Raw genomic sequence first — 70,038 nt, forward strand, 5'->3', positions numbered from 1 at the left:
ACTATGTATTTTTGCAGCCATTCGTGGACATTTTTGAATAAGTCCTACAAATAAGCATTGATATTAAATGCTCCAGGCCATTTTAGTATTGCGCACATCAATGTTCCATCTAAGCTGCGCCCCCCGGGTCTGCTGTGCAGAAGGAATATCAGCCCACACAGAGAAGCAGGAGATATGACTTTACTTTCTAGAGTTTTCCACCTTAGTTAATTAACACTATCAATGTTTCCTTTTACTGTGGGAATTGTGATCGAAACAACACAATATTAGCCTCTTTCAATGCAGCATACCAAAACAAAATTACTTACGTAAGACTTAGTATGCAAAACGAACTAGGCAAGAGAACCCTAGAGAGCTGTCATGGCGGACTGAACCCAGCCGTGCAGAATGCCTCAAGATAAAAAGGTAATATTCAATATCTGTAAGTTTGACTAAATAAAAGAGCTGCAAAATCTGGACCCCTACAAATCAGCCAGGCTAGACAATCTGGACCCTTTCTTTCTAAAATTATCTGCCGAAATTGTTGCAACCCCTATTACTAACCTCTCTTTCGTGTCGTCTGAGATTCCCAAAGATTGGAAAGCAGCTGCGGTCATCCCCCTCTTCAAAGGGGGGGACACTCTTGACCCAAACTGCTACAGACCTATTTCTATCCTACCCTGCCTTTCTAAGGTCTTCGAAAGCCAAGTCAACAAACAGATTACCGACCATTTCGAATCCCACCGCACCTTCTCCGCTATGCAATCTGGTTTCAGAGCTGGTCATGGGTGCACCTCAGCCACGCTCTAGGTCCTAAACGATATCTTAACCACCATCGACAAGAAACAATACTGTGCAGCCGTATTCATTGACCTGGCCAAGGCTTTCGACTCTGTCAATCACCACATCCTCATCGGCAGACTCAATAGCCTTGGTTTCTCAAATGATTGCCTCGCCTGGTTCCCCAACTACTTCTCTGATAGAGTTCAGTGTGTCAAATTGGAGGGCCTGTTGTCCGGACCTCTGACAGTCTCTTTGTGGGTGCCACAGTGTTTAATTCTTGGGCCGACTCTCTTCTCTGTATACATCAATGATGTCGCTCTTGCTGCTGGTGAGTCTCTGATCCACCTCTGTGCAGACGAAACCATTCTGTATACTTCTGGCCCTTCTTTGGACACTGTGTTAACAACCCTCCAGACGAGCTTCAATGCCATACAACTCTCCTTCTGTGGCCTCCAACTGCTCTTAAATACAAGTAAAACTAAATGCATGCTCTTCAACCGATCGCTGCCTGCACCTGCCCACACGTCCAGCATCACTACTCTGGACGGTTCTGACTTAGAATATGTGGACAACTACAAATACCTAGGTGTCTGGTTAAACTGTAAACTCTCCTTCCAGACTCACATCAAACATCTCCAATCCAAAGTTAAATCTAGAATTGGCTTCCTATTTCGCAACAAAGCAACCTTCACTCATGCTGCCAAACATACCCTCGTAAAACTGACCATCCTACCGATCCTCGACTTCGGCGATGTCATTTACAAAACAGCCTCCAATACCATACTCAATAAATTGGATGCAGTCTATCACAGTGCCATCCGTTTTGTCACCAAAGCCCCATATACTACCCACCACTGCGATCTGTACGCTCTCGTTGGCTGGCCCTCGCTTCATACTCGTCGCCAAACCCACTGGCTCCAGGTCATTTACAAGACCCTACTAGGTAAAGTCCTCCCTTATCTCAGCTCGCTGGTCACCATAGCAGCACCCACATGTAGCACACGCTCCAGCAGGTATATCTCTCTGGTCACCCCCAAAGTCAATTCGTCCTTCGGCCGCCTCTCCTTCCAGTTCTCTGCTGCCAATGACTGGAACGAACTACAAAAATCTCTGAAACTGGAAACACTTATCTCCCTCACTAGCTTTAAGCACCAGCTGTCAGAGCAGCTCACAGATTACTGCACCTGTACATAACCCATCTATAATTTAGCCCAAACAACTACCCCTTCCCCTATTGTATTTATTTATTTTGCACCTTTGCACCCCATTATTTCTATTTCTACTTTGCACTTTCTTCCACTGCAAATCTACCATTCCAGTGTTTTACTTGCTATATTGTATTTACTTCCCCACCGTGGCCTTTTTTTGCCTTTACCTCCCTTATTTCACCTCATTTGCTCACATTGTATATAGACTTATTTTTCTACTGTATTATTGACTGTATGTTTGTTTTACTCCATGTGTAACTCTGTGTTGTTGTATGTGTCGAACTGCTTTGCTTTATCTTGGCCAGGTCTCAATTGTAAATGAGAACTTGTTCACAACTTGCCTACCTGGTTAAATAAAGGTGAAATAAAAATAAAAATAAATAAAAATATTAGCACTTCACTCCACATACTCGTGGGCAATTACCTTCAATCTGGATAACAACACAAAACAAATGATAAGGCTAGAGAAATTGATCGACCAATATCACCAATACAATCAACACCCAAACATGTCGGAGAGTAAGCATGGAGAACCAATCCCCAAAAGATAACGAGACTCCGACAGACACAGGCGATTTATGCTTTTCACCACCAGGAACGGTAAGTGTAGAAACCGACTTACTAAGGTCGATTAATGATAAACTGGGCATACTTGAACTAGTCAGTAAAGATATAAAGGAGTTGAAGGCGAGCCTCGAGATGAGTGACGAAAAAGCTGTGACAATGGAGAAAGAAACAAAACAAGCTAAAAGGTACAGTCAACACGATTGAAACGGACGTTAAGGGACTTAAACAGGAGAAACAATTCTGAGACAAGCCTTACATGAAATACAGACTTGATCTATGAGAGAAAATCTGGTACTTACTGGTATCAAAGTAAATGAGGGTGAAGATCCCGAAAGTGTGGTGAAAGAATTATTTCTTGAAGCACTACAGATCCCAAGCGGTACTGTTGACAAAATCAAACTCAAAACGTGTACACTGTTTCAGACAGAGAGGACAGCGATATGAGTGCCCAATCGTTGCCAAATGTGCATTCTTTAAAGATAAAATGGTTTAAAGCCTGGGTAAAAGATTCGCTAGCACGAAAATAGGCATGAATGATCAGTTCCCGAAGGAAATTGCAGAACGGTACAAAGTTCTGTACCCACTTTTCAAGGTGAATAGATTAAAAAGGAAACGTGTAGCTCTCGTAGTCTATAAATTGTATATTGATACCCAATTGTTCCGAGACACCAAGAATACCATGGCTATTCTAAATGTAGTTTTCATAGATGGAACATCCAATACTATCCAAGGTAGGGTTTGTAATGAAAAAAGGAAAATAATTTAAAAAAAGTAATTCATTCAAGATAGGGAATGTTGTCAAATAATTAGTGTTGACTTTCCATTTATATCAATCAATCAAATGTATTTACAAAGCCCTTCTTACATCAGCTGATGTCACAAAGTGCTGTACAGAAACCCAGCCTAAAACCCCAAACAGCAATGCAGGTGTAGAAGCACAGTGGCTAGGAAAAACTCCCTAGAAAGGCCAGAACCTAGGAAGAAACCTAGAGAGGAACCAGGCTATGAGGGGTGGCCAGTCCTCTTCTGGCTGTGCCGGGTAGAGATTATAACAGAACATGGCCAAGATGTTCAAATGTTCATAGATGACCAGCAGGGTCAAATAATAATAATCACAGTGGTTGTCGAGGGTGCAACCTCTCAGCACCTCAGGAGTAAATGTCATTTGGCTTTTCATAGCCGATCATTCAGAGTATCTCTACTACTCCTGCTATCTCTAGAGAGTTGAAAACAGCAGGTCTGGGACAGGTAGCAAGTCCGGTGAACAGGTCAGGGTTCCATAGCCACAGGCAGAACAGTTGAAACTGGAGCAGCAGCACGGCCAGGTGGACTGGGGACAGCAAGGAGTCATCAGGCCAGTTAGTCCTGAGGCATGGTCCTAGGGATCAGGTCCTCCGAGAGAAAGAAAGAAAGAAAGAGAGAAAGAAAGAGAGAAAAGAAAAGGAGAGAGAGAATTAGAGAGAGCATACTTAAATTCACACAGGACTCCGGATAAGACAGGAGAAATTCTCCAGATATAACAGACTGACCCTAGCCCCCCGACACATAGACTACTGCAGCATAAATACTGGAGGCTGAGACAGGAGGGGTTATTGAAAGACAGAATAATTATTGAAATAATAGTTCAAATATAAGGAACAGGAACACAAAAGTACTCAAAAGCCTGAAATTATGTAGGAATCAACATGGTACGGATAAAAACACAGAGGACATACTGTAGAAGGCACAGTATGTAGGTATGTGCGGGTGTATTGTGATGGAAGGTGGGGTGTGTGTTTTTGTGTTTGGAAAAGTGTGAAGTTAAGGGAGTGAAAAAGGAAAATGATTGCCAATGCCATGTGTGTCTGCGAGCAGGAGTTGTAACAGAAAGCTTTCAATTTTGTGCAGTTATGGGATATACATTTTAAAATTAATATAGTTTATAAAAATGTATTGTCCTATGATGATGGAATGGTCCCCAACCTTATAACCTAGACACCCACCTGAGCAACCCATACACTGAGGAGAAGCCCTTATCTGTTTTATAGGCCTACTGCATGTAGCCTTTATGCAGCCAAGACAGAAAGATAAATGTGGTCAGAGACCCACTAAAGCAGCACCGCCCCCTCAAGATTCAGAGCCTGCCTGGCAGGGTTGTACCTACAAAGCTAAAGCCTGCGGATGAATGAGCGTAATATACAAGGAATTTCTCAAAGCTGCTAATGAGAACCTTGACGACCTTGTACCTAGCCGGTGGTGTGCCCCCACCCAGGTAGTGGCTGTGCTGGCAATACTAGCTGCAGTAACCCATGGGGAGGGGGTCACACTCAAGACATTCAGAGAGGGGACAAATTATTGTGGCCCTGGTGGCACAAAATAAATCAAAGAACTGACTGCACAGAGATGCTTGGAAAAATGGTCACAACGGGGGACCAGCGTTTGTGTGTTTTTCGGTTGAAGGGGGTGTATCATAGTTCCATTAGCTAGGAGGTAACATTGGTTAATCAAATCACCCCATTCTTGTTAAATGTTGCATGCCTTCTCAAACAACTGCAACTCTATATGCATTCACACATCAAGTCCTTCTTGAGTTGGGCTCGGGGATGGAACAACTGTTGAACATCTGAGTTTGTGAGAGAAGGGTGGGGAGTGTGTGTGTGTGTGTGTGTGTGTGTGTGTGTGTGTGTGTGTGTGTGTGTGTGTATCCCACATCTTTTCTGTAGGGTAATGTTAGGAACAATGTAGGATGTATCACAATAATTGTTTCCTAAAATAATAATTGCTTGCCAAAAATGTAATTTTTGTAATGTCAAACCTGGTTATAGGTAACAATCCTTCGCATGAACTGCCTAGATTATTACGCATATTATTTGTTAATTGTGGAAATGAAGATACAACAGGTTTTGTTATATATATATTTTTTTTTAAACAACTGTATATAATACAATCGAGGTGAGGGTGTTGGAAATTCTTTTGGCGGTTAATCTGCTTCTGTTCTGTGGATACTGTGTGCTCTTTTTGAAGGATGGGTACCAGTCTCTCAGTGGCCCTGGGATCCTGGGGGACGGGGGTGGTCTGCCAGTCACTGGGACGACAACCCAACTTAGGATGGGGGGAGGTTTTAGCGGGTGGAATAGTGGAAAACAATTGGAGGTTTACTTAGTGTAAAAATCATGGTATAGCTACATACCCCTTGAATGAGTAGGTGTGTCCAAACTTGTGACTGGTACTGTAGGTCTGGATTGAAGTCATTGCATGCCTCATCCATGGCCCGAAGGAGGGTGTTACGCTCATGGGGATGGCAATCATACATCTTCCACCTGTATTTGAATCGTGTATTCTATTTTCCAGTATTGTACTTAGGTATTGTAGTGGTCCTGTATGTGGCTCAGTTCATAAGATGCATGGCACTATTTTGTATTTAACCTTTATTTTATCAGGGTGTCATACTGATATCAAGCTCTCTTTTACAGATGAGCCCTGAGTTATTCTGAACAAAAATATAAACGCAACATGCAACAATTTCATATAACAAAAATCTGTCAATTCAAATAAATTCATTAGGTCCTAATCTATGGATTTCACATGACTGGGCAGGCACACCCACTGGGGAGCCAGGCCCAGCCAATCAGAATGAGTTTTCCCCACTAAATGGCTTCATTACAACAGAAATACTGCTTAGCAGCCCCTCCTGCAGGTGAAGAAGCCGGTCCTTGGCTGGCGTAGTTATACGTGGTCTGTGGTTGTGAGGCCGTTTGGACGTACTTACAAATTCTCTAAAATGATGTTTGAGGCAGCTTATGGTAAAGAAGTGAACATTCAATTATCTGGCAACAGCTCTGGTGGACATGTTCATGCTGTTTAATCAGTTTCTTGATATGCCACACCTGTCAGGTGGATGGATTATCTGTGCAAAAACTTTGAGAGAAATATACTTTTTCTATATATGGAACATTTCTGGGATCTTTTATTTCAGCTCATGAAACATGCGACCAACACTTTACATGTTGCGATTATATTTTGCTCAATATACATAAGTTACAGAAAATACAGAAAATATGAATACAAAATGCAAGCAGAAAGAAAAACAGTCATAAAAAACAAACACATTCATCAGTAATAAGGTCCTCAATCAGCTTTCTGAATTGCCCTCGAGGCACCAGAACATCAAATTGAAAGAACATTTTGAGATTGTTTCACAAATAAGGTGCAAGAAAACTAAAAGCTGATTTAACTCAGTAGAGACCAAAGCAATCTCCAGAGTTAGCCATCCCTGAGACCGGGTGTGATAACTCTTATTACTAAAGTGTACTAATGATGTGAGGTACAGTGGCACTTTTTGTAAAAGGGCTTTATAAATGAAGACATAGCAATGTACTGTATCAACCTACATGACTTCAAAGAGGGCCTACTAACTTTCTGGTAGATAATTTAATGATGAGTACTAAAATAGTAGTTCAGATAGAGCCTGGTCAACCATGGGGACCACAGCGTACACAACAGTATCATCGACATACAAGTGCAGGTAAAAAATGTTTACAGGCAAGTCAATATTGTTAATGTAAACAGTAAAAAGTAAAGGATCCAGAATCGACCCCTGCGGGACACCTTTTGTAATATCCAGGAAACCGGATTTAACACAGATCGGCAGATTTATATACGTTCTATCTGTCGTATAATTTTTTAAACCAGTTACATGCAGCCCGGTCTTGGCAAATTGAGGAAAGCCTCTTAATTAGCAGTGAGTGATCAACAGTTTTGAAAGGTCAATGAAGAGGGCAGCACAATGTTGCCGTTTGTCCATACAGTTAACCACATCTATAACTAGGAATGCAGCGGGTATAGTGCTATGACCTGTTCTAAAACCCGACTGATGTACATTTAGAATATATTTCAAAGATAGGAAAGATCTTTTCTGAGAATGAATCAAGGATTCAAATATTTTAGCTAGGCAAGAAAGTGTCGAAGTAGGCCGATAATTATTAAGGTCACAAGGGTCACCACCTTCGTGAAGGGGGAGTACATGGGCCGCCTTCCAAACCTTGGGAATAGTACCAGATATAAATTGTCAGATTAACAATATGGGTTAATGATTCAGCAATCAGTGGGGCAGAGAGCTGCAGCAAAAATGGATCAAGCATATCAGCCCCAGTGGATTTTTTTTAACATCAATCTTAAGCAAAGCATCTAGCACATCACAGATAGTACATTGTTGAAATGAAAACAAAGATTCACTAGAAGTTGATGGGTTAACCGTCGAGTCAGCTAGAGGCTGGCAGAGGGAAGAGCAATCGATTGACTGACCAGGGTCAACTACACCACAGTTTCTCTCAAATAAAAAGCCTTTCAAGATCAAATTATTATTAAATGCATCACAACCCATTCTTCTCAGTTATGATGCCAGAATTAGACAGAACTTGCTTAGGCAGGGAAGAAAAGGAATTTGTACTCGTCAGACCTCCCTCAAGTCGCTGGATGCAGGGGTAGGGGCACGAACTGGGAGAACAGTTTTGGCAGAGCTCAGTCCACCCCGATGAAGTTCCCCGCTAAAGGAGTGGAGATGCTGCAGGGGACCAGAGTGGCTGCCAATGTTCCATTCTGGGTGTGCACAGGAGGTATTGGTTGTGGCTCCTGTTGCAGGGTTGGGCTGGGGGGCAGGAGTGTCCCAAGCTTGACCTGGGGATGGGAGTAGGGAGGGTAACCAAAACTAGCCTTGGCGGGAGGTTGTGGGTGGAATTGAGACGGGTGGTGTGGAGTGCAGCGTGGCTGGCGAAGCACCAAACTCTCAGCATATGTAGGCTGATGATGTGAATGGTGTGGACTGCATCATGTGGTGCACTACCCTTGACAGTGTTTTGCCAGACCCTAGGGTAGGGGTCGGTGCTGTGTAGAGCTGGGCTGAGTTGGGGTGGGCCTGGTTTGGTAGAGCTGTGCTGTGATGGGCTGGGTCTGGTAGAGCTGTACTGAGGTGGCCGGTTCTGGTTGAGTTATGCTGTGATGGGCCAGGTCTGGTAGAGATGTGCTGTGATAGATATGGTCTGATTGAGCTGTGTTGTGATGTGTCAGGTCTGGTTGAGCTGTGCTGAGGCGGGCCTGGACTGGTATCATGGGAGGGAGGTTTTAGGGGGAATTGAAGAGGGTGGTGTGCAGGGCAGGGTGCGGGGCAATGCTCCAAACTCTGCGTGGGGCCTCTTGTAATGCATACGGTTTGGGCATAGCTCAGTGTATCCACATGCAATTCCTGGTAGAGAAGTGGTGGAGGGTGGTGTGGGGGGAAGTGTTTATGGCTGTTCTCCAGTCTCTGTGAAGCGCCACTGGATGCAGGTATATACGAGCGTCTCATTTGTCTCAGGGAGTTGGTGGCTGGTCTGCTGCTACTGTGGGGTGAGGTGAGGTGGAATTGCCACCCAGAGCAACATCCTTTAACGTAATGGCGAAGGTCCAGACTGAGGGTGGGATGGTGTGCCATAGCACACAGTCCCGAGAGAGGATGGCATTTATCCTCTGGATGGTGGCAGGGTGGAAATGTCTTCTCTGGAGCAGGGTAGATATTACAATCTTCGCAAGGGGAAAGATGGTGGAGGCCTGCTCTATCACTCCCCTTAGGGATGTGGCCACCCTCTCCCTTTGGGCAAGCAGATAATTGGTCCATGTGTGAATGATGATGACTGGGGGAGCCAAGCTGGGCCACAGTCAAGAGCTCCATAGCTCTCTCTTGTGGGGCACCATAACTTTGCCACCTTTTTATTTGGGAAAAGTTTATTATCTAATATAAATGTTCCATTGGAGTCCATCATTAATATAATGTCTGGTTTCTCGTCAGGTCTGTGGTGGATGGCAGGAGTGATGGGATTAATTATGGGGTTGTCCTCCTCAACAGTTTCATTGCACACTGCAGCTCCCGGATCTCATTCCTATGCTGACGCTCCAGGCTGATCTCCTCCTCTATAAGATGCTGTGGTACTGCAGGTGCACGTGTGAGAGAGGCATGCTCAGGGCTGTGTCTGCTCAGGCGAGGAACACTGTGGCCTACATACTGGGAGAGGTTAAGTGGACAGTGGAGAGGTTAAGTTCAGCAACAAGAGTTTTTATTTGGTCGAAGTAGTGGACAAATTGATCCAGACTGGCCTCCAAACCTTGAACCATCACATTGCTGATATTATAAATATTAATGTTACATTTGGAGGTGGAATCAATGTACCATTTGCCTTATTGTTTTGTTTTCTGACATTAAGTTGATTGCTGGTCTTGTGGAGAACTGTGTACCAAGCATTAGGATCATCCGTGTAGAACAGAAGGTCTCAATTTCCTCATTCACTTTTAGGATTAAGTCTGTCCTCGGAGTCTCTGCGGATTCTCTTAGCGACTTATTTTTGAATGTCTTTTTTCCCGACTCACATGTAACATTTTCAGGATATGTGACGGCAAGATCTCTGAAACATTGCTTAGAGAATTCATCCATCTTCATCTCCATGGTGACTTCTTTACAAATATATGAAGATACTCTCAATGCACAGAATGTTCTAACCTTTCCAGGTGCTCTTTTGCTTGTTTGTTTCTTCATCTGTATGCTTGTTTTACTATCAAGGCCTGAAATAGCAACACTAGACTTGGGTTTTTATTTTTATTTATTGGGATCCCAATTAGCCGCTGCCAAGGCAGCGGCTACTTTTCCTGGGGTCCAAACAGGAAACAAACAACAAATAAAAATACATATAATATACATAACACTACATAATCTCCTGCCTCACGCAACAGAAAATAGAAGATGACTACATAATACAATACAATGCAAAATAGAATACAAAATATATAAAAATGGCTGTCTCTTCACAGTCCCTGTTGTGACGTAAGGTGTTCATTGATCTTTTTTTCTTTTTATGTGTTTTTATTGCTAGCTTGAGTTACCTGGGGTGGCAGAGAGTTCCATGTAGTCATGGCTCCATTTAATACTGTGCATTCCCTAGCCTCTGTTCTGGACATGGGGACTGTGACAGACCTCTGATTGCATGTCTTGTGTTGTACCGATGAGTGTCCGTACTGTGTGCCAACTGAACAGATAATTCAGTATAAAAGAAATAGAGCTCCCACACTCATTAGGTCCATCACATACCTTTACTTATAAACAAACACTGTTTCGATCCTGCAATGATTTTCATCAGGTCATTTCACAGGAAGTGTACCATACCCATATTAATAGACATAAGACAAGCACCAATTAGGGCAGTCTATACATTCTTAAGTTGAAATGAGCAGCACAAAAACAATTAAATATACAGTATGTGGACTAAACGAGGCGGGCACTCAAGACACGCATATCGGAACATAGAAGTAGCATCAGAAACTAAGACCCCAAAAGTCCACTCTTCATGCCCTTTACGACTGCCAGACACAATGTTTCCTCATTAAAGTACATGGGTATCGAGCATGTCAAAGACCCGAGGCGAGGAGGGGATATTGATAGATCTTTAATCCCAAAGAGAATAATACTGGATATTCCGATTGGAAATTATGTCTCCAAAAGGGACTTAATCAGCCATTTTCTGTGAACGCCATCTGATTCATTCATTTGTTATTATGACTACCACTTTTGGGTTTTGGTGCATATGCTTCATCTACCTCATATGAATTGGTATAAAATCATAATACTGGAGAAGTGTATATATACAGATGAAGTCGGAAGTTTATTTACACCTTAGCCAAATACATTTAAACTCAGTTTTTCACAATTCCTGACATTTAATCCTAGTAAAAATTCCCTGTCTTAGGTCAGTTAGGATCACCACTTTATTTTAAGAATGTGAAATGTCAGAATAATAGTAGAGAGAATGATTTATTTCAGCTTTTATTTCTTTCATCACATTCCCAGTGGGTCAGAAGTTTACATACACTCAATTAGTATTTGTTAGCATTGCCTTTAAATTGTTTAACTTCAGTCAAACATTTCAGGTAGCCTTCCACAAGCTTCCCACAATAAGTTGGGTGAATTATGGCCCATTCCTCCTGACAAAGCAGGTGTAACTGAGTCAGGTTTGTAGGCCTCCTTGCTCGCACACGCTTTTTCAGTTCTGCCCACAAATTTTCTATAGGATTGAGGTCAGGGCTTTGTGATGGCCACTGCAATACCTTGACTTTGTTGTCCTTAAGCCATTTTGCCACAACTTTGGAATTATGCTTGGAGTCATTGTCCATTTGGAAGACCCATTTGTGACCAAGCTTTAACTTCCTGACTGATGTCTTGAGATGTTGCTTCAATATATCCACATCATTTTCCTGCCTCATGAATCGATCTGTTTTGTGAAGTCCACCAGTCCCTCCTGTAGCAAAACATCCCCAGAACATGATGCTGCCATATATGTATATATATACAGTGGGGGGAAAAATTATTTGATCCCCTGCTGATTTTGTACGTTTGCCCACTGTCAAAGAAATGATCAGTCTATAATTTTAATGGTAGGTTTATTTGAACAGTGAGAGACAGAATAACAAAAATACAGAAAAACCCATGTCAAAAATGTTATAAAATGATTTGCATTTTAATGAGGGAAATAAGTATTTGACCCCTCTGCAAAACATGACTTAGTACTTGGTGGCAAAACCCTTGTTGGCAATCACAGAGGTCAGAGGTTTCTTGTAGTTGGCCACCAGGTTTGCACACATCTGAGGAGGGATTTTGTCCCACTCCTCTTTGCAGATCTTCTCCAAGTCATTAAGGTTTCGAGGCTGACGTTTGGCAACTCGACCCCTTCAGCTCCATCCACAGATTTTCTATGGGATTAAGGTCTGGAGACTGGCTAGGCCACTCCAGGACCTTAATGTGCTTCTTCTTGAGCCACTCCTTTGTTGACTTGGCCGTGTGTTTTGGGTCATTGTCATGCTGGAATACCCATCCACGACCCATTTTCAATGCCCTGGCTGAGGGAAGTAGGTTCTCACCCAAGATTTGATGGTACATGGCCCCGTCCATCGTCCCTTTGATGCGTTGAAGTTGTCCTGTCCCCTTAGCAGAAAAACACCCCCAAAGCATAATGTTTCCACCTCCATGTTTGACGGTGGAGATGGTGTTCTTGGGGTCATAGGCAGCATTCCTCCTCCTCCAAACACGGCGAGTTTAGTTGATGTCAAAGAGCTCCATTTTGGTCTCATCTGACCACAACACTTTCAACAGTTGTCCTCTGAGTCATTCAGATGTTCATTGGCAAACTTCAGACGGGCATGTATATGTATTCTTGAGCAGGGGGACCTTGCAGGCGCTGCAGGATTTCAGTCCTACACAGCGTAGTGTGTTGCCAATTGTTTTCTTGGTGACTATGGTCCCAGCTGCATTGAGATCATTGACAAGATCCTCCCGTGTAGTTCTGGGCTGATTCCTCACCGTTCTCAGGATCATTGCAACTCCACGAGGTATGATCTTGCATGGAGCCCCAGGCCGAGGGAGATTGACAGTTCTTTTGTGTTTCTTCCATTTGGGAATAATTGCACCAAATGTTGTCACCTTCTCACCAAGCTGCTTGGCGATGGTCTTGTAGCCCATTCCAGCCTTGTGTAGGTCTAAAATCTTGTCCCTGACATCCTTGGAGAGCTCTTTGGTCTTAGCCATGGTGGAGAGTTCGGAATCTGATTGATTGATTTCTTCTGTGGACAGGTGTCTTGTTTACAGGTAACAAGCTGCGGTTAGGAGCACTCCCTTTAAGAGTGTGCTCCTAATCTCAGCTCGTTACCTGTATAAAAGACACCTGGGAGCCAGAAATCTTTCTGATTGAGAGGGGGTGAAATACTTATTTCCCTCATTAAAATGCAAATCAATTTATAACATTTCTGACATGCGTTCTTCTGGATATTTTTGTTGTTATTCTGTCTCTCACTGTTCAAATAAATCTACCATTAAAATTATAGACTGATCCTTTCTTTGTCAATGGGCAAACGTACAAAATCAGCAGGGGATCAAATACGTTTTTCCCCCACTGTATGTGCTTCACGGTTGGGATGGTGTTCTTCGGCTTACAAGCCTCCCCCTTTTTCCTCCAAATATAACGATGGGCATTATGTCCAAACAGTTCTATTTTTGTTTCATCAGACCAGAGGACATTTCTCCAAAAAGTATGATCTTTGTCCCCATGTGCAGTTGCAAACCGTAGTCTGGCTTTTTTTTAACAGCGGTTTTGGAGCAGTGACGTCTTCCCTGCTTAGCGGCCTTTCAGGTTATGTCGATATTGGACTCATTTTACTGTGGATATAGATACTTTTGTACCTGTTTCCTCCAGCATGTTCACAAGGTCATTTGCTGTTGTTCTGGGATTGATTTGCACTTTTCGCACCAAAGTACGTTCATCTCTAAGAGACAGAATGCGTCTTCTTCCTGAGCGGTATGACGACTGCGTGGTCCCATGCTGTTTATACTTGCGTGCTATTGTTTGTATAGATGAACGTGAACGTTTCTCCCAATGATGAACCAGACTTGTGGAGGTCTACAATGTTTTTTCTGATGTCTTGGCTGATTTCTTTTGATTTTCTCATGATGTCAAGCAAAGAGGCACTGAGTTTGAAGGTAGGTCTTGAAATACATCCACAGGTACACCTCCAATTGACTCAACTGATGTTAATTTGCCTATCAAAAGCTTCTAAAGCCATGACATTTTCTGGAATTTTCCAAGCTGTTTCAAGGCACAGTCAACTTAGTGTATGTAAACTTCTGACCCACTGGACTTGTGATACATGAATTATAAATGAAATAATCTGTCTGTAAACAATTGTAAGAAAGAATACTTGTGTCATGCACAAAGTAGACGTCCTAACCGACTTGCCAAAACTATAGTTTGTTAACAAGAAATTTGTGGCGTGGTTGAAAAACTAGTTTTAATGACTCCAACCTAAGTGTATGAAAACTTCAGACTTCAACTGTATGTATGTATGTATGTATGTATGTATGTATGTATGTATGTATGTATGTATGTATGTATGTATGTATGTATGTATGTATGTATGTATGTATGTATGTATGTATGTATATATCACTCCCTTTGGTTCCTTTCCCAGGCGTCATTGTTTCTGTTCCAGTGTCATGTCTGTGCGTTTCTTTCTTGTTTTGTATTTAGTTGCATTTATTTATTAACAGTAACTTCCTGAACTTGCTTCCCGACTCTCAGTGCACTCATTACAGAAGTTTTTAGTTATTGAGATATTTAACACCAGCCTATTGCTAATTACCCATTCTAAAATTGACTTTTTAAGGGTGTTTATTTTACTGTCGTAGCCGACGTGTATACTGTTGAGTCGTCAGCGCAATAGACACAGGCTTCATTCAAGGTCAGTGGAAGGTCATTAGTAAAAACAGAAAACAATGGCCCAAGCCGGCTGTGGTACACCTTTTTCTTGAATGAGCCATTTGGAAGCATGGAATGATTAAGTGTCCATGATGATACGAGGGCCTGTTTCGGAATTTAGCCAGGACATCGGGGTTAACACCCCTACTCATACGATAAGTGCCATAGGATGTTAAGTGACCACAAACAAGCAGGACACCCGTTTAATACACATCTGAAATTTTAGGTCCATTTTTTGAAACTTAGTTTTTTCTAGACATGGCTATTATATTATGATCACATCTGATGGGTGTGGATACTGCTTTAGATCAGATGTCTGCTGGATTAATAAAGATGTATACACATGGATGATTTAGTTCTTGTTCTGTTTGTAAATGTCCTGGTAGCACAGAAAGAAAAAAAAAATGTATGAAATGTATGCATTCACTACTGTAAGTCGCTCTGGATAAGAGCGTCTGCTAAATGACTAAAATGTAAAATGTAAAATGTTGACTGATAACCGATGCCAGCAATCTGATTCAGGTTACAGCTTGTAGCTTCTACTGGCATTGTCTGTGACATGTCGGTGCTTTCAGTCTGACTTCTCTCATCATTGATTTGATTTACTTATTTACTTATTTCAGGTTTTTCTGTATAATTGTCTTATGTTGTTGGGGCATATTACTGTTTTAATGTTAGGCCTACTAAATCAATACGATCAATACAAAAAATTATGAGTGTACTTTTAACAGAGCTGAGATATACTTCAAAGTGCAAAACGTAGCAATGCAGTTGAAATCATTCATTGACACAGACATGGTGGTGTAGCAGGATGCTCGGGAATTCTGTGACCCAAGAGGTTGTGAGTTCAGATCTCAGGTTAGTACATGTTGAATTATACTTACTGCATAACTTAACACGCACAATGTAATCATGTAGGTTAAAGTGTGTCATTTATGGATGTTGAAAAAGCTGTGTCTTAAAAGCACTGTGTGGGTGTCCCAAACCTTGCCAACAGACAAAGAGCTGTGAGTGGATCAGTGGTTCACCGATCAGAGCCTTGATCAGAGCACAGTAACAAGGGATTTTGTAATCAAACATGTTTCTTTGGGACCGTCAGACGACATCCTAAAAACGTCTTAAGGCACGTCCCTGGATCAAGCCGGGAACTAGACTAAAACTTCTAGAGGACAATGACGGAATGTTCTATGTTTTAAAAGTTCTTTGACACAGTCATTTTCTTGCAATGTCCCATGAAATGTGTCTAGAACATCAATATATTCTGAGAACATGGCAACCATGTTCTGTGTATGTTTGGTGGGACGTTGATGGAATATTCTCCTAACCATCAGAAAACTGGACACATGAATGTTCTTGCAACATCCCATGAAACGTGTCTAGAACATTAATATTGTATGTTATGAGAACATGGTAACCATGTTCTGAGTATGTTCTGTTTGACGTTAAGGGAATGTTCTCCTAACTAACGCAAAAACATGCCAAATAGGTTCTTAGGAGGTTTTTTCCAACATACATAGAATGGAGAACTGGACACTCAAACATCAGGGGAACATTACAAAAACATTTTCTCTCCCTAGAATTGTTAGCTGGGTTAGAAGTGTGTCTATCAGATACCCTTTTCACACCATTTTGCCCACCTGAACCATACCGTTCTGGCACAGAGTTTTTCATTTAACGTCCGGTCACATGTTAGTTGGATAGTCTGGATTTTCTATCAACAACTATCTGTTGATAAGCAACCGCTTGCTAAGGTTACAGTTAGGGTTAGAGCTAGGGTTAGGGTTAGTAGATAGATGGTTTAAATTTGACTGATTAGTCTGTATAGCATCTACCGATGGACTATCCAAATAAAGTGTTACCCATTTTCCTATGAATGTGTAACCAGGCCAGAACAGTAGTGTAAAACTGACATACAGTAGGGGGAAGAATTCCTAGCTGAAAGTGACAGAGGATACAAAGGTTCATCCTCTGAAGGTTAAAGCACCTCAGAGTGTGTGTTTAGAGGACGAATTAACTGAACATTACTATGCAGTAGATGCATTGGATGAATAACAACACTTGGATCTGAAATCTTGGAGGGTCTGCTGCTTCCAAGAGCTGCGTTTGGTTTTGGCACTTTGCCTCTCAGCTGTGTTGTACTTGAGTGCAGCTCTTGTGAGAAACGGGGCACGGGTGTTGGGTAAACAGCTCACACACACACCTTCCTGTTCTCTGATTGGCTCCTTGTGCCGTCTGCTGCTGCTTGCCCTCCTCTCTTTGCCATTGGCAGTCACATCTCTGTCCTCCTTCCCTCTAATAATCTTTCTCTCTCTTCCCCTCACTCGCTCTGTCTCCCTCTCCTTCTCTGCCCAAACCCCACTCTGAAGCGACGCAAGTGAAGAGCTCGCAATCCTCTGACTCATCTACCTCCACAGTCTCACTACTCTTCCTCATTCCCTCTTTTTGTCCTCCATCTTTTTCCCTCCCTCTCACTTGCTCAAGATGGCCTGCCCGTTTTCCACCACTTTTGCTCTCCCCAGTTCTTCATTCCTCCCTTTCTCTAGCCTTTATCCCTTTTCTTTCTCTCTTCCCTCCCCCCTTCTTGATCACTTTCTTTTTTTCTCCTCCCTTCTCTATCCTCACTCTTTTTCTCCCTCCCTCCCTCCCTCCCTCCCTCCCTCCCTCCCTCCCTCCCTCCCTCCCTCCCTCCCTCCCTCCCTCCCTCCCTCCCTCCCTCCCTCCCTCCCTCCCTTTCCTCTGGGCCCTGTGCTGGCCGTCAGTCAGGATGTATAACACAGCAGCTGCAAAAGGCCTCACAAACGCTGGCTGACAAGAAGTGACAGCACTCTATATCGCTCGCTGGCACTGACAGCTGACAGATGGATACCACTCACACTGGATGGGAGGGGGAGAGAGAGAAAAAATGCCCCAGGATGATTCTCTAGCATGACTCTGTTCCCAGTGATGGGGCCAACGTTTGATTGAGTGCGGGGGAGAATAATAAACCCTTCCATTCACTAGAGCCTGTGTAGGTCTCTCTCTCTCTCTCAACCCCCCCCCGCAATGACCCATGTGTTTTAATCGTTAAGTGTAGAACTGTCCTGAGTATTTCAATAAACTTAAACTCATTCTAAATCTAATTATTTCCATAATACTTCTCTCTGTGGTCCTCTTTTCCTTCATCCTATTTCTTCCTCCATTCCAACCATCTCATTCTCATTTCCTTGTCTCTTCTTTTATACCAGTGTTCATCTTAGACGTTCCCATGATGATTCCCTTGATCTCCCTTGACCAGACTTAGAGGTGCAGCATACAAGGTTCACAGGTAAATCCAAAGCTAACACCAACTAGCACTGTTGGCGCCAAGTGGTCGAGTAAGAGACCCCTCCCCATCAACAAGGCTGACACGTCCTGTCTGTCTGTCAGCCGTGACATAGCAACCAGGGGGGAAATGGCCAATAGGGACTGATTTTAAGCATCTATCATCCATTTGCTTATGCTTCTGGGGGGTGGGGGGGAAGTAAACGTTTTTTTCAATCAATAGGCATCCTCACCTTCCTAGAGTCTAGTGAGGAAATAGCCAGGTGGTGACTGTCGAGCACATCCTCAATGACTGCAATGAGATAAAGAGACGAGAGAGGGGTGTATCGTTGAGAGAAAGGAAAGGGACAAATGCTGAAGTGATAAAAGGGAAATTGGAGGAGGAAAGGAGAGAATAGGAGTCCCTAAAGGAACAGGTAAGTGGGTAGAAACTGAAGATGAAAAATTAATACAAATAAAAAAGTATGAAAATGTATGCACTCACTACTGTAAGTCGCTCTGGATAAGACCGTCTGCTAAATGACTCAAATATAAATGGAAAATAGATGAAAGGACACATGAGAAGAGAGAAGTCAGGAGAGGAGGACCCAGACAAATAGGTAAGACAGAAAATAAGGAGTATGGTGCAGGGAAGGAAGGACAGATAAAGGAGTAACGGAGAGAGGGAAAAGGGATAGAGCGGAGGAGAGGACAGAAGAGGTAGAGGAGAGATGAGGATAACAGTGTGGAAGATTGCCAGGGAATTCGCCATGCGGGTCTGGAAGTGTGTTCAGCTGTTCTAGATTTAAACAGAGAGCTCACTACTCAGTCAAGTTGCAAAGAGATGTAGCGGCTCTTTTAGAAAATGTTTGAGAACCTTTTGGAGACTAAAAAGGTCCCCAATTTATCAGTGCATGATCTGTCATGAAATGTCACAATGTTCTTATTCAAAAATGACAAGTATTACCCTTGTATTACCCTTGTCTCCTACTGAATGCCAATATATATCCCATATTTAAAGTGCTGCACTACTTATAACCAACAAACAGAGCAAGCGCTCTAACAAAAGTGTCTCTTCTTCAAAACAACCACATTTTTGTCAAATGTCTCCATCGAACCTGTCAGCGCTCACGTCACTGTCTGTTCATAGATGTCTGTCAGGGGTGGGTGGATGAAGGGGTATCGAAAGAAGCGCACACTTTGTTGCTGAGTGATCAAAGCTGCATGGCAGATATGAACCCTAATACCCAGGCAGAAGTGTCTGATATTTGATAGTGCTCATCATTTCGTTAGCCCGAGGGCTAGAAACCATTTTAGATACTTATCAGTGTGCATCAGGCTCATTTTGTGTTGTGGACTCAGTAATGAGGGATGGCGACCGCATACTTTTATCAGATTGGAGGTTTGGCTTTCTGTGATTGACAGATGGAGATGGATATGACTTATGACCCTCGTACCGTAGCGTTAGCCACTAGCCATAGCAAAAGCATTAAGCACTAGCTTCTGTGGTTTCTAATAGAACAAAACATAGAAGTTTCCCTAAAACCACAGATCTAGGATCAGATTACCCTAACCCCCAATCATCACCAATACGTAATGAAAGAATATCTGACCTCGTATCAGTAATCAGGGGCAACTGCTATCTAGACCTATAGAACCTCTGTGAGAAGGTGGATGAATATTGTATTTCATATGGATGATATGCCCAACCCTGTCTTGCCTTAGTCTACCATAACCCAAACATTTGAGAGCCTTACTAATGATTTGTGGCTTAGTGCAGTGGCGGTATTCAGCAAACATTCATTTCGATACCCAGCGTGATGTTACTTCGCATGATCACATCAACGTGATTTGCGATGTATCTGTGTGTCTAATGTGGTTGTGTCTGTGTGTTCCAAGGAAAGCTGCGGTGCTTGTGGATATCTTGTCCTTATCATCATCTCTACAGTGGTTATCTGAATTATGGCAACACTTTATTTCAATCGTTGATCTATAGATGCTTGACTATGCAGAAGTGTTACCCGGGTTTGACTATCAGTTAGGGCTAAACCCCCAAATTAAATGAATCTATCATGTAGTTTCATTTTCTTTGGAATGTATTGTATGGTCAAGTAAAGTGGACAAAGAACAAACCCTGCAAAAAAAGCACTGATGCCTCAATTTGCTTGCATGGAATCACTGGAAGGCACTGGAGGGTTGTAACAAGTCATGATTGAAACCAAAACCTTCCAGATAGGGGACAGTAGAGGAGGTTGTAAACTAGATAGCTAAACTTCTAGGAAAGTGGTTTCCAGTATTGTGCTAGTGTGTCCAACTGCAAAGCCTAATCATAGCCCCGAATCCATGTTGGCAGTTGATGTGGTGTATGACTACGCCTGTCAATCAAACTGCTATGGGTACAGATGTGCCATACGGAAGGCAGGATCAGCAGTCATTTCACGTGTGTGTGTGGCATTACAATATTTACATTTTCCAATATGTTATGTTACAATCAGAAGGTTAATTTACATTTAATTTCAGTTCCAGTTCAGGTCTCTCCTTGTATTATACTGGTCATCTCTGCATACCTGTCGCAGTGCCCACTGTTTGTTGCTTATTTTTAAAAACAATCTTAGGCCTCACTCCCCCTATCCCAGATATCTACTGCAGCCCTCATCCTCCACATACAAACACCCGTTCTGCCAGCCACATTCTGTTAAAGGTCCCCAAAGCACACACATCCCTGGGTCGCTCGTCTTTTCAGTTCGCTGCAGCTAGCGACTGGAACGAGCTGCAACAAGCACTCAAACTGGACAGTTTTATCTCAATCTCTTCATTCAAAGACTCAACCATTGACACTCTTACTGACAGTTGTGGCTGCTTTGCGTGATGTATTGTTGCCTCTACCTTCTTGCCCTTTGTACTGTTGTCTGTGCCCAACAATGTTTGTACCCTGTTTTGTGCTGCTACCATGTTGTGCTGCTGCCATGTTGTGTTGCTACCATGTTGATGTCATGTTGTGTTGCTACCATGCTGTGTTGTCATGTGTTGCTGCATGCTACAGTATGTTGTCGTCTTAGGTCTCTCTTTATGTAGTGTTGTGTTGTCTCTCTTGTCGTGATGTGTGTTTTGTCCTACTATATTTTGTATTTTTATTTTATATCCCAGCCCCCAACCCCACAGGAGGCCTTTTGCCTTTTGGTAGTCCATCATTGTAAATAAGAATTTGTTCTTAACTGACTTGCCTATTAACAAACCAAAAAATATTCCATTAAATTTTATTTCCTTCAATTACATGGTCACCCCAATCCTAAATGTAGCCATTAAAGTAAGTTAAAATGTGTCAATTTATCGTAAACCTATGCCACAAACAATATTAGCCAGTTAAATAGCCAATGAGGTAGCAGTGTGCTACAACATTCAAACATTTAAATCCAAGTCAGATTATAGTGCAGGCTTGAGCTGACATGTGCAGCATTTACTGTGAATGCAACCTCCTCAAACGTCGAGGAAAATGCATTTAAAAGGTAGATTTTCATCTGTCCGGTGCGCTGCTCTATATAACACTCCCAATTATACAAACAGACTTCGAGTAAACTAACAAGCACACTATTTTATTTAACAAATCAAAATCAAATCACATTTATTTTTATATAGCCCTTCGTACATCAGCTGATATTCTCAAAGTGCTGTACAGAAACCCAGCCTAAAACCCCAAACAGCAAGCAAAGCATGTGAAAGAAGCACGGTGGCTAGGAAAAACTCCCTAGGAAAAACTCCCTAGAAAGGCCAAAAACCTAGGAAGAAACCTAGAGAGGAACCAGGCTATGAGGGGTGGCCAGTCCTCTTCTGGCTGTGCAGGGTGGATATTATAACAGAACATGGTCAAGATGTTAAAATGTTAAAATGTTCATAAATGACCAGCATGGTCAAATAATAATAATCATAGTAGTTGTCGAGGGTGCAACAAGCACGTCCGGTGAACAGGTCAGGGTTCCATAGCCGCAGGCAGAACAGTTGAAACTGGAGCAGCAGCACGGCCAGGTGGACTGGGGACAGCAAGGAGTCATCATACCAGGTAGTCCTGAGGCATGGTCCTAGGGCTCAGGTCCTCCGAGAGAAAGACAGAAAGAGAGAAAGAGAGAATTAGAGAGAGCATATTTAAATACACACAGGACACCGGATAAGACAAGAGAAATACTCCAGATGGAACAGACTGACCCTAGCCCCCCGACACATAAACTACTGCAGCATAAATACTGGAGGCTGAGACAGGAGGGATCAGAAGACACTGTGGCCCCATCCGATGATACCCCGGACAGGGCCAAACAGGCAGGATATAACCCCACCCACTTTGCCAAAGCACAGCCCCCACACCACTAGAGGGATGTCTCCAACCACCAACTTACCGTCCTAAGACAAGGCCGAGTATAGCCCACAACGATCTCCGCCATGGCACAACCCAAGGGGGGCGCCAACCCAGACAGGAAGACCACGTCAGTGACTCAACCCACTCAAGTGACGCACCCCTCCCATGGACGGCATGGAAGAACACCAGTAGGCCAGTGACTCAGCCCCTGTAAAAGGGTTAGAGGCAGAGAATCCCAGTGGAAAGAGGGGAACCGGCAAGGCAGAGACAGCAAGGGCGGTTCGTTGCTCCAGCCTTTCCGTTCACCTTCACACTCCTGGGCCAGACTATACTTAATCATAGGACCTACTGAAGAGATAAGTCTTCAGTAAAGACTTAAAGGTTGAGACTGAGTCTGCGTCTCTCACATTGGTAGGCAGACCATTCCATAAAAATGGAGCTCTATAGGAGAAAGCCCTACCTCCAGCCGTTTGCTTAGAAATTCTAGGGACAATTAGGAGGCCTGCGTCTTGTGACCGTAGCGTACGTGTAGGTATGTACGGCAGGACCAAATCGGAAAGATAGGTAGGAGCAAGCCCATGTAATGCTTTGTAGGTTAGCAGTAAAACCTTGAAATCAGCCCTTGCCTTAACAGGAAGCCAGTGTAGGGAGGCTAGCACTGGAGTAATATGATCAAACTTTTTGGTTCTAGTCAGGATTCTAGCAGCCGTATTTAGCACTAACTGAAGTTTATTTAGTGCTTTATCCGGGTAGCCGGAAAGTAGAGCATTGCAGTAGTCCAGCCTAGAAGTAACAAAAGCATGGATTAATTTTTCTGCGTCATTTTTGGACAGAAAATTTCGGATTTTTGCAATGTTACGTAGATGGAAAAAAGCTGTCCTTGAAACAGTCTTGATATGTTCTTCAAAAGAGAGATCAGGGTCCAGAGTAACGCCGAGGTCCTTCACAGTTTTATTTGAGACGACTGTACAACCATCCAGATTAATTGTCAGATTCAACAGAAGATCTCTTTGTTTCTTGGGACCTAGAACAAGCATCTCTGTTTTGTCCGAGTTTAAAAGTAGAAAGTTTGCAGCCATCCACTTCTTTATGTCTGAAACACAGGCTTCTAGCGAGGGCAATTTTGGGGCTTCACCATGTTTCATTGAAATGTACAGCTGTGTGTCGTCCGCATAGCAGTGAAATTTAACATTATGTTTTCGAATGACATCCCCAAGAGGTAAAATATATAGTGAAAACAATAGTGGTCCTAAAACGGAACCTTGAGGAACACAGAAATTTACAATTGATTTGTCAGAGGACAAACCATTCACAGAGACAAACTGATATCTTTCCGACAGATAAGATCTAAACCAGGCCAGAACTTGTCCATGTAGACCAATTTGGGTTTCCAATCTCTCCAAAAGAATGTGGTGATCGATGGTATCAAAAGCGGCACTAAGATCTAGGAGCACGAGGACAGATGCAGAGCCTCGGTCTGACGTCATTAAAAGGTAATTTACCACCTTCACAAGTGCAGTCTCAGTGCTATGATGGGGTCTAAAACCAGACTGAAGCGTTTCGTATACATTGTTTGTCTTCAGGAAGGCAGTGAGTTGCTGTGCAACAGCTTTTTCTAAAATTTTTGAGAGGAATGGAAGATTCGATATAGGCCGATAGTTTTTTATAATTTCTCGATCAAGATTCGGCTTTTTCAAGAGAGGCTTTATTACTGCCACTTTTAGTGAGCTTGGTACACATCCGGTGGATAGAGAGCCGTTTATTATGTTCAACATAGGAGGGCCAAGCACAGGAAGCAGCTCTTTCAGTAGTTTAGTTGGAATAGGGTCCAGTATGCAGCTTGAGGGTTTGGAGGCCATGATTATTTTCATCATTGTGTCAAGAGATATAGTACTAAAACACTTTAGTATCTCCCTTGATCCTAGGTCCTGGCAGAGTTGTGTAGACTCAGGACAATGGAGCTTTGGAGGAATACCCAGATTTAAAGAGGAGTCTGTAATTTGCTTTCTAATGATCATGATCTTTTCCTCAAAGAAGTTCATAAATGTATTACTGCTGAAGTGAAAGCCATCCTCCATTTGCGAAGGCTGCTTTTTAGTTAGCTTTGCGACAGTATCAAAAAGAAATTTCGGATTGTTCTTATTTTCCTCAATTAAGTTGGAAAAATAGGATGATCGAGGCAAGTCAGTTAAGAACAAATTCTTATTTACAATGACGGCCTACCAAAAGGCAAAAGGCCTCCTGCGGTGACGGGAGCTGGGATTAAAAGTAAATGAATAAAATATAGGACAAAACACACATCACAACAAGCAAGACACCATAACATAAAGAGAGACCTATAAGACAACCACATAGCATGGCAGCAACACATGACAACACAGCATGGTAGAAAACATGACAACATGGTAGCAACACAACATGACATCAACATGGTAGCAACACAACATGGCAGCAGCACAACATGGTAGCAGCACAAAACATGGTACAAACATTATTGGACACAGCAACAGCACAAAGGGCAAGAAGGTAGAGACAACAATACGTCACGCGAAGCAGCCTTAACTGTCAGTAAGTGTCCACGATTGAGTCTTTCTATAAAGAGATGGAGATAAAACTGTCCAGTTTGAGTATTTTTTGCAGCTCGTTCCAGCACTACACGCGTTAAACAACAAGTGACATGCCAGCATAACACAAACATGTCAAGTCCCATCACCCCATATGGGTTGTGCCACACTGAAAGGCAGAGGGATACAAGTGGCAGTGTCGTTGGCACACCTTGGGGCACTGAAGCCGTCACACAGACAAACAATGGCACTGGCGGTCTGGGACACTTTCTCTCATTACTCACTGGCATCCAATCTGTCACTCATTAAATATCCCCCCGCACTATAGGCCACGACACAGATTACTTCCTATTCACTTCCTGTGTTTCCCCACCTCCTGCATTCCTTCCTACTTGACCTTTTTGTGTACACGAAGAGGAGCGAAATACTGTAGGGGTGGAACTCTATCACAGTATGATATACGCCAGAGTCATATCTAGGCCGTCCCCATTTCAACTGAAATGCATTGTGATACACTAAGCTGTGGGATGACGTCGCGTGACTCAAAGCCATCCATGTTGGCTCCTCAGGGCTATTATTGACCAATAACAGTCAGTTGAATTTTCAGAAATGTTCACTAAGCGTACAAACCAAACAGCTTTAGATGCAAGAGGTCTCCCAAGTATTCATCATTAGTGGGTGAGTAGACTGTGCAGAAGCAGCATTATGGTATCCAGTTCATCAGTATGCCTTTCTTTCACATGACTCTGATAATAGCCATCTGTGGTCCTACAAGGGGAGAAAATCATTGGCTGATTTCCTGTATCTCTATTGGGCATATGGCTTATATGAATGTAAAATGTTGGCTTTTGACATAATTGAGGGGGGGGGGAAGTAGTGGACTGTTTGCCCATGGTCTGTACAAATGTTATTCTGGTATTATTTGACAAATCATAACTGCCTCTGAGTTGGTTTTTAAAGACCAAACAGTTCCTTTTCTCAGCTAGGTAGATCCGGTCTACATATCTCCCCAAGTTTCCTCTCACTTCTCATATACCTTTTCTCGCCATCTGCGTGTGAATTCCGGGTGTTAAAACTGTGACAGCCACGTCCTAGCACAGGCTGAGCATTCGCAGTGGCTTAATCAATCCATCAACCACACAAATGCATTCACACACACACTTCGCACAGAAACACACTGAAGAAATCCGCCATGAAACTTAATCACAAAAGGTCATGTTGGCGAGCGGGGAACAGATTAAATTAGCATAGTATTAGATATGGAAAATGATTTCTGTCAAAACCATCCGTAGTACAATTATAATATGTTAATTACGTATTTCATTAAGGAAGTTGATTATGGTTCACAGCTGAAATGATGCGGGCAAAGACACCTGGAAGGAAGCGATGGAGCTTGAAACGCTTTCTCTTTCTCTCTCTCCGTTCTCTCGCTCTTTCTTTCTCCGTCTTGAATCTTCATTGCTCATCATCATTTTTCATTTATTCCCAGATTGCCATTAATTTATGCATTAATTGCATGAACATGCTTTATAAGAATGGTACAAAAGGGAAACTGGGGATTCTATTTGTTAATCAAAAAGAAAATTAGGGGAAGAGCGGAGATCGGATTCATTGACCACAAACCCAAAATGGAAATCAGGAGAGAGAGAGAGCGTAGCGGATGATGGCGTCCAATAAGACAAGGACGAGAGCAATGGATGGAAAGAGGTGGTGAAAATATCCTTTTCACAGCACATCAGAATGGTCATTAAATCCCGATTAGAACTCACACTAGGTTGGTTGATTGGATATCTAAAATCCCACTATATAATTGAGCCAAAAGCTTTGTGTGTGATCTCAGCCTTGCATTGACAATCAGATGCACTCAAAAAAACCCATAACTAGCCTGCTAATATTCTTGCACGCGTTAAGTCTATGGGGTTTAGGCTTAGTTAACGGGTCTGTAACCTGAATGAATGTGTGCAGTTATGTGAGGACCGTGTTGGGTGTACATGTGCCCAGGGAGACAGCAACCTTACCTTGGTCCAGGGCCAGCTCTGTCTCTCTTGACCTCGTGGTTGTCCAAGCAGATTAGTATTTGTTCAGAGGGTCATGAAACATAAATTCAGTGTATGTGCAAAAATATCAAAGGCATGACTAAAGACTCAAAACAAACAAAAGACCTCATGGCCACCAAACAAAACCTGCAGCTTCATGGCTTGCAAACTGGGACACTGACTGACGATCACCCTAATTGGCAGCACCTGATGTGCTTATTAACCAGGCTCAGCATCTGGACAAGGTTGCTGCTGCTCCCTGGGGGAATGGAGTGTGGAAGTGTATCCTGGATAGTGTGTTTGTCTATGTTCTTACACTACCCTTGCCCCCATTTCATAACACCCCATGGTCACAAGCGCCAGGCTCCATCTGGTATGTAGGCAACGATTAGAGACTTGGAGCAACCTTCACTAGGGGCACGTGAACATCGACCACAACTTTAGCCAACTCACTAAGAACACCATCTGCGTTCCCTAACGCCTCTTTGCTCCAGCCCTGCACACTCACTGGAGGGGAAGCCATATCCTCCTAGCCATATCCTCCTCACTTTCCTCCACCTTAACAGAAGACACACTAGGCCTACGTGCAGTAGGAACTATCAACAGCTCCTCAACAACAGGAAGTGACAACACCGATGGATCTGGATTCTCCACCAACCTCACTTCTTCAAACTCCTGATTCTCATCACAAGACACAGCCATGTCCACCTGCAAAACCCAGACCAGGTCTTCCAGAGAATCCTCACAACATCCTTGGGAAGAATATCCTCCCTTCCATATCTCTATGAGAAATGTGTCAGCTAAATCAAACTTGACATCCAAACAACCTCACGGTCAACCTGCTGAGTAACCATAATCTCCTCTGCTTTGGCAAAAAAAACTGTCAGCTAAAGGAACAAAAGACTCACCGGCAAACTCTGACTTTAACAGATCACTTGGGGGAGCCAACTCATTTCTCAGACCACAAATACAACCAAGAAGAAAGCTTATCAGCCATACAGTAGCTTACAACCGCACCAAACATTTCTGTTGACCAAAACGATCAGCTATCTTGCTAATCTCTCCTAGCATGCTAGCTCGACACAACACTTGCTACAAACTCTCTCAACAAATGCACAACCACAGTACCGAACCATACTGGTTCAAAATCACCCAGACTACATCTGCAAATGTTCACCTCAAATGAATGCAGGACGAGCTCCCATATGTTCCAAAACCCAAAACTAGCCTGCTACTATTGTTGCACTCGCTAAGTCGAGGCGTCTTAGGCCTGGTTAACTGGTCTGTAACCTGAATGAATGTGTGCATATATGTGAGAAATCAGCATTTGAAGTCTGTTGGATGCACATGTACCCACGGAGCCAGCAACCTTACCTTGATCCAGGGCCATCTCTGTTTCTCTTGACCTCTTGGTTGGCCAGTCCAAGCAGATTAGTATTTATTCAGAGGGTAATAAAACATAAATAAGTACAAAAAGGAAAAAATACTAATGGCATGCCTAAACTAAAGACTCAAAAACAAACGAAAGGCCTCATGGCCACCAAACATAACCTGCGGCTTGCAAGCTGGGACACTCATCGGTGATCCCCCTAATATTCTTCTTCTTCTTTGGTATTATGGTGGTCCGCAAACAAATATTATAGGTGCATCTCGCAACATACTGTATTGGCTGTGTATCAGCATACTGTTCTAGTATGAATTCATAGTATGAATTCTTTAAACTTTGTGAAATAATTACCCTACCAACTAACCCTGCACCCATTAAAACCTCACCACTATTCCACTACTTTGGCCCTATCTGATCCTACTCCAAGCCAGCAGCCTGGGAGGACGGGACACTATCGTTCAAAACATCTTGTAACTCTTCTGCAGTAAAATGTAGTACACCCAAGTACTTCTATGCAGCTGCCACCACAACATCTATGCTCTGTGATTTACTTTCCATTCCTGCAGTACAGTTGACAACCATGGCCATGAATGCCAAAACAACAACCTTCCTGAAGCACATGTTATTCCTATCACTCTTTATTGGCCTCAGCCTACTCACAATGATCCTCTTAGGATCCCTCACCCTGGACCCATCTTCCTCTACTACTCGCTTCACTGTCTCTGTATATGAACCTTCTGCACTACTCTGATCCTGGCAAACTCAACCTGCCTTTCTCCCACAAGACACCTCTGATCTTTCTAGCACCATGGGTACCCCATACACAAAACCTTTTCCACAGATACTACACATTCCTTTATACACACAACCTTTTCCCCCTCCTACACACTGCTGCCACATGACCATAAAGCTTGACAACTAAAACACCATAATGGATTGGGGACAAAGATCTCATGGGATAATTGACACATCCTAAATTGACTTTATCTGTTAAAGACTCTGCATCAAAACTCAGTAGTACAGACAATGTCTTCTCAGTTTCACCATGCTCTCCACTGGGCATCACAGACACCGGAAATGTTCAACTTCAGGTGATCCTCCTCAACACTTAACTCCACTCCAGTTATCACTCCTTTCAATGGCGCCCTACTCCAGAGAGGAAAGCAAGTCACAGTTCTTGTCCCCAGTTGTGTGGTGCAGAGCGCACACGCCCCCCAATATTCCCCAACCTTTTCTCCACCCAACCTGACACCATATATGGAAATGAAAGTAGGAAAGAATCCATTCTCTCCTAAAATCTCAATCCCACTGGGCCAGAATCATCTTTCTCATCATCAGGTTATTAAGTTTAAACTCGGCGGTCTTCACCCCACCTGCCACTGCAGTTAATTCCTCCTCACTCTCGTCCCATTCAATTTCCTTTTGTAGCTCTTCCCAAAGTTATCTGTGATCCACCAACCCATATTCACTCAAAACATGTTTTACTTTTCTCCTTTTATTCCTGTCCGCCATCTTACCCCCATCTCATGGCCACCGCACCGGTTTTCTATCCCACAATGCAGTTCCCCACCCTAATTGGCAGCACCTGATGTGCTTATCAACCAGGCTCAGCACCTGGACACGGTTGCTGCTGCCCCCTGGGGGAATGGAGTGTGGAAGTGTATTCTGGATAGTGTGTTTTTCTATGTCCTAACACTATCCTTGCCCTCATATCAAAACAACGGTACTAAGAAAATATAAAAAGAGAACTTGAAGAGAAACAACAAATGTACAAATGAACCTTACTCTTGCATGACATACACACATGTAAACCCACATGCTAGTCCCTCTTGAAAGATTGTGTGCCAGTGATAGTGGCAGTGTTTAGGACAGAAAATGCCCACACAATCTCTTGGGAGGCAGAGCTTTCCTCATTATTCAACTGATTGGCTTCATCGAGAGAGAGAGAGAGAGAGAGAGAGAGAGAGAGAGAGAGAGAGAGAGAGAGAGAGAGAGAGAGAGAGAGAGAGAGAGAGAGAGATCCAATACTCGTTGTAATTAACTGTGTAAGAAGTTACAGCTTTAAATAACGATGGATCAATTTCATTGTTAGTGTACATAAAGGCTATATTTTTAAGCTGGTAAAAAATAGGAACATTGAGTAATATGATTTAAAACACAACATTATAAAGTAAATCAAGTCTGACCAAAGTTTATGTAAGAAATATAAAAAAGAATATACACAATCATGGCTCTAATGTCGAATATGATCAGGTTTCTTTCCATCATTCATCAGGAACAATTCATCTCAATCACTTTTAGAATAATATGTTAATGTCCCAGAACATAGAAATCAAAAGTGCAGGGGTGGCAGCATAGCCTAGTGGTTAGAGTGTTGGACTAGTAATCGAAAGGTTGCAAGTTCGAATCCCTGAATCCCTGTTGTTTGGCAGTTAACCCACTGTTCCTAGGATGTAATTGAAAATAAGAATTTGTTCTAAACTGATTTGCCTAGTAAGATAAATAAAATTCAGTGTGTCACAAGCAAATTTTGACATTTATTCTGAAGTAGACCTAAGCCTTTGAAGTGTATTTACACGGACGGACAAACACACTCACTCACACACAAAAACACAAACAATGCTCCAGCTGTTTCAGATCTGATTTGATGTGAGTCCTTTGATGTACGTTTAAAGATATATCGAAATGAGTGAGTACAGTTCACTGTTAATGCATTTTAAAGCCTCCGGCTCATAAGTTGTTCATAGTAATATTTTGAAGAAAAAGAAAGCTCAAGTAAGAGGAAATCGTTTCTATCAAAACACCCATTTCAAATTCAGACAAGCAGACGGTAACAGTGAAAACGTAAGGAAAGAAAATGGGAGGGGGTATCTTAATCATAATTAATAGAATAGAATCAGACATAGAACAAGCTTTGCAGCGAATCTCCCAACAAGCTAATATATATTAAGATCTCTCTCTCTCTCTGTCGGCTCCATAATGAACCTCAAGTGACCCCCATAATTAGGCCATTTGCAGGTTATGCTACACAGCAGATGAATTTGACTTGAGGTGAGTTTTCTAAACGAGTGAGATGAAGAAAATGGGATCCTCGTTTACTAATGTTCGCTACACTGTGTCACAGTTCAGAAACATTCTCTACAGCTGGGGAGTTTAACCCCTGTCTTGTGATTCTCCCATCGCTCATCCGTTAACTCAGGGAACATCTCGGAATATGATTTACTTGCATTTTTGTAAGCTGAACTTTACATCAAAGTGCTTGATTAATTACTGACCATAATTCTATCCTGATTCCTGCTTACAAGCAAAAACTAAAGCAGGAAGTACCAGTGACTGGCTCAACACGAAAGTGGTGAAATGACGAGGACGCTACGTTACAGGACTGTTTTGCTAGCACAGACTGGAATATGTTCCGGGATTCATCCAATGGCATTGAGGAGTATATCACCTCAGTCACCGGCTTCATCAATAAGCGCATCGGCGATGTCATCCACACAGTGACCGTATGTACATTTCCTAACCAGAAGCCATGGAATACAGACAACATCCTCACCGAGCTAAAGGCTAGAGCTGCCGCTGAGTGTCCTGCAAGGAGCGGGACTCTCATCCGGAAGCTTATAAGAAATCTCGCTATGCCCTGAGACGAACCATCAAACAGGCAAAGCGTCAATACAGGACTAAGAATGAATCCTACTACATTGACACTTGTTGGATGTGGCAGGGCTTGAAAAATATTACGGACTACAGAGTGAAACCCAGCCATGACCTACTCAGTGACGCCAGCCTTCCAGAAGAGCTAAATGCCTTTTATGCCCGCTTCGAGGCAAGCTACACTGAAGCATGCATGAGAGCACCAGCTGTTCCTGATGACTGTGTGATCACACTGTCCGTAGCCAATGTGAGCAAGACCTTTAAACAGGTCAACATTCACAAAACCAGTTGGTCCTCAAAACATGCGCGGACCAACTGGCAAGTGTCTTCACTGACATTTTCAACCTCTCCCTGACCGAGTCTGTAATACATACATGTTTAAAACAGACCACCATAGTCCCTGTGCCCAAGAAAGCAAAGGTAACCTGCCTAAATGATTACTGCCCGTAGCACTCATGTCAGTAACCATGAAGTGAAAGGCTGGTCATGGCTCACATCAACACCATCATGCCGGAAACCCTAGACCCACTCCAATTTGCATACCGCCCCAACACATCCACAGATTACACAATATCAATCGCACTCCACACTGCTCTTTCCCACCTGGACAAAACGAACATCTATTTGAAAATGCTTTTCATTGACTACAGCTCAGTGTTCAACACCATAGTGCCCACAAAGCTCATCGCTAAGCTAAGAACCCTGGGACCAAACACCTCCCTCTGCAACTGGATCCTGGACTTCTTGACAGGCCGCCCCCAGGTGGTAATGTCAGGCAACAACACATCTGCCATGCTGATCCTCAACACTGGGGCCCCCTCAGGGGTGCATGCTTAGTCCCCTCCTGTACTCCCTGTTCACCCACGACTGCGCGGCCCAGCACAACACCATCATTACGTTTGCTGACGACACAACAGTGGTAGGGCTGATCACCGACAACAATGAGACAGCCTACAGGGAGGAGGTCAGAGACCTGGCTGTGTGGTGTCAGGACAACAACCTCTCCCTCAATGTGAGCAAGATAAAAGGAGTTGATCTTGGACTAAAGGAAAAGGAGGGCCAAACAGGCCACCATTAACATTGATGGGTCTGAAGTGGAGCGGGTCGAGAGTTTCAAGTTCCTTGGTGTCCACATCATCAACAAACTATCATGGTCCAAACACACCAAGACAGTTGTGAAGAGGGCACGACAACGCCTTTCCCCCCTCAGGAGACTGAAAAGATTTGGTATGGGTCCCCAGATCCTCAAAAAGTTCTACAGCTGAACCATCTAGAGCATCCTGACCGATTGCATCACCGCCTGGTATGGCAACTGCTCAGCATCTGACCGTAAGGCGCTACAGAGGGTAATGCGTACGGCCCAGTACATAACTGGGGCCAAGCTTCCTGACATCCAGGACCTATATACTAGGCGGTGTCAGGGGAAGGCTAAAAAATGGTCAAAGACTCCAGCCACCCAAGTCATAGACTGTTCTCTCTGCTACAGCAAAGCAAGTGGTACCGGAGCGTCAAATCTAGGACCAAAAGGCTCCTTAACCGCTCTACCCCCAAGTATTAAGACTACTGAACAATTAATCAAATGGTCACCCGGACTATTTACATTTCCCCCCCCCCCTTTGTTTTTACACTGCTGCTACTCGTTGTTTATTATCTATGCATAGTCACTTTACAAATTACCTCGACTAACCTGTACCCCCGCACATTGTTATGTAATTTTCTTTTTACTTTTATATATATATATATATATATATATATATACTTTTTTTACTTTAGTTTACTTAGTAAATATTTTCTTAACTGTATTTCTTGAACTGCATTGTTGGTTAAGGGCTTGTAGGTAAGCATTTCACGGTAAGGTCTACACCTGTTGTATTTGACGCATGTGACAAAGAAAATTTGAATTTGATTTGATAAGAGACTAATAAAATAATAATAGCTTCGGTAATTCATGTAGCTTCCCCGACATGTGCCCTGCACCACCATGCACCCCCCCCCCACCACCATCACCCCGCAACTAAATATTTCCCTCCCTAGACTTTAATATTTTGACTTATTATCTCCACAACAACCCTTTTCCTCCGCACAGTCAAAATGATTCATTATCTCATGATTAGCCCGAAGAGTAAAAAAAATAACACAGAAGTTGTTCTCCTTCTTGAAAGACAGAAGACACATCTCTTGTGAGTGTTTTAAAGGCGGCAATTTGAAGGACTGGATCACGAGGGCACTTGCGAAATGGCAGTTTCAGTTTCCTCTCTGACAAGTGCTCAAATATGGGGATTAGCCTAAGCCAATGATCTCCAATTTGAGTGTGTCATTGAAACCTCATTTGAAGTGGCGTCAATAACATTATCATGCCTATTTAGAGAGAATCAAATCTGTCGGCATCCCCAAAATTGTGATTTGGGACTTCTGAAGAAGCGAGTTTGTTTTGGTGCCAAATGTGGAATCGAGGCTTCTTGTCTGCGATTATTATCTGTATCTATTCACTGGGCCTGAGAGATTTGAACTAGATCCCTCAGTCCATCAGCTCTCAAATTACCCTTTCTCATCAAGTGTTTGAGAGAAGATTAGGCCATAATACAATTTATCATGGTGAGAGGCAGGGTTAACGGATAGTTGGATGTTACTTGAGGGTTAGACTTTAACTCTCATACCATTTTCATCTTTCATTGTCATTTCTAGAAAGCTAATGCAGTATGTCTCACTACACAATATCCTATACCGTCCTGTCCTTTCCAGTTGTTTAAAACATTTGGATCTATACAGTATTTTGTACACAAAATGTCATGTTCCAGGAAGTGAACAGCAATGGTCAATAGATGGCACAAGCATGGCTTAACCCTTAATTTGATAGTTTGTATACTCAATATTTTGTATTACGTAAACAGTATGATGAATGATTATAATCACTTATTTTTCTTCATGGGCAGTATATAGTAAAGCGTTCTTGTTCAGAGCGTTCCTGTCTCATCTGATTGTGAACAAAAAGCTCAGGCACTTTAACGCTTCAGAGGAGGAGAATAAAATTTGAATTGTGGGGGATGGGGGAACCAAGTGTGTGTGTGAATGTTTGTTGGTGTGTGTATATTTGTTGGTGTGTGTCTGTGTGTGTGTCCATTTGTTGGTGTGTGTGTGTGTGTGCGCACGTCTGTGTGCACGTCTGTGTGTGCCTGGGTATGTGCGCCCTGTCATATGATAAATGTGCTCTCTCTCATAATCTATGTGCTTCAAAATATGATGTATGTGAGGATGAACTTTGAATTATAACCTAAAGAGGGACTCATAAATCTTGTTACTTATGTGAGTAGCAGTCCACAGGAATCCATTCTCTGTGTGTCTGTGTTTGATGAATAATGCAGTCGAAGTCTGGCCAGTTGGATCCAGAAAGAGACATAGAGACCTATGGTTGCTGACAAACAAACAGCTCTTCTGGGTTGAAATGCATGTAAGGAGAGATGTGTTGGTACTCAGACTCAAGGTCAGGTGTTGCAATGACACTACAGTCATTATTGGGCATCTAGGACCTAACCTTGGTGTCGTACAGGAAACATGCATTTATGGATGCAGTCCCACCCAAAGTGTAATACTGCGTTCAACTTCGCGTAGGTGCAAAATAGTTTGAGGGTAACTTAGAAAGTGTGTGTGTACGCGCACACTCGCGTACGTGTGATTCGATTTGCATCCAACAACAAGAACTTTTCAGGTACAGAACATTTTTGGTTACCCACAGTAAAGCTAGTTAATGTCGATCTAGTTGCTGTAGATCTAGTTGCTGTAGATCTAGACTTGGGGCTCTCTTCAAGCCGCGTAGCGGAGGTTCAGCTTTACAGGGTGATTGAAATTCAATGGCAATGTTCCAGCTTGATCGGAGACCGCGTTCACGGGTAAACGCTGCACATGTCAGCTTAACCGGAAATTATCTTTACGTTTCTATCGCGGAATCAAATCAAATCAAATGTATTTGTCACATGCGCCAAATACAACAGCTGTAGACCTTGCCGTGAAATGCTTACTTACAAGCCCTTAACCAACAATGCAGTGTTACAGATTGAATAGAGCCCTAAGCATGGGTAACTCCCCTCCTCAGCTGCTTGAGTGTCTGCTGGTTGTATTTTATTCCCGGCACTATTTTGATCCGTACATGACCCCAAATTGCACGCTCCTGGTTTCCCAGGTCTTAACCAGACACTGATTTGAAAAAAAGAACAAAATCCAGCAGACACACAGGCCTCAAAGTCCAGAGTTGCTCATCCCTGATCTAGACATTACTAGTTGACGATCCAGACATTATCAGTCATCATAAATCCAGTCAGTGCTATTTGATGCGGACCCAAAACACAACTGCTTACCCTGCCACCCATAGACATTAAAATGTACATAGGATTTCTAGCGCAAACCAAGGCTTTTGGCACCGCTAGGTTGTTACGTAGTAGCCGACCAGCAGAGCTTGTGACTTCACGCTCCAGACCGGACACTGGGGTCTTGGTGCCAACAGACAGTACTGTAGAAGTGGCTCCAGATGCAGATGAGAGATGGTGATAAACACTGGGATGTGAATTCTCTGCCCTTGTCAACACTCTCTCCTGTCTGACATGACTCACCATCCTTCTCACCAACCCTCACCACCATAGCACACAGAGAGATCCGCAGCTATAGCCAATGCAATTCAGCACAAACCCTTCATGAATTTTAATTAAAACTGCACACACACAAAATAAATGGTTCGAATAGATAGCCGTCAGGCCCTCGACTTATCATATCCTTTTAGCAAGACAATAAATCATCAGAGATATTCCAGGTAAGATCAATTAGATTGGGGCTTTGATTGGAGGGGATGTTGTGGTCTACAGCAAGTGGAACAATTACAACGGCCTCAGGCCTTGTGTCTCTCTGAAATGCAACTCAACTTCAGTGAGTGAAATTCTATACTGCAACGAATTCGGGGGCAGACCCAACCGGTACCCAAACCTGGGTCCAGCGTCTTTCAACTCCTTGACAAGGTTACTAGGTGTTGTTTCCTTTGATGTACTGTGTCTGTAATACACCTCCCAAATCCGAAGAGATGAAAACCGCTCACCTTCAGATAAAAGCAGTAGAACATGAAGGAAGGTGGGAACCTACCGGTTGGCAGAGTCTCAACCTTGTTGATGTCACCTTCTGGTCAGTAAGGATATGAAATGGGACCTACAGAAAAAAATAATCAAATACTGTAGTTCAAAGTCAGGCAATGAGAGCTTTAGGAGGACTGTGCTCAGGGCACTCAGTCAGTAGGACTGACCTAAGATCAGTCATGTCATTGTTGAAGAGGTATAACTAGAGGCAGTTTATTGGTTTACAGCTGATCGAGGGAAATCAGACGGTGCTACATCTTCTGCTAATTGAGTCCCACACCAACAGTAATCGGATCAGAACCTCTGTACTCTTCATCAATTAAGAGAGCAGACTCATTTAGAAGGGAAAGGGGCTATTGAACCGATGGCCATGTCAAAGGTCAAAGTTTCTGTTTGTCAATGCAATCAGAGTCGTGTTCATTAGGCACCGCAATGGAAAACATCTTTCAACAGAAAACTAAAATGAGCATTTCTTATTGGACCAGCTAGTTTCCCCTTGTTTTAGTCCATTTGGTGCCTAATGAACAAGACCCAGGTCTCTTCAAGCAATAGGGCATTGCCAAAGTTATAATGCAGCGTGTCCATTAATTATAACCTCTGTTATAGGCCCCAGAGGTTTTCCTGGTCAAGGTCATGTTCAGTAGTCATTGGAAAATCCTGGCCCTATATATGCTGCATTACATGGAGATGTTGAGGTGTCTCTTCATAAACAATATGTTACACATTCATTCATGGGCATAGCTCTAAATGTACTCTCAGCCATCATACCATCTTGGGGTATAGAGGATATTCTCTCACTGAGGTACAATGCAGAATAGCAAGGTTTGTGTCCAAGCTGGGACTTCAAACAGTCATTTAAGGCCTGAACACAACCTGACAGAGTCCTCTTAAGTGGCCAGCACAAACGGTAAAACCCCCTTCTCCAGGAAATGTAAAAACCCATAGACTGTCTGTCAGTTCAGAGGCCACAAACTTTCCCAAACACAATAGAACGTGTTTTATTTCAGAGCTAGGTGGCTGTCACCAGGGCTTTCTCAGCTTCTCAGAGGTTTGATTTGAACCTAAATTGCATCTGTGGAAACTCATTGCTTAGCTCTTCCTGCTTTCATCCCCTCTTTACACTCCACTGTGTCGTCCCTCCAGTCCCCCTCCCCAAATCATGATATTTCCTTGTCTCCTCCAACCAACCAGGGAAAAGACATCGGACGGACAACAATTAACTATAGGCCCAAAACAAATGCTTTCCGCTTAGTTGATCGAACACTGTTCCAGGGAGGTTGAGTGGCTTTCCCCTAACTAACTAGGGCTGTTACAGCGAGGAAAGGGAATAAAACATGAAACTGATCCCTCCGTTACACATAGGAGTCAGTTCCCTTTAAATAAAGATGTATATATTTGTCAAGTGTGTTGAGAGGTTTTATAAATGAATTTGAAATTAATTGTTATCTGATTTTATCCACTTTAACTAGCTAGCCAAGGATGCTAACTCTGCTGTGTTAGCTAAGGATGCTAACTCTGATGTGTTAGCTAAGGATGCTAACTCTGATGTGTTAGCTAAGGATGCTAACTCTGATGTGTTAGCTAAGGATGCTAACTCCGCTGTTTTAGCTAAGTGGCTAATTTTGCACGGCCATGTCATCGGGTTTTTCATTTACGATGTTCATTTTGGGGATTTTTGCCTAAATCCGTCTTAAAAGTCTTAATGGCTTGGCACGGGCCATCACAAAACACTTAAACCTTGACCCTCTGGCACTTGAGGACAAAATGAGCTTTAATGGTGAATTTATTTACCATTTATTTCCGGTCTCGGAATATCACCCCAATGTTTTATACCTCTTCATTTTTTTACTTCATTACAAGCTTGTGGCAGTCTTTTTTCATAAGCCGGTTGTATTTCAGTGGTTGATCAATTAATATGACTCCTTTTTTGGCAGACCAGATTAAGGATATACAGGATATACCAAGAACCAAAAGGTTTTAAAATTGTGATTCTGAACTAAATCTCAACCTAAGATATATGCATTCATTTACACGCACATAGTACCCATCTGTCAGGGATGCACCCTTCTTACCCCATCCCTTGCTTTCATGTCTTCTCTCAACACCCTACAAAAACAGCGGAGACAAGATGGAGAAGAATATTTTAGATAGAGAGAGATACATTAACAACCTTATTACTACTGGCAGTGGCCTTGTACTGTACTGTACTGTAGTGTAGTGTAAACCCAAACAGCCTTAGCCAGGTGCGGTGCAGGAAGCGAGACCCGTCAGATCAATCCACCATCCATATTCAGAGTATTTACTCTGCCTTTGAGTGAGAAAGATTAGCTTGGAAAAGTTGATTTATGGACAACAGAAAGCTTGTGTGTGTGATTCCGCCGTGATTCCCAGCGTTCCCAGTCATTCCCAGCCGGAAAGCCCCTTGATACCCTGTTAGCCCTGAGGTGTAATGTTTGATAATATACTGCTTCTGTCACGGCTCTCGTTTTTTTTCTCGCTCTCTGTGCAAATACATTACATTCAGGCACAACGTTAAAAGATTTATGTGAGTGGAGGGATAAAAAAGGAGAGAGGGAGAGAGAGAGAGAAAATATGCATTGATTAAAAGCCTCAGATAGTCCATCCAATACCGCCCTGAAGAACATCAGTTATTTTGCATTCTGACACAGCGATTGATAACTGGTAAATGTGTGCGAGAATGACAAATGCAGATTGAAACAGGCTTTGACAAAAACGATAACAGCATCGGTTTCGGAGAGCAACTGAGGTATGAGCAGAGGCTGTTTAAAATATTTAATCATTTTATGAAGGCTGTAAGATGTTGTTTGACCCTGGAGGAGTGTGAATGTCATGAGGATCAGAAATTGCCAAGACTTTGAAGTAAAACAGAGGGGGGGGGATTCCAATTTTCTGTTATGTGGTCTGGACCCCAATCTTGAGGATATAGAAAATAATATATTCACAGGCAAGACGGGGAGAGGGGATGATATGAAACTATTTGCACTAGTTCTATCATTATCAAATATTAAGAACAGAGCAAATACAAATAGGTTGTTGTCTGCTTTCTTGCCAACAGGCAAGATGTTAAGAAAAAAACAGAATATACAATATGTATATTTTTTACAAATTACAAAGCAATCTGAACATGATAACAAAACAGGAGGAATTTAATTCCAATAACGTGGCACAGTTACTTACCGTATTGAACTTCCAGACATTTTAAGTCACTGCCCAATCATGCCCATCATCCTCTTTTGTAGACAGCAGCATTCTGAATCCCTCTCCATATGGCACTTGGCGGAGCCCTGAAGAGAAAAACAGCGGGAAGCGGGAAATATCAAAAAATTCCAATCCCCCCTTCCTCCCCAATTCCAAAGACACCTATAAGTGAACTCGGTCATGTTCGTTGAGGTTTGCATCGGAAAAGTTTTGCAATGGGAAACGAAAATGAGCGTTTCTTATTAGACAAGATCCAGAAATCCCTCCCTGTTTCAGCCATTTTTTTCCCCCAATTGGTGCCTAAAGAACATGACCCTGATCTTTATCTTGTCTAGTATAGCATTTGGGGAAATCAGCCCCCGAAACAATTGACCACCAGTACAATCCTCTTATCAAAGTCTGATGTCTGAGAAGCAACAGACAATTAAGAGGTGCCCACTAATGAAGGAGATTAAGGACTCATAGTAACAAGCATTAAAAGGATTTGTGTACATGGGGCACAGACAAAGGAGATAATAATCTGCATGACCAAAAGTATGTGGACACCTGCTCATCGAACATCTCATTCCAAAATCATTGGCATTAATATGAAGTTGGTGCCCCCTTTGCTGCTATAACAGCCTCCACTCTTTGGGGAAGGCTTTCCACTAGATGTTGGAACATTGCTGCGGGGACTTGCTTCCATTCAGCCACAAGAGCATTAGTGAGGTCAGGAACTGGGCAATTAGACTTGGCTCGCAGTCGGCGTTCCAATTCATCCCAAAGGTGTTCAATTGGGTTGAGCTCTGTACAGGCCAGTCAAGTCCTTCCACACCAACCTAGAAAAAACAATTCTGTATGGACCTCACTTTGGGCAGGGGGGCATTATCATGCTGAAACAGGAAAGGGTCTTCCCCAAACTGTTGCCACAAATTTCGAAGCACAGAATCGTCTGGAATGTCATTGTATGCTACAGCGTTAAGATTTCCCTTCACTGGAACTAAGGGGCCTAGCCCGAACTATGAAAACAAAACTTTACAGTTGGCATTATGAATTTGGGCAGGTAGCGTTCTCCTGGCATCCGCCAAACCCAGATTCGTCCACTGGACTGCCAGATGGTGAAGCGTGAGTCATCACTCCAGAGAACACGTTTCCACTGCTCCAGAGTCCAATGGCGGTGAGCTTTACACCCCTCCAGCTGACGCTTGGCATTGTGCAAGGTGATCTCAGGCTTGTGTGCGACTGCTCGGCCATGGAAACCCATTTAATAAAGCGCCAAATGAACAGTTATTGTGCTGACATTGCTTCCAGAGGCAGAATGGAACTCGGGAGTGAGTGTTGCAACTGAGGATGTGAGTTTGTGTGGCGTACCACTTCGTGGCTGAGCCATTGTTGCTTCTAGATGTTTCCACTTCATAATAACAGCACTTACAGTTACTGGAGCATATCTAGCAGGGCAGAAATTTTACAATCTGACTTATTGGAAAGGTGGCATCCTATGGAGGGGCCACGTTGAAAGTCACTGAGCTCGTCAGTAGGGTCATTCTACTGTCAATGTTTGTCTATGGAGATTGCATGGCTGTGTGCTCGATTTTATACACCTGTCAACAACGTGGGTGTCCACATAGTTTTGCATATATAGTGTATGTAAATTGAGAGTTCAAGGAAATTTGCCAAGCGTGATGTACCTGCTTTCGACAATGACTTAAAATGTCCGGTAAATCATGCATCGATTTCAATGAAATTAAGTGCAAGGATTCCAGACTCTAAGATTTGTGTTGGTTCAATTGGAACTTCCTGCTTGTTACAGTTGCAGTTCATGAAACAACCCCATTCCGCCCACAACGAGAGAGAGAGAATAGAGAAGGAGAAGGAGAACAGAGGGAGGCAACGTCTTGAGCCAGGTTCGGGAGACATTTCACAAGGATTTGGCTCAGCCTCTTAAAAACCTCATTGACAACCGAGATCGAAACAAACACTTCCACAATAGTTACCGTCAACTGCTCAGGATGCCATCCTTGCAAGTAAGGTATTATTTAGGTTTAGGAAGGAATCTAAATGTGATATTTTGTCGTTTGTAGCAGTATTTCAGTGAGCACGCACACAAAACACACATTTCTAATTCCTTTAATACATCAATTGTAAATGTAATGGCATATATAATTATCATAATTTCAGTTCAATTTCTGAATTGAGTGAATTGAAATGGAATTGACCCCAACCTACCATCATTGTTGTCTCTCCTCTGAACCATTCTTGTTCCAAGACATGGGAACATTCACCGATGCCAATACTCTCTGTTTCTCAACAGCAGCCCAGTTTTGCAGTGCTCAGTGTGCCAGTTGGTGGCATTTGTTGGCCCTTCTAGGTGCGTACACACATAGCATGTCCTTGAAAACGTTGTGCTCTTCCCTCTCACACCTGCAAAGCTGTCATGTTGGCTCTTGTCACTTTTCTCCTAAGGTTACTATACACGCTGTGGAAGGTGACTGAGGGGGAGAGGCAGACAGACAGTCAGTCGTACACCAAACCTGTCTACGGTATGAATCCGACCTGGTTTCAACATTGTATTTGTTTTCTTTCAAATATTTTAGCTGTGCTTGATTGAGCTTGCCTGGTGCAATGGAAACACGTGAATAGTACAGAAAATGCCAATCCATTTTTAGAATTTATGCTACGGCAATGGGTGGTGAATTGATACAGTGTTTGCTAAATCAATGAGATTTCTGGTTCAGTTACCAAATCAAAAATACTATAGACGATTTAATACGAACATCTAGATAATATTGAGCAAGAAAAAAGGTAATTTATTCAGAAATGACATCAACGCAATCGTTACACTTTTTATTAGACAGTTTTAGTTCAATATTCCACTTTGACTTCAGCACATTAGGGCCATGAAGCAAATGGTCCCAATAACTCTAATCCAACACTGGTAGTAAAGTATTACCTGTCAGTTTTTCATCATCATAGCTGGAATTTGATACTCCCCAAAGTAATCTCAAATTTACAGCTATGAGAGACTACAGAGCACCTTTTAGAGGGAGAGAGAGAGAGAGGCAGAGAGAGAGCATCGTTACAACACTGTACATAGCCATAATAGGACATTTGAAATGTCTCTATTCCTCTGAAACGTTGACTGTTTACTGTAAAAAAATAAAATCTGTTTATTTCACTTTTGTTTATTATTTATTTCACTTGCTTTGGCAATTTAAACATACACTATACAGTGCCTTCGGAAAGTATTCAGAGCCCTTGACTTTTTCCACATGTTATGTTTCAGCCTTATTCTAAAATGGATTAAATAAACATTTGTACTCATCAATCTACACACAATACCCCACAATTACAATTTTTAAAAATAAAAAAACAAACATAAGTATTCAGAACCTTTTCTAAGAGACTCAACATTGAGCTCAGGTGCATCCTGTTTCCATTGATCATCTTTGAGATGTGTCTACAACTTGATTGGAGTCCACCTGTGGTAAATTCAATTGATTGGACATAATTTGGAAAGGCACACACTAGTCTATTTAAGGTCTGACAGTTGACGGTGCATGTCAGAGCAAAAGCCAAGCCATGTGGTTGAAGGAATTGTCCATAGAACTCAGATACAGGATTGTGTCGAGGCAGTTTTGGAACCACCAAGACTCTTCCTAGAGCTGGCCTCCCAGCCAAACTGAGCAAGCGGGGGAAAAGGGCCTTGATAAGGGAGGTGACCAAGAACCCGATGGTCACTCTGACAGAGCTCCAGAGTTCATCTTTGGAGATGAGAGACACTTCCAGAAGGACAACCATCTCTGCAGCACTCCACCAATCAGGCATTTATGGTAGAGTGGCCAGATAGAAGCCTCAGAAAAAAAACTAATGACAGCCTACTTGGAGTCAAAAGGCACCTAAAGACTCTCAGACCATGAGAAACAAGATTATCTGGTCTGATGAAACCAAGATGGAACTCTTTGGCCTGAATGCCAAACATCACGTCTAGAGGAAACCTGGCACTATCCCCACTGTGAAGCATGGTGGTGGCAGCATCATGCTGTGGGGATGTTTTTCAGTGGCAGGGACTGGGAGACTAGTCAGGGTCAAGGCAAATATCCTTGATGAAAACCTGCTCCAGAGCACTCAGGACTTCAGACTGGGGTGAAGGTTCACCTTCCAACAGGACAACGACCCTAAGTACACAGCCAAGGCAATGCAGGTGTGGCTTCAGGACAAGTCTCTGAATGTCCTTCAGTGGCCCAGGCAGAGCCCGGACTTGAACCCGATCGAACATCTCTGGAGAGACCTGAAAATAGCTGTGCAGCAACGCTCCCCATCCAACTTGACAGAGCTTGAGAGGATCTGCAGAGAAGAATGGGAGAATCTCCCCATATACAGGTGTGCCAAGCTTGTAGCGTCATACCCAAGTACTGAATACTTAAGTAAATGAGATATTTCCTTTTTATATATGTGTATATATGTATATATTTGCAAACTTTTCTAAAAAACAGTTTTTGCTTTGTCATTATGGGGTATTGTGTGTAGATTGATGAGAATGTATTCATTTTTTAACCAATTTTAGAATGAGACTGTAATGTAACAAAATGTGGAAAAAGTCAAGGGGTGTGAATACTTTCCGAATGCACTTTACAGCATATGCAAAAGTATGTGGACACCCCTTCAAATTAGTTTGGCTATTTCAGCCACACCCATTGCTGACAGGTCTATGAAATCGACCACACAGCCATGCAATCTCCATAGACAAACACTGTCAGTAGAATGGCCCTTACTGAAGAGCTCAGTGACTTTCAATGTGGCACTGTCATAGGATGCCACCTTTCCAACAAGTCAGTTCCTAAGATTTGTGCCCTGCTGGAGCTGCCCCGGTCAATTGTAAGTGCTGTTATTGTGAAGTGGAAAGATCTAGGAGCAATAACGGGTCAGCCGCGAAGTGGTAGGCCATACAAGCTGACAGAACGGGACCACCAAGTCCTCAAGCGGGTAGCATATATAAATAGTCTGTCCTCAGTTGCAACACTCACTACTGAGTTCCAAGCTGCCTCTGGAAGCAACGTCAGCACAATAACTGTTTGTTGGGAGCTTCATGAAATAGGTTTCCATGGCCGAGCAGCCGCAAACAAGCCTAAGATCATCATGCGCAATGCCAGGTGTCGGCTGGAGTGATGTAAAGCTCACCGCCATTGGACTCTGGAGCAGTGGAAACTCGTTCTCTGGAGTGATGAATCATGCTTCACCATCTAATAGTCTGACAGACAAATCTGGTTTTAGCGGATGCCAGGAGAACACTACCTGCCCCAATGCATAGTGCCAATTGTAAAGCTTGGTGGAGGTGGAACAATGGTCTGGGGCTGTTTTTCATGGTTCGGGCAAGGCCCCTTAGTTCCAGTGAAGGGAAATCTTAACATTACAGCATACAATGACATTCTAGACGATATTGTGCCTCCAACCTTGTGGCAACAGTTTGTGGAAGGTCCTTTCCTGTTTCAGCATGACAATGTCCCTGTGCACAAAGCGAGGTCCATACAGAAATGATTTGTCGAGATCGGTGTGGAAGAACTTAACTGCCTTGCACAAAGCCCTTACCTCAACCCCATCGAACACCTTTGGGATGAATTGGAATGCCGACTGCGAGGCAGGCCGAATCGCCCAACGTCGGTGACTGACCTCACTAATGCTTTTGCGAGAAAGAGAGAGAGAGAGAGAGAGAGAGAGAGAGAGAGAGAGAGTGTACAGGATTAATAGCACTTCAGGCATCTTCAGTATGATGCACACCGAATTTGATTTACTCCATCACTCACTCTAGGAGGATGACTCTACAACTTCACAACCAATCCCTCATCCTTTTTTCAAAACCGCCCCTCCCCCATCTCTCTCTTTCTCTCTCTCATTCAATCTCCATCTACACCGCACGCCTTCACACTTCCCAAACTTTGTTGTCATACTCTATGGCTAGACGGCAAGACACAGGTATAGCATAGCTATTTGACAGAGACATACTAGATGGGTGTTTTAGAGGGAAAAATACTCCAAATGCCTTTAACCAGTCAGTAACACAGCGGGATGCCATGGCAGCCTCATGCCCTTAATAACGGTAGCTGTCAATGCAGACAAGGTTGCTGAACTCGAGAGGAGCCTGTCAAAAACTCTGTGGCTGTGACTAGCAGAGCCACTATTGAATGTAAACATGAGTACCCATTTGTACAAGCTGGGGGGTTTGGCTGATAAAACAACCATCTTTCTTTCAAAGCTGGTTCAAATCAAGACCATAGTACGGTTTACCTATTGACATTTTAAGGGCTTGGTTTGCTTGTCTTAGTTGTAATTTACTGTTCTGAATTGGTCTTATTAAACATTGTGTTGAAATAGTCAAATGAGTGACATCAGGGGTTTGATTAGAAGGTTAAAATGTCTAAGAGAATGCAGGTATGTCTATTTCTATGCAAACAGTCTGTGACGTTGCTCTCTTGAATAAGCTCCATGTTTTAGACCATCATACCACTAAAGTCTTGTATAAAGAGCTAAACAATTTGTTGAAGTGACGGGGGTTCTCACTTTGTTTCATTGTCCAGGGACAGGTTACTACAATTGTATTTCCTACACATACAAACACCACTTTGTTTTTTATGGTAGAATGAATATATTTGGTACATACAGTACTATCCGACATACCCTAATGTGGAATGGCAACCCTAAAACACCAATGACAACATGATGGTAAGGTACTTAATATTAATTCCACAAAAATATAAATTGTTTGTTATCACTGTCTTCCCAGTGACAGACATTAAGCACAGTGACTCAGACAAAGGAAAGGAGAAGTTAAGTCAATGAGAATGGAGGCACAAAGATAAGTGAGAAGGGTATCAAATTAAAAAAGGGGCAATACAAATAGATGAAAATTGATTTTAAGTTGTGATAGTTCCAATAAAGAAAATACGAACCTAAAAAATGGGCTCACAAAAACGCCTCAGAAACAAAATGGTGCCATTAACGATATAATAGGATTATAGTTTCTGTTTGTTTGTTATGGTGGATAAAGAAAATCAGCGTTAAGAGAAAAAGCTTAACAGCACTCTGATATCACTGCCTCTGAAAATTAGCGGTAGACAGAGATCATTTGCATATTAATGTATTGTTTTTGGAATTTGCCTCGTTAACTAGACCTAGCGCAGCGAACTAGCTATTGCCAATTATTTCCGCCAAGCATGCTGTCATAAACACGTAGAAAAATCTGCTGGTTCTGGGGTGTCATTTTTAGATAAAATGTATCGTCAAACCTATATGAATTTGCACCCCAATGATGAGAGCTTGAGTGATGCGTGAGTGGGAGGTGATTTATTTATGAATAACATCAAAGTTGAAGTGCGGGCACTTAAAAAAATGTGGTGAAAACAGGCATTCTTTGTCTGTGTGTGTGTGTGTGTGTGTGTGTGTTTGTGTGTATGTATGTGTTTGTGCTCGTGTGTCAATGCACATCTTAAGTGGATAATTAAAAAAAAGCCAAGTGGAATTGTCATTTGATTTTAATTATCGTGTACAAGTTGAGACAGTCCTTGATACAACGTTCTCAAAAAAGGCATATGGCTGAATACAAGAGGATAATGTGACAGGCTGTTAATTACAGACTTGGGTTATCATCATTCTCTGGGGATAAACATGGTTTACACCACTACACACCTACAGTAAACAGAGGCTGAGGACACACAGGCCAGAATTCAATTGTACATTGAACAAAAATATGTAAAGTGTTGGTCCCATGTTTCATGAGCTGAAATAAAATATCTCAACAATATGAAGGAGTATTTCCGTCTGTAATAAAGCCCTTTTGTAGGGAAAAAAGTATTCTGATTCGCAAAAACCATAGATTAGGGCCTAATGAATATATTTCAATTGACTGATTTCCTTATATGAAGTGTAACAGCCAAATCTTTTAAATTGTTGCATGTTGCGTTTATATATCAATTCAGTACAGACAATGGAGTTGCAAAGCGCAGTGAAAGTAGACAACAAATACAGTAGATGCCTAGGCGTTAGTTTAGAGGGTTAACACAGCATGCAGAATAGCCAGATTGAAAGCTAGTTGGTCACACTTGTATTACATATTTAGGCCCAACCAATGTAACTAACTCAAAACAATAGTTCCTTCGTTTTCAGATTCATCTCCCTATTCAGGTGCACTTCCACACAAGTTGTGTCCCGACTGATGAGTTTTAAAGGGTACCCTGGGCTCAAGGTAGATTAACTTCCGACTCATCCTCTTTGAACTGCAGATTCCATTTCAGTGATTCATTTGCATATTTCGACCATGTCGTTACACACCGCTGGTGGTCTAACTTGTTAGTGCTCTGTGGAGCTGCTATCAGAGGATATGAGGGTCATTGATCTCAGTCTCTGGCGGCTAACCCGTTCTCCATTCGTTCTCCCCTCACCGTGTCTTCTTTCCCCCACCATGGTTCGCCAACGTAATGACCATCTCTGGGATAGTTTAGTAAAAAGTTGCCTTGTCGACATGACCGCAGTTGCTTGGGTTCAAAACACGGACCTTAGTGAAACATAACCACCCCACCCCACCACCCAGCCACCCACCCCACCACCCAGCCACCCACCCAGCATCCCCAAGGCTTCCCCTGAAAGAGAACGATGAAAAGGGGCCTGGAGAAAATAGAAAGAAAAGAGAAGATGAGAAGGATGAGGGGGGAAAAAAACAGAGTGAGCCCAGCTAGACGGATAAGATGGCAGGCGGTTTTGGCCCGCGCTTCACTCCACATCGCCCTAGCTACTGATCTGCTCTCCCGACACTGCCCGCCGAGCACATTTCCATCACAGCAGCATCAAACTGATCAAAAAGCTCCTCAAATGGCTCCAGGCACTGCTTTCCTGTATGGGCTTCATATTAACCCTTTCCTGTATGGGCTTCATATTAACCCTTTCCTGTATGGGCTTCATATTAACCCTTTCCTGGATGGGCTTCATATTAACCCTTTCCTGGATGGGCTTCATATTAACCCTTTCCTGTATGGGCTTCATATTAACCCTTTCCTGGATGGGCTTCATATTAACCCTTTCCTGGATGGGCTTCATATTAACCCTTTCCTGTATGGGCTTCATATTAACCCTTTCCTGGATGGGCTTCATATTAACCCTTTCCTGGATGGGCTTCATATTAACCCTTTCCTGGATGGGCTTCATATTAACCCTTTCCTGTATGGGCTTCATATTAACCCTATCCTGGATGGGCTTCATATTAACCCTATCCTGGATGGGCTTCATATTAACCCTTTCCTGGATGGGCTTCATATTAACCCTTTCCTGGATGGGCTTCATATTAACCCTTTCCTGGACTACTGGGGTGGTGTAACACAGTACATTGAGTGTCCATGTATTGTACTATCAGAGAGTGAGATTTTAGTTGTGGTGTGTGTGTGTCTGTAAATGTGTAGGCAGTTTAAACACTATCAATTCAAATTTGTACATGTGTTTTGTAAAAACAATAAGCTTCAGTGTGTGTGTGTGTGTGTGTGTGTGTGTGTATACACTAGCGTTATTGTTGTTTGCATCGGAGTGTGTCATATTGAAAGTGATTAGCACAACGAACAGGCCCCAAGGTGCACTCAACCCGTGCTTATCTCTTATCTCTCCGACACACACACACACACACACACACACACACACACACACACACACACACACACACACACACACACCCCCTCTGTCTCCGGCAGATGAGGCTACATGTGCTCTTGATGTTAATGATAATATTACCAGGCCCCAGGCAGGGGATTGGAATGGGCCTTGGTAATGACCCATTAAAGGAGAGTGGCAGCCATCCCTACTCACTCAGTGAGCCATCACAATATACGCCTTGGCTTTAGATTGCAGTATTCATACAAAGTACACCATTGCTGTTTTACAATGGTAGGGTTATGAGTACTAGTTGTACTCTATGCTGATATGAACACTGATTTTGTATGTTTTACCACTACAAACTCAAATGGATGTTCTATAGGGATTTCGCTGTCCGACGAACCTACATCCCGACACGCGCACACACGCAAGAACGTATGCACTCACGCAAGAACACATGCACACAATCACTAAGGACTACTTTGAGATAATACAATAAGCACAACTCTATAGCAGCAGACAATAGAGAACATGTTAAATTGATAGAGTTGCATGAACCAAAGGTAATGTTTATAGCCTGTAAACGAAAGGGTGTTCAGCTGGCGTCAGCTTGAAAACCTGCAGTAGGATGGATCAGTAGTTTCTTTTTGGGGGGGGGAAATGTTATTTAATCTTTTATAAACAATACAAACATGCACATACAAATGACAACATCATACAAACATCAACTACATCGCACCTGCATCAACTACATCACTTTCCAACACATGGCCTGAAACTGCACCGTTTTGTTTCTCTCCGTAGCCCACACACTTTCAATATTTAAGTAATAAATCATTTGATTTTTCCATTGTGCTAATGACGGTGAATTGATTGATTTCCACGTTTTTAAGATACGTTTTTTTCAAGATGATTGATGAGAAGAGAATCGTCCGACCCATCGGGAATCTCACTACACTCCCATATGGCATGTCTTGAAATATGCAGACAGATGGATTAAGAGTATGTTTACATAATAATACTTCTGACAGCCAACTTTCTAGCTCCACCCACAACGTGATATAAAACATTTACATTCTGTCATGGAAATAAATGTATTACTAAGTCATTAACTGTTTCCATGCCTTTTGTTTTCTATCAGGACCAATTTATCTGAGAATTCTGAAAAGCTATTTAAGGATTTTTCCATGAGGTTATGTTTTTAGGAAGTGATATTAGTTATTGTACAATACATTTAATTGTCTTCCATATTGTTATAGTGTTCTTAACTATGAAGTTCTTAATGTTAGCGTTATCCTTTGAAAATGAAAAGGTAAAAACATTCTGGGGATCTTCAATATGTACCCATTGTTCCTCTTTAGTGCATTTAACAACAGACTTAGAAAGATGTAAAACTTTCTTTTATGACCGAGTATACTTTTGTAAAGAATGTCCTCATTTGGGTAATTGGTATTATCGACAATAAATACAAAAACGTTGTATTTCGGCATCAAAAGACATTATTGGTAAATCTATATCTTGTTTTTTTTGCATATTGTATTGAACTTAAACATGTTTTTGTATTTGTTTGTAAGTGCCACTTTTTTATAAACCCTGTTTGATTGATATGTATCAAGTCTGGTAAGACTTTTGCCATTCTATTGCTTATAATTTATTAAACTTATGGGTTTCATATAATGGGACTCTCCAGATTTTTCTGGATTTAATATAACTGAAATAACTGTTTGATACATGGAACTAGGAAGTACTGAATTGAGTGACATGTGTGTTGTCATTTGTGTAAATAGGGTGGCTACTTTGTCCCAAAATGTTGAATAGAATTCTCTAGGAAAGCCATCCATTCCTGGTGCTTTTCCCTGTGCGAATGTCTTAACAGTATCTAATTTTTCTTCTTGGGTGATCTTTGTTTTTAGTGAATACTTTTTGCCTGCTGATAATTGCTTCAGAGTTGTTGAGTCTAAGAAGGCTGTAGGATCCATCTAACTATTGTTTAATTCTGATTTATATACATGCAAGCTTTTGCATGTTTTATTAATTACGTTGTTGTTTCTAATTACTGCTTTTGTATCTTTATCTTTTAAAATTATAATTGGTTTAGCATGTATTTGTTTTGTGAGAGCTGTGCGATATTTACCAGGTTCATTTTCCATTAAGTAGTATGCTTTATTTGAGTTTAACCTGTTGGCTCTCTTCAAAAGTAAAAGATTGTATTCATTCTTAAGTTCCGAAATTGTATTTTCTTCTCTACCTTTTTCTAAGATAATGATTTATTACATTTTTATTGAAAATGTATTTCTGATTCAGATTGAACTTTGCAGAGTATGAGATTATTATCCCCCTGATGTACTCCTTAAAGGCATCTCAAATTCTATCGGAGGTTGGCTTTTCTCTGTCCTCTATGCCTACATTTGTAATGGTAGAAGGTTTTTATTTTTTAATTTACGTATTTAATAAATTTGGGGTCCAGAAGATGCGCTCTGTTCAATCTCCAAACTCTGTCACTGAGTGTATTTTCTATTGGTGTTGTAACGGTTGTCGTCGGGAATGGAGGACCAAAACGCAGCAGGAATGTGGATGCTCATCTTGTATTTATTTTAAAATAAAGTGAACACCAAAATAACAAAAACGAACAACTCACGAACAACAAAACAGTCTTGTCACGCTCACACACACAAAAGAAGAAACAATCTCCCACAACACTACACCAAACAATTACCCATATATAGGACTCTCAATCAGAGGCAACGAGAAACACCTGCCTCCAATTGAGAGTCCAGCACCCAAACCTAAAAATAGAAAACCTAAACTAGACAGAATGCAGAAATACAACCTAGAACATACTAACCTAGAACATACACCCAAAACCCAGGAACACATAAATCAAACACCCCTCTACAACACACACAAAACCCCCACCATACAAAACAAACATCCCTCTGCCACATCCTGACCAAAATACTAAACAACTACTCTCTCTGCTGGTCAGGACGTGACAGGTGTAATTAAACATGTTACCGGAGAATGATCCGATATCACTATATAATGAATTCTTTTAATCCAGTAAATTGTTTAGTGTATTTTTGGAAATAAGGATGTCGTCAATTCTTGAATAGCTTTTCTTACTTTCAGAAAAAAATGGAATAGTCCTTTGTAGTTGGGGATAATAACATCTCCAGGTGTCCGGTAAATCATTTGTAGAGATGAACATTTTCAGCCTCTTTGGAGGCTCCCTAAATTTGTGAATAAAAACTGTGGATACATACATTGCACATACATTGTACATACATTTAAAGAAAGACTGCCACTTTTAAGAAAGAAATACAATTACATTGCAGTATAATTAAGTCTTTTTTTTCTCTCTCTCCGAAACCAAATCCATCCCTCTCCACCACCCCTCCCTGTTCTCTCCCTTTTACCCCCCCCCTTGTCACCACCTCCCCTCCTTGTACTCCCATAACCACCCAGACCAAGTTATCCCAACCTCCATCCTTTCCCCTCTCCCTTCTTTTCAAACATATTTACACTCCTCTATACTACTACTTAATCATCCATTCTCCTTTATTCACACAGAGCATACACCCAAAGCCTCCACACACCCATTCTCTACCGCCCTCCTACACATATTAATATGCACAGACACATACCCACGCATACACCCACTCACACCCTCTTGCACACACACACACACACACACACACACACACACACACACACACACACACACACACACACACACACACACACACACACACACACACACACACACACACGCGCGCATAGAATAATTATTGACAATTGTTGACTTACGTGCTAATTTCCTCTTTTATATTGTCTTTTCAATGTCCATGTATCTCATTGGCTTTGGCTAATTCTATCGTTACTTCTTAGAGAACAACAGGTTCTTGGGGACAATAGAGTCTTGACTGTATTGGGGGTAGGGTGAAGTACTATTGTCTCAATATACGATAAACTGGTCTTGGGCGTCACTGTTTGTAGCCTAGTGTGCTTATCTGTTTTTCCACTTCTGCCTCTCTGCTGGGTACTGGGCTCTCTTTCAACTGGAAAGGTTTTCTGCAGCCTGTTTAGGGCTTCATCGGCTCTTGTGAACTCCACTCCATTCTCTGTGTTCCCTTCCATACCAACAGTATTGCTTGGAATCAGAGTTGGTTTGAGTCTCAGCGTCGCTTTACTCACAGATTGGTTTGCTGTTGTGTATAACTAACCTGCTCACTGTCTCCTGGTTGCTTGGGGATATATTGCTCTATCGATTTTAATGGTGGCTCAATCTAAACTATGTTGTCTGGCTTCTGCATATTTTGATGGTACAAAACGGAGCTACCTTCCATGCGTCCTATCAGTAATTTCATGGGGCCACTAGTTCCTCTATGACATCATAGAGTAATTAACGCAATTCATAGGTTACACTTCCGTACCTCGGTTGCGTCATGCCATTGTTATGAATGTTCTCATGCCGATGGCGCCAGAGTGGTGCCCAAAAGTCATGATAAGCCCAGTCATTCTGGACTGTTTGGTCTAATTGACACTATAGTGGCCTGGAAATACGATGACATTGCTAAAGTAGGCAAATATTTAGGTGGAAACATCTTTGCCATCAGTACCATGTTTATTTTCATTTAGACAGATGGCAATGTTTGTCAGAAATAGCTAGCAATGCTAACGCTAGCTAAAATCCAGTTGTCTTCTGTCAATCTTAGCTAGCTAGCTAGCTAACGTTATACTGAAATCAAAGTCAATATGGCGACATCAAAATGATGATGAAAGGTTTTCCTACTAATTATTTGCCTCCTTTTGTAATGTCATTGTAGTTCCAATAATGTACTTTTGATGAAATATTAATCAGCGCTCATTGACAAATGCATTTAGTAGAATGCCCATCAGTCCAAAGCAAATGTTCGAAACAATACTGTGATGAAACGTGCAAACCATGAATAAGTTGTTAACGTCATAATTTGTTCTGTTTCAAATGGAAACGATTGCCCTTCCCAGCTGGGGGTCAAGAGTACACCTCCATCTCTCAATATTAGCCACCATTTAATTAGATATTTGAGTAATATAAAGTAAAAGTGTACTATACCAATACAAGGGCTGTGCTCTGCCAGTAAGCTTTGATAAGAGCATCAGGTTCTGCCAGTTAGGGAGATTGTCAGTCTGTCCCAGCTGGAAAAGCTGTGAGGCTGCTGGTTTTCTTTGTTGGCCACGAGGCATTTTGCTTGTTTTTGGAGTCTTTAGATTGGGCTTGCCTTTGGTAGTTTTCCTTTTTGTTCATAATTATGCTTCATCACCATCTGAACAACTAATAACCTGCCTGGACTGGCCGGCCAAGAGGTCAAGAAGGAGCTAAGATAAGGTGGCTGTCTCCTGGGTACATGCATCCAACACGGTCCTCAAATGCTGATTTATCACATAAATGCACACACTCATTTAGGTTACAGGACCCTTTAGCTAGGCCTAAGACCCTTAGACATAGCGAGTGCAGCAAAATCAGTAGGCTAGTTATTGATTTCAGAACACTAGCAAGAAACTTTGTAAAGTTGCCTAAGCATTGTGGTAAGTTATGTACTTTTTTCTCTAGGCTAGCTAACATTTCCCCCTTTCAACATTGTTTTTAAAACTGGTTAATCACCATTGCTGCTGTGCAACAAGACAGGCATGACTTTGATTGATGGACCACGTCAAATCTGCTTCCTAGCTAATGACAGATCATGTCAATTTGCCCAGCTAGCTAATAAGCTAACTTTCAGTGGATAAAACTATTTAGTTATCTCTTAATATTGTATGATTTGCTTGCCAGTGATGATATCAGTAGTCAGACAGACAAGTTTACCAGAACGAGCTTAGACTCAAAATATACTTGTCAATGTCAATCTCTTTCCAAAAGCCTTATCTCTGATGAAGCAAACATATCTGAAATGACATGAATACCTAACATGAAAAGCATGCAGTTACTTACTGAGGATAGAGCAAAATGTGCACAATTTCTTTGCATGGAAAAATCTGAAATTAGTAGTTCTGGCTGTGCTTTTCAAGAGGTGATGATTTTAACATTTGTCTCCCTGGAGCTGGGGGTCTCCCTGCCCCATAGCAGGTAAATTTAACTTTCTGCACCATATTGTGACGTTTATTGATGACAACCTATTGTGACCCATTTCAAAGGGTGAATTCTCACTAGGTTTCTTTTTGTGTCCATTTTGTGTCAGTCATCTGTAACAAAAAGTGAAAGCTATTAACATGCTCATACTATCAAACTAGATTTTCTGTGTGTCTACAGTAATGGTTCCCTCTAGCATTTTGGACAGTTTGTTTGTGTAAGTATAATGTAAGTATGTTGTATGTCTCTTGTCACTTTCAAACAGGCCCCGCTCAATCTGTAATTTTTCGCAAACGACCCATCACCAGAGTGTCAGCTATTGACAGAGTGCAAGGTCAGCGTACTGTACACATTTCCAACATACTCCTGCACATGAAAAAGTTACATCCAGCTAGTTTTCTGAACGAGTAATTCAGAAACTTCCAATTAGGTCTCTTTTTTAACTCATAACAATTAAGTCAAATACAGTTGATGTCGAAAGTTTACATACACTTAGGTTGGAGTCCACACCACACATTTCTTGTTAACAAACTACAGTTTTGGCAAGTCGGTTAGGACATCTACTTCGTGCATGACACAAGTAATTTTTCCAACAATTGTTCACAGACAGATTATTTCACTTATAATTCAGTATATCACAATTGCAGTGGGTCAAAAGTTTACATACACTAAGTAGACCCTGCCTTTAAACAGCTTGGAAAATTCCAGAAAATGATGTCATGCTTTAGAAGCTTCTGATAGGCTAATTGACATAATTTGAGTCAATTGGAGTTGTACCTGTGGATGTATTTCAAGGCCTACCTTCAAACTCAGTGCCTGTTTGCTTGACATCATGGGAAAATGAAAAGAAATCAGCCAAGACTTCAGAAAAAAGATTGTAGACCTCCACAAGTCTGGTTCATCCTTGGGAGCAATTTCCAAACGACTGAAGGTACCACGTTCATCTGTACAAACAATAGTACGCAAGTATAAACACCATGGGACCACACAGCCGTCATACCACTCAGGAAGGAGACGCATTCTGTCTCTTAGAGATGAAAGTACTTTGGTGCAAAAAGTGCAAATCAATCCCAGAACAACAACAAAGGACCTTGTGAAGATGCTGGAGGAAACAGGTACAAAAGTATCTATATCCACAGTAAAACGAGTCCTATATCGCCATAACCTGAAATGCCGCTCAACAAGGAAGAAGCCACTGCTTCAAAATCGCCATAAAAAAACAGACTATGGTTTGCAACTGCACATGGGTACAAAGATTGTACTTTTTGGAGAAATGTCCTCTGGTCTGATGAAAGAAAAAATAGAACTGTTTGGCCATAATGACCATCGTTATGTTTGGAGGAAAAAGGGGGACGCTTGCAAGCCGAAGAACACCATCCCAACCGTGAAGCACGGGGGTGGCAGCATCATGTTGTGGGGGTGCTTTGTTGCAGGAGGGACTGGTGCACTTCACAAAATAGATGCCATCATGAGGGAGGAAAATTATGTGGATATATTCCAGCAACATCTCAAGACATCAGTCAGGAAGTTAAAGCTTGGTCGCAAATGGGTCTTCCAAATGGACAATGACCCCAAGCATACTTCCAAAGTTGTGGCAAAATGGCTTAAGGACAACAAAGTCAAGGTATTGGAGTGGCCATCACAAAGCCCTGACCTCAATCCTATAGAAAATTGTGGGAAGAACTGAAAAAGTGTGTGCGAGCATGGAGGCCTATAAACCTGACTCAGTTACATCAGCTCTGTCAGGAGGAAGGGGCCAAAATTCACCCAACTTATTGTGGGAAGCTTGTGGAAGGCTACCTGAAACGTTTGACCCAAGTTAAACAATTTAAAGGCAATGCTACCAAATACTAATTGAGTGTATGTAAACTTCTGATCCACTGGGAATGTGATGAAAGAAATAAAAGATTAAGTAAATCATTCTCTGTACTATTATTTTGACATTTCACATTCTTAAAATAAAGTGGTGATCCTAACTGACCTAAGACAGGGAATTTTTACTAGGATTAAACGTCAGGAATTGTGAAAAACTGAGTTTAAATGTATTTGGCTAAGGTGTAAGTAAACTTCCGACTTCAACTATATAACATCCCATTACTTAAATACACATCCAATTCTAGTTTTTCTCGTATTGGTGTTGTGTGGCACTTTGTGAAAAAATTGATTTGTTGGCTCTCCAAAATGTGGCTTGTGTGTGTATAAATAACAGAAGTGCCTCGCCTATCAGTGATGTGTGTGTGAGCGGTGTGAGCGGTATGTGTGTGTATGAGTGTGTGTGGGGGGTGAAACGTGTGGATTTTTCCAACGCAGTGCTGTCTCGTTCCCCTCGTTCCTGGTGACAGGTCTGATCAGAAAGTGATGACAGCCTATGATTGTCAAACAGCCTGTCGCTGAGTGGCAGATTGGCTTTGGCATACGCTAACACTCTCCCTCACTCCCCCCTCCCTTTGCCCCCTTCCCCCTGTTTTTGTCACATCTCTGTTTCCTGGCAGTCGGGGTTGGCTTAACTTGCAATGAAAGTTATAAAAAAACAACAGACGCAGGCAGTGAGCATACCACCAGGGGAACTCAATCTCGGTGTGTTGTTGTGCTAGGGGAGTCATATTCAATGTCGCACGTCAAGGTTCCCAGTGTTAGGTGAAACGAAAGCCATCGAAGATAGTGACAATGTGGGAGTCGCAGCTCCGGCTGAAGAAAGAGAGCCGGGTTTAGCGAGTGCCTTGCTCAACTCAAAATAAGGCCTACACCCATCACACTCAATGACTGGACAGGCAGGATACTTCCAGTACATTCTGATAGTCAGTAAAGAGTGTCAAACAGAGTCCTGGATTATGCACTTCCAGAGACGTCCACTGTAAAAAAAAAAAATACTGTATAGATATTATATATTAAAATAAATATTTAAATATTATAAGAAATGACAATTCTTAAGTGAATAATAACTTTGCCATCCCTCATTTCATTATTTACTGTACCTCCCTACAGCAAACAATCCTGTGTATTAGAACTCAGGATTAGACACAGATGCAGACAGCTAGAATCACAGATGTTTATTAACCAAACAGGGGGCAGGCAAAATACAGGTCAAGGGCAGGCAGAGGTCCGTAATTCAGGGCAGTCAGGCAGGTACAGAACGGCAGGCAGGCTGGGGTCAGGGCAGGCAGAATAGTCCGAACCGGGGAAACATAAACTTGAGAAAACAGGAAGATGGGAAAGCACGCTGGTAAGACCTGACAAGACAAGACGAACTGGCAACAGATGAACAGAGCACACGGGTATACATGCACAGGGGATAGTGGGGAAGATGGGCGACGCCTGGAGGGGGGTGGAGACAAGCACAAATACAGGTGAAACCGATCAGGATGTGACATTGTGTGCAGTATGTAAATAACAATATATGGTTTAAATCTACTATACTATCACAGAGGGCTCAACTTAGTAAAAATGAGCTAGTCTTTGCTTTATGTAGAACTGGCCTTTGCATTGCTTCTAGTTATAACCAGGACACAGTGGCTTCACCATCCAACCAGCTACAAGGAGAAGGATGAATATATTAGAATGTATCCTTCAGAAGGACTTAACTTCTCTAGGGTAGGGGGCAGTATTTTGACCTCCGGATGAAAGGCGTGCCCGTAGTAAACTGCCTGCTACTCAGGCTCAGAAGGTAGGATATGCATATTATTAGTAGATTTGGATAGAAAACACTCTGACATTTCTAAAACTGTTTGAATGATGTCTGTGAGAATAACAGAACTCATATGGCAGGCAAAAACCTGAGAAAAATCCAACCAGGAAGTGTGGAAATCTGAGGTTTGTAGTTTTTCAATACACTATACAGTGACTTAGGGTTCATTTTGCACTTCCTAAGGCTTCCACTAGATGTCAACAGTCTTTAGAACGTTGTTCCATGCTTCTACTGTGAATAGGGAGAGAACAAGAGCTCCTGTAAGTAGATGAGTGAGAAAATGACATGAGCTCAGAGGCGTGCGCTCACGTGAGAGTTAGCTGTGTTCCTTTTCTTTTTTGAAGACATTGGAATTGTCCGGTTGGAATATTACTGAAGATTTATGATAAAAACATCCTAAAGATTGATGCTATACATCGTTTGACATGTTTCTACGAACGTAAATCGTCGTGACATTTTGCGCGCGCTTCCTGCATTTGGAGTAGTGGACTAAACACACGAACAAAAAGGAGGTATTTGGACATAAATGATGGACTTTATCGAACAAAACAAACATTTATTGTGGAACTGGGAATCCTGGGAGTGCATTCTGATGAAGATCATCAAAGGTAAGTGAATATTTATAATGTAATTTTTGTCATTTCTGTTGACTCCAAAATGGCAGGTATCTGTATGGCTTGTTTTGATATCTGAGCGCAGATTATTGCAAAATTTCCTAAAGCTTTTTTGAAATCTGACACAGCGGTTGCATTAAGGAGAAGTGTATCTATAATTCTTTTAATAACTGTTGAATATTTTATCAACGTTTATGATGAGTATTTCTGTAAATTGATGTGCTCATTCACCGGAAGTTTTGGGAGGCAAAACATTTCTGAACATTACACATCAATGTAAAATGGGGTTTTTGGATATAAATATGAACTTTATCGAGCAAAACATACATGTATTGTGTAACATGAAGTTCTATGAAGGCCATCTGATGAAGATCAAAGGTTAGTGATTAATTTTAGCTGTATTTCTGGTTTTTGTGACGCCTCTCCTTGCTTGGAAAATGGCTGTGTGGTTTTTCTTGTCTCGGCGCTGTCCTAACATAATCTAATGTTTTGCTTTCGCCGTAAAGCCTTTTTGAAATTGGACAATGTGGTTGGATTAACGAGAAGTGTATCTTTAAAATGGGATATAATAGTTGTATGTTTGAGAAATTTGAATTATGAGATTTTTGTTGTTTTGAATTTGCCGCCCTGCTATTTCACTGGCTGTTGAACAGTGTATCCCGCGGGTGGGACGCTACCCAGAGAGGTAGCCCCACCCCTAACCCTAACACTGACGATAGGAGAATCTCAATCGGTTTTGCTCGACTTCTCACACCCTCTCTTCTGTCCTCTCCTTGCCTCTTTTTGAAAAAGGTCAAAGGTAATCGAGGAGAGGTGGTGGGGAGAGGAAATGTAGAAACAATTGCGCTTGTATGAAATGAAACTCTCCTTCTCCACTCACCAAACAAATTACATTTACAGAAGAATCCCAAAATAAATGTGTAAAGTGGTAAAATAAAATGTAGCTGGTTGTGCCAGGCATTTTATAGATAGAAGACAAGTAAAATATAGTTTTTAAATTAGTGGATGCTTTTTTCCTCCGAGAAAACAACAGCTGATTTAAATAGGGTGTGGTGGATTTCAAAACGCTTCCGTGATAGGGAGCCGATAGAATACCGATGAGGTTCCTCGGTGGGGAGGAGGCTATCGAGGAGAAGAGGACATTCACCTATTAACGAATTGACACTCTCCTCGACCACTCGAACACTTATCAGTTTCCGGGTCACGCAGTAGAGGAGGACGGAGGACTGAAGGAGAGGACAGATTTTTGCCCGGTTGAGAATCTCAGCATCTACGGGACTGAGCCATGCCCACCACCCCTCTGATTGGTCCTCTGGTCAACTGGGACTCTATGGATGCATCTCTATAGTCAGAAGGGGTTTACTCTACTCATCTCCTTTCCTTATCTCCTGTTCTTGATCTTCACCGATCTGAAAACAGAAAGATTTGTTGTCTGCTCTTTCATTTCAGTACAGATAAAAAAGCACAATTAATAGAATTAAAAGACTTAAATATTTGTTATAAAGCACTTCGAAACTAGGACTTAAAATCAGCTGATGCTCCCCTGGCTATTTACAGGGGAGCGTCCCTGATTTGATTAATCCATTCTGCTGTAATAATATTCAAGCTCACAAAAACATGATCACCTGGGAATCTGTTTGAAATAAAAAAAAAGGTATGTGTGACAAAGTATTCTCAAAGTGTGACAAGCTATAGGCCTCTGTCCCTCGCAAACTTTGTTGAAGTCAGCTCTGCTGCTTCAGTCGCAAGATCTGGGACACGGCAAACTCTCGGTGGAGATGTTAGGTAAGATGAAAGTGACAAGCCAGCATCCATCTTCAACTTGTCTATTTATATTTATATTCATATTCATGAGCTATTGGACCATCGCGCCACCATGCATTTAGCGTTATTGTTAAAGGTGAACTTCAGCCTCCCTCCTGGCAGCTGACAGAGAACAATGACTCTAGCTGAGTGACAAAATACCGGCAGGCCTGCGCGCTAAATCATCCACCCTGACTTGGGTGCCGCAGAAGCAGAGGAATCTCATCTGGGGGACTTGTAAATATGACTCTCTCCTTCACTTTGGCATTAAGTGGATTGTTTGTTCCCTTATTAATACATCTCTTTAAGATATATACTGTATGTATAGTAGTTACTGTAGAACTGTAGGCTGAGTTCCGAGGATATGTCCGTTAATTTATGGCCTTCCCGTTTTAACTGAGCATGTGACTCCTGCAAACTTTTATCATTGTGTCAATGTAGAGAGGTCCACGGGCTCGTGTTGGAACTTTTGGCACGAGGGGGGGAAATGCACTCTTCATAAGCAGGGGAAGGCCGTTAACCTTTAAGCGAATGGATAATTCTAAACAGCACTGTAAAATTAATAGACTCTAAACATCAGCGTCCAAAGCAAGCAGCCTTGTCCACCACTCCATAATCCGTACAGCCGTATATCAGTGGCTCAACGCGTCCATTCATGACAGTTATGGGACATATGCTCTTAAAAAATAAACCATGACAGGACAAAGTGTTTATAGTCGTCTCTTCACACAACATCATATGCTACAGAGTGAGCTGTGAATGATTGCCCCATCTCTTAAAGTAAGCTATTACATTGTGTACTGTGCGTCAATGAGAAGAGGTGAGTCAGGCACAGTAAGTTACAGTTCGTTTAACTAAACCACTAACATTTTCCATAATATGGGAAAAGCACAATAATGAGGAAGTTGCTCTTACCTTCTTTTCGGTTCAAAGGTCACCCCCTGAATTGTAATGGTGATCTTAGTTCTCATCAAAGGTAACAAGCGGAGTGTATGATGAGGTCATAACGAAGCCTCTCCAGTGCCCACAAAATACCCCTTCCCCCTCTAGAGTCTTGTTACTACATCAGATAGAGGGGAGCCAGCCATGTACGTGACCCCAGATATACATTATGCATAGATAGACTGATGGATGAGGATGGAGAAGAAACAGTGTGCCTTCAAAGGGACATGGCGTCAGGGATGTCAATGATGTCGGCAGCACCAGCGGCAGGGATACATATCAACATTGCTCCATCAATTTCAAATCAATGGGACATGTTTGTACATACTGTGAGTGCATCTGGTAGGATGCAAGTGAGGTTCAGCCTGGTTCTCAGTATGGTTGTATGACAATGTATCACTATTTTAGTTAACTTTTGCAGACAATTGCTGTTCCGATAGGGAAACATACTGTAAATTTGATCAGTCAAAGTTATTGTTGACTCTTAAGGACACTGCAGTTATGGAAAGTGTGTATGACTACCTATCTGGGTTTGTATACGAACATCCATTGAAGAAGGAAGATCTGTCCGCCATCTCCTCCCATCATCCCTTCTGGAGTCCCTTCCCCGCGAGATTTCACCTGACAGCACCGCTGTACATAGAAACGCCTTCACCTCTCAACATTATGCGGATGCATCGTCCGTGGTTCGAGTGAGCCTCGTTCGACAAGTGTCAGCAGCTTGCAGGTTTTCGGCTAATGATGCCGCACTGGCTAGCCCGCTGCCCCTCCGTAGGCTCCCGCAACCAAGATACGTCCATCTCACTGATTAAAAACAAAACCAACCCCCCACAAAAAAAGCAGGAGGGAACATGAACCACTGTCAAGTCAGACCTGATGAGGACACAAGATCTGTGTCACCTGAATTTACAGGCATAATTATGACAGCCGAGTTGTGATCGCCCGTCTGGGACGTGTCACTTTTTGGAGTTTGTGCTTATTCTCATGCAAATTATGTCAGGAATCAGGATTGGACAGAATGTGAATGAAACTCTAGACGTTACGGGACCCACCACAATGTCCAAGGCTTATATACCAACCATGTGACAGCAGTTTCTCTTGTACCTTGGGGGGTTGGAAAACACATAGACATTCAAATCGGGCAACCTGTGCCAGGAATAGTCCCACATAACAAGGGAATGTCGACAGAACAATGTTATGAACCTCAGACTACGAGATAGTACGAGCCATCTCTTTTCCTCAGGCCCTAAAGGCTAAATCTACATTTTCTATACACAAATGGGGAAAGAGCTATCTCTGTTATTACTGATGTACACAGGCAACTTTTTTCCTCCTCTTATCAATTTAAGATTTGATTGCTAGAGGAATCCCACCGCAGCAGTAGTAGCTTTTGTTGCCCGTGGAGGCCCTATGCAATTACAGACTGAGGAAATATTATTCAGCCCGGGTGCAATTCAATCATTTAGTCTCGAATGCATGGAAATATATACCAATCTAACCACAATGCATGTGGACTGAGGGAAGAATACATAAATTAAACATAACAAATGTATTTCTTCTCATTGTTTGTACATGAGATGGTATATCCCGTCAGTCAGAAATAATAATGGCTTATTCAGTCACTTCTAGGTAAACTAAGACAAAATAAAGGTAAAATAAAAAGTAAAGCTACTCAACGATGAAGAGGTATGCTTTCAGTTGCTTCCAACAGTGACTGATGCCAAAGCAAAGATGCCGTCGTCTGTCATCACCGCACACCTGCGGGTCCTCATAGAGGACGGGCATCATCAAGAAAAGCGTCTGATAGATTTCGAAAACACGGTTTGGCAGCAATCATTATTCTCCAAAGAGATTATTTTGTCACATCTCCATTCTTCATGAGCGTTAGACTCACCCTGATGAATAGCGGCTGCGCTCTATCTCCGAACACGGCTTACTTTTGACAGGGACACAACACTTTACAAGATGGCTCTCGAGTGACTGGGACGATTTCAGCAGGGAAAGATGTGTCAACTAGCATTGGAATTAACTCTCTGTCCGACATGAAGGGTCTTTTTGAGTTTTGAGTCTTCATTTTCTATCTTCAGGCCTGGAGGCCAGAAAATGGCAATGGATAGATCAGCCATATTCAACAGCGGTTCAAATCCGAACCCAGAACAGGGTCATTAGAGCCCGCCGGTTCCGACAAAAAAAAAAGGATAGAAAGATGGTGGTTTGTTACTATGGCAATAAATTACAATATCTGTCATAATCGTCGTAATGGACAGACCAAGGCGCAGCGGGTAAAGTGCTCATACTTAATTTATTCGATGAAAACACTTAATCAAAATAAACAAACGACGAAAACCAGTTCCATAAGGCATCCAGGCTATACAGAAAATAACCACCCACAAAACACAAGTGAAACAAACCTCAACTAAATATGGCCTCCAATTAGAGACAACGACAACCAGTTTCCTCTAATTGGAGGTCCTACCAAAAACCCAACATAGAAATAGAAAACTAGATTTAAACATAGAAATAGAAAACATAGAACCTAAACCAAAAACACCAAAACACCCCCTGCTACGCCCTGACCAAACTACAATGACAAATAACCCCTTTTACTGGTCATGACGTGACAATATCCATCCGGACCTTTGCCACCTAGGAAATGTGTGTGACTGGGCCATCTCAAATAGTAGTTGAGTACCCCTGGGATAGATGATGGAAGTAGAAAGAAGTTAGCAACTAATCGTCTAGAATATGATAGGATCATAGCAACGATGCGGAGTGCATGATGGTGTACGTTTTAGGACATCCGTACTCACTATGACACAAGTCCCTACTGAGATATAGGTGAGTACATGTTGTTTAACACTGTGGTAAGTCTTGCAGGTGATGAGTGGAAGGAGAGCACGGAAATATAAGATGAGTGACATGGGGTTGTTGATATTATTTACACAGTTTCCTTTTGTATTCATTTTGTAAGGAGGAAATGAATGTACAACGATATGTCTGCCACAAGTCTCAATCCTTTACATTCCCTGTCCAATTGTCTGGCCACCAATACATCATGGAAACGTGATATTTAAATAAAAAAAGTCTAATTCATTTGCAGTACACTGCAGTGCTCGGACTCGAGATTTTTCATTTTGATTATTATAAGTCGTAAAAACAAATAGAATTCATGATGCCTTCTGCTGTAAACACCCTTTTTTTTAACATCATATTTATGCTGTGGCCTTGTAGGGTAATGTTGATGACATCTAGCCAATTTATTTATCTGTTTGTTTTACAGCAACAACAACAAAAATGGAATCGCAAGAGAACAAACAAAACATTGTCTGACTGACAGTCATATTGATGGGCTGCGTTTGTGTGATGACAGCTCTTCCACAAGACGAGCAAAGGACATCTAGGAAAACCTCTATTCATATTTCCTGTGGTTGAAAGCAATGCTGGTGCATGTGTAAACATCAGGATAGTTTCATTGTTAATTCTGTGATTTTGCTTTTCTATCATGTGTGTGTGATCTCAGGAGGTTGGTGGCACCTTAATTGGGGAGGACGGGCTCGTGGTAATGACTGGAGCGGAATTAATGGAATGGTATCAAATACATCAAACACATGGTTTCCAGGTGTTTGATGTCATTCCATTTGCTCCATTCCAGCCATTATAATGAGCCATCCGCCCCTAGCCATCCGCCCCTATAATGAGCCATCCGCCCCAGACCATGGGTTTAATGGCCTTGAGCGTTTGTTAGAGCCTGCCTGGTCCTGTGGTCCACGTATCAAGTTCCCCTTATACATGAAGTTGCTGGTTGAGTGGTATAGTCCAGGGTTTCCCAAACATGGTTTGGTCATTTCAGAATTTCTCCAATATGTTTGTTCCATTTAAGAATATTTCTACCTGTTTGTACCAACTGAACAAACCCCCAGATGTTAGTTTTCCAAAGCAGGGTTTACCCCAATGTTTATGTCTCATGTTGCCTCACAACTTTTCTTCTGTGACTTAAATCCCTTAGTATGTGTTTGTTTTCTTTTATGACTTCCACGTACTGAACACAAGCTGCTAGGCACCTCGGTTCCTTATTGTTTTGTATAAAGCGCCTCAGGCGAATGTACAAGAGATGTGTGGGGTGGCAGTACTGTGTGTCATCTTAAATACCGTCCGGAAGAAACCTGCCATGCCCCCTTTATCAAGTCCCCAGGTGGCTCAGAAAAATTGGAGGCTTAATTTTATAATACACCTGAAACTGTTAAGTCCCTCACAAATCCTGATTTTAATGACAATACCCCTTATTCTCTGTATTTCGGTGAGAGAAGTGACTAAGCCTGCTGTATATTCCTATTTCCTCTGGTAACTTAAATTTGAAGCTATTCCTTCTAGGATTAAATGTGCTGAGCGTCAGGTCTTTGAGTTCTGATTTTCCCAAGTAGTCAGATGTTATTGACAAAGAAACTCATCTCTTACTGTAATATACAATGTGTATGTTACCAGTTCCATCTAACTCAATCATTGGATTGGGCAGAGGATATTAGACATTGCAATCATCAAAATAACAAGTTTATTTCTCCACCAGTCAGACTGTGGTAAATCTGATACTATTTAACCACTGATTTGCCGCATATGACGTACATAACACTTGTGACTATGTTATGACATCTGTCATTACCAATCCATGACATTCAACAGAGATTCGTAATATTATTCGATTGGCTGATGTGTACGGTTTTGGACAACTGTATTTGTCCGTTCAAGTAAAAGAGCGTTTGAGATGATCGTGCACTCAATGCATATTTGCTCTCATACCCATTATTGTTATTTTTTTCTGTGGCCCCGTGTCCATGGCCCGTAATTGAGTTGAAAGGAGTAAACGTTGGTTTCCCGAAAGGAAACTGACATTTACCAAATAAGCGGGAGGCCCACGAATCCCCCCGGAATCCGTTTGGGGATCGCACGAGGCAAAGCCATGCAAATCTGCTTAAACTGTGCCTATCTCCGAATGTTGCTGTCTGCTCCACAGGTAGCTGCATTATGGCGTTACTTACGATTACAGTGATTTACATAGTCTAAGTACTAGGACCATGCTAAGATCCTTAACAAAAGGGGGAGGCTATCACCAGAACCAGCAAAGTGCTATCTGCTATGAGAAGATAGAGAAGATTAGCCCTTTCCTGCAGTCAATGACCAAAAGCGCCCTCTTTGGCCTCATTAGGAAAATCTGGTGTTTCTATATATTTCAGTCTTCTGTGATGTATATAAAGTGTATTACTGGTATGCAAACTCAAATTGTTATACATTTCAACTCTATATCTGACATGGTACAGGTGTCTTCTTTCTTTAACCCTCTTAAAGGTAAAAAATGACCCGCCACTATGTTTAACAGCAGAGAAAAACCCCTAAATGATATTTTTTCAACTTGAAATTTGATGACTTTTCCTAGAGTGACCCCAACATTAGAAAATAAGAAACAGTGCCTTTGTTCATATTTCCATGAAAGCTGTACACAACCAGGGTACAAAGATTGTCTTCGGGTCAAAATCATTTACACACCACAAAAACCGCTACTGATTGACTGAGATCAGTCATCGTGAGGACAGGAAGCCAGCCATCATCCTGGACTACAACCACAACAAAGGAGGCGTGGACAACCTGGACAAGGTGATTGGAACTTACAGCTGCAGGAGGATGACTGCCCACTGGCCCCTGGTCATCTTCCATAACATAATTGATGTGTCCTTATACAATGCCTTGTGATATGGAACAAGATCAACCCTACCTGGATGCCTGATATGCGGAACAAGAGGAGGGTGTTCCTGGAGCAGCTGGGAAAGGCACTTGTAACCCCACACATTCAAAGAAGGGAGCGCCTCCCCCGCACAGCAGCCTCTGCAGTGCTTGTGAAAGCTGTTCAGGGGGCTGAATCTTGTCCTGATCCACCGGAGGCTGCAGCTGGGGCAGGCAAGAGAAGGAGATGCCAATTTGCCCCCCAAAGAAGGACTGTAAAACAAATACTATGTGCTGCACATGTCAGAAATACATCTGCAAAGTCCATGCACACACACTTGCACACTGTCCTACATGTGCTAATTAGAGTTGATTGATTGATTTTGTTTTGTACCTATTATCTTAGGTTATTCTTATTTATTGCCATCGTTTATACACCTTGTGGGTGGGGGCAATGGTTAAAAAAATGGGAGAAGACTAGTATTTGTAGTTGAATTCCTCATTGTACAGTATATATTGTAAGAATATATCACAATATTGCCAAAAAAGTTCAAGACTTGTTTCCCTTCAATAAAATGCATTCAAAACTACCTTCTGCACATTTCTGCTACTTTCTTAGGCTATACAAGTGCTATCTCTTGCTAAAATGTATGTTTACACCTATGCAGTACCTTTAGCAATAATAATGATAATAATATTAAACATCTACTTTAGTAAAGAAAACAATTATGACATGTGTGTTATAATAAAAATGTGTGGTGTCCACTGATTAAATGCAGTCTTTCTGCATTGTGAAGAGGGAAAACCCAGATATTCCCAAAGTTTGTGATGAATGACAGGTTGTTTCTTCATGCAAAATAGATGTGGGGTTTAAAATTCAATTAAGCTGCTTTATTTTAGGGGTTTAGTGAAGGCGGCTCATTTGTTACCCTTAGGACAAGGGGAGTATACAGAATGTTAAGACTACACAAGGGTTAAGCACATAACCATGTGTGTGAGGTGAATCCCTCTGTGTGACCCTAATTTAGCCCACTGCAGTAAAAGGTTAACAGGCGCTATGGTGCTAAAATCACTAGTATCTCGACTCCATTGTCAATATGAATCTCTTCAAAGTGCAGCTTGTTTTTTGC

The 70,038-nt window shown here is 42.2% G+C and overlaps 1 long non-coding RNA gene across 3 annotated transcripts; it reads right to left on the bottom strand.

Moving 5' to 3' along the window:
* Positions 1–22,169: 22,169 nt before the first annotated feature.
* LOC123730963 (uncharacterized) lies at positions 22,170–54,410 on the bottom strand. Of its 3 annotated transcripts, none has more exons than XR_006762456.1 (6): positions 43,367–43,450; positions 42,643–42,905; positions 40,417–40,523; positions 39,291–39,324; positions 37,229–37,291; positions 22,170–22,208 (listed from the first exon to the last, which is right to left on the bottom strand). It is a non-coding gene; the product is annotated as an uncharacterized lncRNA (long non-coding RNA). The 3 variants fall into 3 exon arrangements; XR_006762457.1 differs by lacking the exon at positions 22,170–22,208 and adding an exon at positions 23,211–23,249; XR_006762459.1 differs by lacking the exons at positions 42,643–42,905; positions 43,367–43,450 and adding an exon at positions 53,851–54,410.
* Between the last annotated feature and the right edge of the window lie 15,628 nt (positions 54,411–70,038).

The sequence above is a fragment of the Salmo salar genome, chromosome ssa27, assembly GCF_905237065.1.
Source record: "Salmo salar chromosome ssa27, Ssal_v3.1, whole genome shotgun sequence".
Lineage (NCBI taxonomy): Eukaryota > Metazoa > Chordata > Actinopteri > Salmoniformes > Salmonidae > Salmo > Salmo salar.